General features: G+C 35.2%; 3 protein-coding genes across 3 annotated transcripts; 1 reads left to right on the top strand and 2 right to left on the bottom strand.

Moving 5' to 3' along the window:
* The first annotated feature begins 37,721 nt into the window (after positions 1–37,721).
* LOC139891959 (beta-glucuronosyltransferase GlcAT14B-like) lies at positions 37,722–41,035 on the top strand. The gene is made up of 4 exons (XM_071874984.1): positions 37,722–38,460; positions 38,559–38,634; positions 38,730–38,845; positions 40,176–41,035. The coding sequence occupies exons 1-4, from the start codon at positions 37,878–37,880 to the stop codon at positions 40,688–40,690; spliced, it is 1,290 nt and encodes a 429-aa protein (XP_071731085.1). The 5' UTR covers positions 37,722–37,877; the 3' UTR covers positions 40,691–41,035.
* A 418-nt stretch (positions 41,036–41,453) lies between these two features.
* LOC139891958 (uncharacterized) lies at positions 41,454–44,296 on the bottom strand. Its single transcript, XM_071874983.1, has 3 exons — positions 43,852–44,296; positions 42,857–43,561; positions 41,454–42,200 (listed from the first exon to the last, which is right to left on the bottom strand). The coding sequence occupies exons 1-3, from the start codon at positions 44,245–44,247 to the stop codon at positions 41,553–41,555; spliced, it is 1,749 nt and encodes a 582-aa protein (XP_071731084.1). The 5' UTR covers positions 44,248–44,296; the 3' UTR covers positions 41,454–41,552.
* A 16,249-nt stretch (positions 44,297–60,545) lies between these two features.
* Positions 60,546–62,109, bottom strand: LOC139888907 (uncharacterized). Its single transcript, XM_071871888.1, has 5 exons — positions 62,076–62,109; positions 61,728–61,963; positions 61,270–61,638; positions 60,982–61,172; positions 60,546–60,609 (listed from the first exon to the last, which is right to left on the bottom strand). The coding sequence occupies exons 1-5, from the start codon at positions 62,107–62,109 to the stop codon at positions 60,546–60,548; spliced, it is 894 nt and encodes a 297-aa protein (XP_071727989.1).
* Between the last annotated feature and the right edge of the window lie 9,980 nt (positions 62,110–72,089).

Here is a 72,089-nt window from a genome sequence, read left to right as displayed (position 1 = left end):
TGATTTTGTCGGGAAGTTCAACAATCGATTAGCATCATGGAAAGCGGGTTTACTATCTTAGGGAGGTAGACTCACTCTCATTAAATCCGTTTTGGGAAGCATTGGCATTTACCTTATGTCACTTTTTGTGTGCCCGATTTTGGTTGTTAATAAAATTGAAGCTTTAAGAGCTAAATTTTTTTGGGGTTCCAATAATTCTAAACGGAAGATGGCGTGGGTAAAATGGAAAAATGCTCTTGCTCCGTTTGATAAAGGTGGTTTAAATATCGGTAGTTTGAAAGCATTTAATTTCGCACTTTTATTGAAATGGAAATGGCGATACGTTAATGAGAAAAATGATCTTTGGGTAAATGTTATAAAAGCAATTCATGGTCCTTGTTTTGACAATGTGTTAGCTGGAACTCCATGGGCCAATATTGTCACCATGTGCAAGAAGCTCACTGTTGAAAACATTGTGCCACAAAATCACATACATATGCATGTTGGTAATGGTCGTAACACCTCATTCTGGTCAGATCCGTGGCTCAAGAACGTTCCCCTTCGTGATCGCTTAAACAGATTGTACCATATTGACTCCAACAAATATGATAATGTTGCGAGCAAATGGGTCAATGATAGTTGGGTTTGGACATGGTCTCGTGAGAATATCGGCTCTAGAAACGAAAATGCCCTTGATCAACTTTCACGTGAACTTGAAGAATTACAAATCACGGATATAGATGATTGTTGGACATGTTCTCTTGACGGTGATGGTTTATACACGGTTAAAAATGCTCGTCGCCACATTGATAAGGTTATGCTCCCATCTCACCACATTTCGACTTCTTGGTTAAAGACTCTTCCAAGGAAAGTTAATATTTTTTGGTGGCGTTTAAGGCGTGATGCACTCCCGGTAAGGTCTAATCTTTCCTCCAGAGGTATCGCCATTACTTCGATTAGTTGCCCTTTGTGTAACTCTCACTCAGAAAGCATCGATCATCTTTTCTTCGGATGTACCATGGCGTTGGAGACTTGGAGACTTTTATGGATTTGGTTAGATTGTAATGTCCCTTATTTTAATTGCTGGGCTGACATAGATTCGTGGATCGAGGGAGCCACAATATCGAGCTCGTCAAAGCGTCGGATTCGTGCAATCTTCGTTACTTCACTTTGGATCATTTGGAGATACCGGAACGGCATAATATTTAATGATTTTTTTATTAGTAGATGTAATTTATTTGATGTCATTAAACTTTTTTCTTTTCGTTGGCTTAAAAATAGAGGTCGTGTTGCTTCTAATTGGAACACATGGCTTCTAAGCCCGTTGTAATTCTCTTTCAGCGCCATGCTGGGGAGCCCGTGTAATTTTCTCTCCTAGCAACTTGCTAGGGAGCTTCTTTTTATATACATCTATATTTGCCGTTAAAAAAAAGAATCATGGCTGGTCTGGCTAGTGTAGAGGGAGAGAATATGATACGCTCATGCGGGGCTGCCTCGGATGTCTCAGGTCTGATTGTCCTTCATCAGCCATTTTCTCGTCGGTGGCCAGCTGTGATGACCTGGGAATTTCCGACCAAATTTAAACTTTAATCTTTATATGATTTCGACACGATAAGCAAGGTCTTTAATGTTGAGTCGCAAAATTTTTGAATGGTTTTATATATTCATATAACCTTCGTCTGCTCTAAACGATTCACGAACAATTAATTGTAAATAGATATGTGTATATATATAAATAAATAAATTTATATAATAACTTGAAATGTTATTAATTAATTGTATGAAATTGTTATTATAAATAAGTATGTAAAATAATATAATAGTGAAATTATTATTTTATTTTATATATATATATATATATATATATATATATATATATATATATATATATATATATATATATATATATATATATATATAGTTAACATTATTTTTAAATAATATAAATTATTTTTTTTGTTATCTTATTATCATTTTCTAAAATTACTTTTATTATTAATCTTAATATTAGTAGTATAAATATTAATTTAGTAATCAATAATGTAATTATAATTGTTAATTATTAATATTATTATTATTAGTATTTGGATTATTTTAATATAATTAAGATTTGATAATAATCATAAAAGAATTGCGTATGATTTTGGAATCGATTCAGTTGTCCATCCCAATCAAACTGTTTAGAATTTTGTTTTGATCTAAATTTGTTACCCATCAAAATTCATCGTACAAGTTAGTTGAATATTTCAAATCTGATCTTATTTTGTTTGTCTTCTTATTCAGAAACTTTTATATAAGGAATCAATTAACTAGTGCTCAGAAGAAATACAATCAACTTCTTTCATCAATTACAAATATGATAGTTTGTTGTTTTCTTTTTGATTAAAAAGAATCATTTGACTTATACATTCACTAAACGCCACTACAATCATATTTGAGTTAGTTACATATACATTCAGTGAAACCAATCATCTATCTCTTTAATTTGATAAACCACTCAACCATCATCCTTCTCTCTTTCTTTCTTTCTTGTTTCTTTGAGAACCCATCACCATTTACACCATCAATCTTGTACAATATTTTTCCTGTTTTCAATCGTGAAATAAACAACCACATCTCAACACCACTATGATCCACCACCGATGTCATTTTGTTACTTCTACTACTATACGTACCATTTCAATAGAAAAGAACAAATCCAAGATGAACCATACCTGCAAATATGCTTTCTGTTTTCACTTTCAAGTCGACATCTTCTTTTCTTTCTTTCCTTTCTTTATTAAAAACAAACCCATTATCTAAACTACTGCTACTGCCTTGTTTTCTGTTTATGATTGTTTTGAACCATCGTGAACAACCCCAAACTACAACCAATGTCGACCTCCATAACCACACCCACCATTCAAACAACCACCTTCCACCACCACCTTCAACATCATTATTAACCCACTCTACTCTCTTTCTTCTCTCTCTCTTTCATTTTCTTCTATTTATTTCTTCGCGATTTCATAAAAGCAACTCTTGTTGCAAACTTTTGTAATTCTGTTGCTGCTATAATGCTGCTACTGTTATAGCAGAATAACGACTTTAATGATACGTAATATTAGATAGAAAGATGAGGATGCTGTAATATTTGATGACAATTGAAAATAGTTTAAGATGAAGGCATTTTAAAGAGATTAAAGATACTACCATATAGTGCATTATAAAGTTTAAGCAAGTGGAATGAGATAGGATTGTGGCCGACCATGGGGTCCTCTAAGATGGTTGATTGTTAAATTTCTTTTAATGGGTAATCAAATTAAGATGCGCTGGAAAGTGAAACAAGTATACATTGTGGATCCTGTGGTTACTAGACGAGTCCCACCTCATAATTTCATCATGCAAGGTGGTATTAAACCGATTACTAGGGGCTACATTATTTAGTTGTGGGCCGTAGATATGAAATGATTGTATGCGGTAGTTGGATACATGATTAGAGTAGGTTCAAGGGATGAGTATGTGCTAGAAGTTGTGTTACTAAACAAATAAATCAAATCCTTAATTGTTGATAAAGGGAGCCGTGAACTATGGAGTAATATCGGGACTAGTGGGCCGCTGCTATCTATTTTTTAGCCGACAATTCATAAACAAGGACCCTACAAACTATCAAAGGTTTAATTAAATGGAATACACCTGGTGGTATTACGGTGAAACAAGCTAAGGGTTAAGTTGAAACAAGCTAGCGGGCCTTTGAATTCTTTATCATGATCCATATGTGTTCTATTTTGTAGTTGGGCCGAAAAACTTGTTTATATGATGGGCCGAAATCATTCTTGTGCTGTTGGGCCGAATCCATTTAACTCTCTTTTGGGCCGGATGGGAAATCAGATATAAATGGGGTATATATATATATATATATATATATATATATATATATATATATATATATATATATATATATATATATATATATATATATATATATATATAGGGAGATATTAATTCTAGAGAAATAGAAATAGAGGGATGGTTTAAGAGTGCTTTGTGTTAGCGAGAGGTCATGAGTTCGAGCCCGGTCTCTGCCTTGATTTTTGAGAAAACTCATTAAGGTAGTCTTTTTATCATTATAATTATTATTATTATGGTTATTATTATTATTATTATTATTATTATTATTATTATTATTATGGATATAAAAGAGGTTAAATATGACTAAATTTGAATATATGAAAATAATAGTAAAAGATGATACGGAAAAAGATTATAATTATATTAACACATGTACGACAAAAATTATGATTACGTATTAGAACTAACAAGTTCATAATTATAAGTTAGGAATTAGGTACGAAGATTATTATGACTATTGATACTATTATTAAAATTATCGTGATTTTTAAAATTATCATTTTTATTAAAACTATCTTTTTTATTAAGACTATCATAATTAGTAAAATTATCATTTTTACTAAAAAATTCATTATTAATAAAACTATCATTTTTACTATCATTAATATTAATATAATTACTACTATTATTATTATTATTGATATAATTTTATCAAATAAATATTAGTTATATAAAAATATATTTAATACATATAATCTAACTATATTTATAATTTTATAATAAATATTAATTAGTTATCTAAAATATATGATATATTTAATTTACTATTTTAATATAATAGATATATAGATATATATAACAATCGAAATAACAAATATCTTATTACTTTGAAATAAGTAATATATTATATAAATAATACATATATACTAAGTTGATTATTATTACATGTTAAATGATATGTTTTAATATATATATATATATATATATATATATATATATATATATATATATATATATATATATATATATATATATATATATATATATAAATATTATAGGTTCGTGAATCCGAGGCCAACCCTGCTTTGTTCAGTTGTTTAATGTCGTCATATGTATTTTTTACTACAAAATACAATAGGTGAGTTTCATTTGATTCCCTTTTTACTCTTTACATTTTTTGGACTGAGAATACATGCGCTTTTATAAATGTTTGACGCAATAGACATAAGTACCTTAACTGCATTCTATGATAGAATTATCTGGGATTGGGGTTGATTATTATGACACGCATTAGCCCCCGGTTTCCGTTAGAGCGTGTGAGCTCCCGAGCCGGGTGGATGGTTTATTATTTACGACATTTTGGCACCGGTTGTCCTATATTTTATAAACATGTGTTCAGCCGTGGGGTGTAAAGACCGGCACAGAGGTTCTATATTTTGAAGGCACATGTATTCAGCCGTGGGGTGAAAGACCGGCACAGATGGTTACTATTATATTTTGAATCCTCACCAGGTGTTCTTCATATGAAAGATATTTTTTTGTGCAGTTGGAATGGGACTTCTGCACGTTTTATAATATTTAAAATCTTGTGGTCTATTAAAATGATGAAAATGAAATGATTACTATAAACTGATGAACTCACCAACCCTTTGGTTGACACTTGAAAGCATGTTTATTCTCAGGTCTGAAAGAAATCTTCCGCTGTGCATTAGCTCATTTTAAGGATATTACTTGGAGTCATTCATGACATATTTCAAAAGACGTTACATTCGATTCGTTGAAGTTCATTAGAGATTATTATTATTAAGTAAATGACGAATTAGGTCATTTATAGTTGGATATTATGAAATGGTATGCATACATGTCAACTTTCGATGAAATGAAAGTTTGTCTTTTAAAAACGAATGCAATGTTTGTAAAATGTATCATTTAGAGGTCAAGTACCTCGCAATGTAATCAACTATTATGAATCGTTTATATTCAATATGGACTTCGTCCAGATGGATTAGGACGAGGCGTTTCAATTGGTATCAGAGCGGTGGTCTTAGCGAACCTGGTCAACATTAGTGTGTCTAACCGGTAGTTGTTAGGATGCATTAGTGAAGTCTGGACTTCGACCTAGTAGTTGTTAGGTTATATTAATATGTCTGGACTTGAACCTGGTCTGCATGTCAAAAGTTTTGCTTATCATTCCTTGTCGAAAATTACCTGCTTACCATCTTAAGTCTAAACACATCATACTGCATTGATTGCATGAATAGTGTATGGACAAAAATTCAAATCTTAGCGTATCTGCTAATCCATATCTTAGCGTATCTGTTACCATAAACTATGCCTGATATATTTCGTAAATTCCTCCATAATCTACGAAATATTTTGTTCTATATACATAGATATTCTATGTAATTAGAATATCATCCGATATCCGAAAATCATTTCATATCGAAAACTCCTTTATTCAATCGTACGCAATGGAACTCACAACAAGTTCAAGTCCCTCGGATTCCGATATGGAGTCCCACTCCAGCTCCGAAAGCAGCGTCTCCAGAATGAATCAATCAATCATCCATCCCCAATTCATCTGATGAGTTCGTAGTCCACTAAATCAATGGAGACGAGAAGAAGGCGATCCTTTTCATCAACCAAATTCGCCTTTTGACTAAGAACCTGAAACACTTACCGGTGAACCTATCAGAAACACCATCTTCACCCTCATTATCCAAATATCTCGGCATAATTATATATTATCTCAAATTCTAAACCTTATCCACTCGCTCGTTTCTACCGACAATCATCCCGGAGTAATAAGTCAACTAGCTTCGCACCCGAGTTGTAGCCTTGAAAAATATGGTGCAAAATGTACCAGCTCCAGCAACATTACCGGCACTAACAGTACCACATCACCAACAGCAACATCCGCATCCCACATCTCAATATCACAATTTTTCCCATGAACATCAACATCATACGCCCCATAGATACCAAGGAGTACCAATAACAATTAACAATGAAGTATTGAACCATAACTTCATTAATATTCTGCGAAGAATATGTGGATCCTAATAATTAATGATGAAGTATTGATCCATAACTTCATTAATATTCTGCGAAGAATATGTGGATCCTAATAGTTTTAGAGATTACTTATTCTAGCTCAAACCGAAAATCAAATGAGTCTAATATTATATCGACTCATTAAATCCATGATTACATCTAAAGAAAATATATATGTATATATATTTTCATAAAGATAAAGATTGTGATTAAAAAAAAAAAAATTCTTTCGTACAAATTGTTAATGATGAAAATATTTTAACGGGTAGGTAATACCAGAGGAATATTTAAGATTTCACATTAATAAGTTACACTGTACATTCTTCAAATCTGATTCAACAGTCATTTCCTATCCTACTTACATCCACAGATATATGAACCCGTCTACCACAGAATAACCATTTCCATTCAAATTTCATATTTGGATTTTGACATATCAGAATCCAATAAGTGGCATAATGAAGAAAACATTTGACGGAATAAAATTTGTTAGAAACAAACAAATTAACTATGAGAAATTTTGTTAAGAATCCACGCTAACAAAATCCTAGCTAACTATTCCTAGCTAACTGTGGACTAATCAACTGAGGACTACCAACAGTGGACAATTAAAATGAATTAAAATATTGATTATAATATATGAAACTAAACAATTCTTCAAGTTTGCCACTTGATTTTCATCTTAAACCTCATTTGTATCTTGACGATTACAATCTGCGTTCAAACCTTTCGTGATTCTTGAAAACACCTCAATCGGGAGGATGAATCAACCGCACTTCATCTACAGAAGAAAAGATTTACGCATATAGTTATGCACCTGAAAATTCTCGGAACCTGTATAAATGTTTAACACGTATCTGTGCTAGCTCCTTGGCATTGTTATTTTCGAAAATAACAACGTAATTTCTTTTCAAATTAGCCAATTTTGTGACAGCTTTAGCAAATCAACTTCAAGTTTTTCATTCGAATAAACCCTATTATAAAGATTACCCCTTCATCGTCGTTACCGGGGAACCGTTTATATTCCACCACATTAGCATTAAACTTACCAGCAACTTCATTACTCATTGACTTAAGTCTCTCCGAAGAATCATTATATTTGTTCATTAAAACCCTATCATATACTTATCCGCATCTTATAACGAGAGTTGTCATATCAATTACCGAGAATTAGCAATCAATATTTCGAATCTCGCAGCGTTTCTACATCAACAGTTCTACGTACACATATAATATTTATCTCTTAGAATTATGTTCTTACACTCTGAAATTTTGAAAAGCACCCAGTCTACAAATCAATACTCTAAAAACTATACAAGCTGAATACAATAGCAAAAACTGTAAAAGCTGAATACAGCAGCAAAAAAACTGTGCACGACCTTAACCATCGAAGGTATAAAGATAAAGAATAGTATATTGGCAAAGCTCAGAAAAGTTAGAACTGGAAACCGGATTGAGCAAACCATGAAGGAGGCTATGAACAAATCACAAAGACTAAATATGCCCTCAAAGAATTCAAATGATTCAATACCTGCTAAAGTCGATAACGAATACCTTACTTCTGACTCTAAACTCTTGCGGACAAATTTTCTTCATCATCCATCGATATTAGAAATTCTACGATATCATCGTATCTTTCTTTATTAATATCCTCAATATTTCTGAAGATATCTTCATAAATATTCTCGTCCGATATTAATTATCTCTCTGCGCTATCTGTATTATATCATAAAAGGAAACTGTTTTAGTGTCTATATTCTGCGAACCTTCGAATTTAAAAATATGAATGTTTTTGAAGTAGTGTTGGGAACTGATGCATGAGTTAGTATAATATAATTACACTTGATCAACGTGATTATATTACAGTAATTCATGCTGAGTTTCTAATGAAACGTGATGATTCTCAGTACCATCATCATGTGCCATGTTACACGACTCTTACATTCTATCTAATCTATAAACATATCAAGAGCATATTTTCTTGACAGTTCTATCTTTTCTCGTGACTTCTGATAATTTGACAAGTCAAATTGAGTTGTGAAAATAAGGAAACAAAGAGGGTGGATTTATAGTGAAATATCAGACAAAGCAATCAAAACGGATGATCGCATTTAAAGCAGATCCTAATTCCCTTGATTACCGAAGAATCAAATCTTATTACGAAGATTTTCTCCAAATCTCTTGAACTTGGGAAATCAATCCTATCTACGCCAAAAGATATGACGAATCTATACCTACTCATTTCACTCTTCGGTGATAGCTTCACTTGTACTCTTCACAAAATTAAATGGTTTTATCCATATTACTCAATGATGATAAAACTCTATTCACCAACTCATATTCGTTATGAAAACATTTTTATAGTTAGCCATGACGACCTCGATCAAATTTCGGGACGAAATTTCTTTTAACGGGTAGGTACTGTGATGACCCGAGAATTTCTGACCAAATTTAAACTTTAATCTTTATATGATTTCGACACGATAAGCAAGGTCTGCAATGTTGAGTCGCAAAATTTTCGAACGGTTTTATATATTCATATAACCTTCGTCTGCTCTCGACGATTCACGAACAATTAATTGTAAATAGATATGTGTATATATATAAATAAATATATTTATATAATAAATTGAAATGTTATTAATTAATTGTATGAAATTGTTATTATAAATAAGTATGTAAAATAATATAATAGTGAAATTATTACTTTATTTTATATATATATATATAATTATCATTATTTTTAAATAATATAAATTATTTTTTTTGTTATCTTATTATCATTTTCTAAAATTACTTTTATTATTAATCTTAATATTAGTAGTATAAATATTAATTTAGTTATCAATAATGTAATTATAATTGTTAATTATTAATATTATTATTATTAGTATTTGGATTATTTTAATATAATTAAGATTTGATAATAATCATAAAAGAATTGCGCATGATTTTGGAATCGATTCAGTTGTCCATCCCAATCAAACTGTTTAGAATTTTGTTTTGATATAAATTTGTTACCCATCAAATCCATCGTACAAGTTAGTTGAATATTTCAAATTTGATCTTATTTTGTTTGTCTTCTTATTCTAAAACTTTTATATAAGGAATCAATTAACTAGTGCTCAGAAGAAATACAATCAACTTCTTTCATCAATTACAAATATGATAGTTTGTTGTTTTCTTTTTGATTAAAAAGAATCATTTGACTTATACATTCACTAAACGCCACTACAATCATATTTGAGTTAGTTACATATACATTCAGTGAAACCAATCATCTATCTCTTTACTTTGATAAACCACTCAACCATCATCCTTCTCTCTTTCTTTCTTTCTTGTTTCTTTGAGAACCCATCACCATTTACACCATCAATCTTGTACAATATTTTTCCTGTTTTCAATCGTGAAATAAACAACCACATCTCAACACCACTATGATCCACCACCGATGTCATTTTGTTACTTCTACTACTATACGTACCGTTTCAATAGAAAAGAACAAATCCAAGATGAACTATACCTGCAAATATGCTTTCTGTTTTCACTTTCAAGTCGACATCTTCTTTTCTTTCTTTCCTTTCTTTATTAAAAACAAACCCATTATCTAAACTACTGCTACTGCCTTGTTTTCTGTTTATGATTGTTTTGAACCATCGTGAACAACCCCAAACTACAACCAATGTCGACCTCCACAACCATACCCACCATTCAAACAACCACCTTCCACCACCACCTTCAACATCACTATTAACCCACTCTACTCTCTTTCTTCTCTCTCTCTTTCATTTTCTTCTATTTATTTCTTCGCGATTGCATAAAAGCAACTCTTGTTGCAAACTGTTGTAATTCTGTTGCTGCTATAATGCTGCTACTGTTTTAGCAGAATAACGACTTTAATGATACGTAATATTAGATAGAAAGATGAGGATGCTGTAATATTTGATGACAATTGAAAATAGTTTAAGATGAAGGCATTTTAAAGAGATTAAAGATACTACCATATAGTGCATTATAAAGTTTAAGCAAGTGGAATGAGATAGGATTGTGGCCGACCATGGGGTCCTCTAAGATGGTTGATTGTTAAATTTCTTTTAATGGGTAATCAAATTAGGATGAGCTGGAAAGTGAAACAAGTATACATTGTGGATCCTGTGGTTACTAGACGAGTCCCACCTCACAATTTCATCATGCAAGGTGGTATTAAACCGATTACTAGGCTGCTACATTATTTAGTTGTGGGCTGTAGATATGAAATGATTGTATGTTGTAGTTGGATACATGATTAGAGTAGGGTCAAGGGATGAGTATGAGCTAGAAGTTGTGTTACTAAACAAATAAACCGAATCCTTAATTGTTGATAAAGGGAGCCGTGAACTATGGAGTAATATCGGGACTAGTGGGCCGCTGCTATCTATTTTTTAGCCGACAATTCATAAACAAGGACCCTACAAACTATCAAAGGTTTAATTAAATGGAATACACCTGGTGGTATTACGGTGAAACAAGCTAAGGGTTAAGTTGAAACAAGCTAGCGGGCCTTTAAATTCTTTATCATGAACCATACGTGTTCTATTTTGTAGTTGGGCCGAAAAACTTGTTTATATAATGGGCCGAAATCATTCTTGTGCTGTTGGGCCGAATCCATTTAACTCTCTTTTGGGCCGGATGGGAAATCAGATATAAATGGGGTATATATATATATATAGGTAGATATTAATTCCAGAGAAATAGAAATAGAGGGATGGTTTAGGAGTGCTTTGTGTTAGCGAGAGGTCATGAGTTCGAGCCCGGTCTCTTCCTTGATTTTTGAGAAAACTCATTAAGGTAGTCTTTTTATCACTATTATTATTAATATTATGGTTATTATTATTATTATTATTATTATTATTATTATTATTATTATTATTATTATTATTATTTTTATTATTATTATTATGGATATAAAAGAGGTTAAATATGACTAAATTTGAATATATGAAAATAATAGTAAAAGATGATACGGAAAAAGATTATAATTATATTAACACATGTACGACAAAAATTATGATTACGAATTAGAACTAACAAGTTCATAATTATAAGTTAGGAATTAGGTACGAAGATTATTATGACTATTGATACTATTATTAAAATTATCGTTATTTTTAAAATTATTATTTTTATTAAAACTATCCTTTTTATTAAGACTATCATGATTAGTAAAATTATCATTTTTACTAAAAATTTCATTATTAGTAAAACTATCATTTTTACTATCATTAATATTAATATAATTACTACTATTATTATTATTATTGATATAATTTTATCAAATAAATATTAGTTATATAAAAATATATTTAATACATATAATCTAACTATATTTATAATTTTATAATAAATATTAATTAGTTATCTAAAATATATGATATATTTAATTTACTATTTTAATATAACAGATATATAGATATATATAACAATCGAAATAACAAATATCTTATTACTTTGAAATAAGTAAAATATTATATAAATAATACATATATACTAAGTTGATTATTATTACATGTTAAATGATATGTTTTAATATATATATATAAATATTATAGGTTCGTGAATCCGAGGCTAACCCTACTTTGTTCAGTTGTTTAATGTCGTCATATGTATTTTTTACTACAAAATACAATAGGTGAGTTTCATTTGATTCCCTTTTTACTCTTTACATTTTTGGGACTGAGAATACATGTGCTTTTATAAATGTTTGACGCAATAGACATAAGTACCTTAACTGCATTCTATGATAGAATTATCTGGGATTGGGGTTGATTATTATGACATGCATTAGCCCCCGGTTTCCGTTAGAGCGTGTGAGCTCCCGAGCCGGGTGGATGGTGTAATGACCCGAACTTTTCCATGTTTATATATATTAATTGAGATTGATATTTACATGATTAAATGTTTCCAACATGTTAAACAATCAAACTTGTTAAGACTTGATTAATTGAAATATGTTTCATATAGACAATTGACCACCCAAGTTGACCGGTGATTCACGAACGTTAAAACTTGTAAAAACTATATGATGACATATATATGGATATATATATAGTTAACATGATACTATGATAAGTAAACATATCATTAAGTATATTAACAATGAACTACATATGTAAAAACAAGACTACTAACTTAATGATTTTTAAACGAGACATATATGTAACGATTATCGTTGTAAAGACATTTAATGTATATATATCATATTAAGAGATATTCATACATGATAATATCATGATAATATAATAATTTAAAATCTCATTTGATATTATAAACATTGGGTTAACAACATTTAACAAGATCGTTAATGTAAAGGTTTCAAAACAACACTTACATGTAACGACTAACGATGACTTAACGACTCAGTTAAAATGTATATACATGTAGTGTTTTAATATGTATTTATACACTTTTGAAAGACTTCAATACACTTATCAAAATACTTCTACTTAACAAAAATGCTTACAATTACATCCTCGTTCAGTTTCATCAACAATTCTACTCGTATGCACCCGTATTCGTACTCGTACAATACACAGCTTTTAGATGTATGTACTATTGGTATATACACTCCAATGATCAGCTCTTAGTAGACCATGTGAGTCACCTAACACATGTGGGAACCATCATTTGGCAACTAGCATGAAATATCTCATAAAATTACAAAAATATGAGTAATCATTCATGACTTATTTACATGAAAACAAAATTACATATCCTTTATATCTAATCCATACACCAACGACCAAAAACACCTACAAACACTTTCATTCTTCAATTTTCTTCATATAATTGATCTCTCTCAAGTTCTATCTTCAAGTTCTAAGTGTTCTTCATAAATTCCAAAAGTTCTAGTTTCATAAAATCAAGAATACTTCCAAGATTGCAAGTTTACTTCCAAGTTTTCTAAATCCATTCCAAGTAATCATCCAAGATCAAGAAACCTTTGTTAATTACAGTAGTTTATCTTTCTAATACAAGGTAATAATCATATTCAAACTTTAATTCAATTTCTATAACTATAACAATCTTATTTCGAGTGGAAATCTTACTTGAAATTATTTTCGTGTCATGATTCTGCTTCAAGAACTTTCAAGCCATCCAAGGATCCTTTGATGCTAGATCCATTTTTCTCATTTCCAGTAGGTTTATCCAAGGAACTTGAGGTAGTAATGATGTTCATAACATCATTCGATTCATACATATAAAGCTATCTTATTCGAAGGTTTAAACTTGTAATCACTAGAACATAGTTTAGTTAATTCTAAACTTGTTCGCAAATAAAAGTTAATCCTTCTAACTTGACTTTTAAAATCAACTCAACACATGTTCTATATCTATATGATATGCTAACTTAATGATTTAAAACCTGGAAACACGAAAAATACCGTAAAACCGGATTTACGCCGTCGTAGTAACACCGCGGGCTGTTTTGGGTTAGTTAATTAAAAACTATGATAAACTTTGATTTAAAAATTGTTATTCTGGGAAAATGATTTTTATTATGAACATGAAACTATATCCCAAAATCATGGTTAAACTCAAAGTGAAAGTATGTTTTCTAAAATGGTCATCTAGACGTCGTTCTTTCGACTGAAATGACTACCTTTACAAAAATGACTTGTAACTTATTTTTCTGACTATAAACCTATACTTTTTCTGTTTAGATTCATAAAATAGAGTTCAATATGAAACCATAGCAATTTGATTCACTCAAAACGGATTTAAAATGAAGAAGTTATGGGTAAAACAAGATTGGATAATTTTTCTCATTTTAGCTACGTGAAAATTGGTAACAAATCTATTCCAACCATAACTTAATCAACTTGTTTTGTATATTATGTAATCTTGAGATACCATACACACGTATACAATGTTTCGACCTATCATGTCGACACATCTATATATATTTCGGAACAACCATAGACACTCTATATGTGAATGTTGGAGTTAGCTATACAGGGTTGAGGATGATTCCAAAATATATATAGTTTGAGTTGTGATCAATACTGAGATACGTATACACTGGGTCGTGGATTGATTCAAGATAATATTTATCGATTTATTTCTGTACATCTAACTGTGGACAACTAGTTGTAGGTTACTAACGAGGACAGCTAATTTAATAAACTTAAAACATCAAAATATATTAAAAGTGTTGTAAATATATTTTGAACATACTTTGATATATATGTATATATTATTATAGGTTCGTGAATCAACCAGTGGCCAAGTCTTACTTCCCGACGAAGTAAAAATCTGTGAAAGTGAGTTATAGTCCCACTTTTAAAATCTAATATTTTTGGGATGAGAATACATGTAGGTTTTATAAATGATTTACAAAATAGACACAAGTACGTGAAACTACATTCTATGGTTGAATTATCGAAATTGAATATGCCCCTTTTTATTAAGTCTGGTAATCTAAGAATTAGGGAACAGACACCCTAATTGACGCGAATCCTAAAGATAGATCTATTGGGCCTAACAAACCCCATCCAAAGTACCGGATGCTTTAGTACTTCGAAGTTTATATCATATCCGAAGGGTATCCCGGAATGATGGGGATATTCTTATATATGCATTTTGTTAATGTCGGTTACCATGTGTTCACCATATGAATGATTTTTATCTCTATGTATGGGATGTGTATTGAAATATGAAATCTTGTGGTCTATTGTTACGATTTGATATATATAGGTTAAACCGATAACTCACCAACATTTTTGTTGACGTTTAAAGCATGTTTATTCTCAGGTGAATACTAAGAGCTTCCGCTGTTGCATACTAAAATAAGGACAAGATTTGGAGTCCATATTTGTATGATATTGTGTAAAAACTGCATTCAAGAAACTGATTTCGATGTAACATATTTGTATTGTAAACCATTATGTAATGGTCGTGTGTAAACATGATATTTTAGATTATCATTATTTGATAATCTACGTAAAGATTTTTAAATCTTTATTTATGAAATAAAGGTTATGGTTTGTTTTAAAAATGAATGCAGTCTTTGAAAAACGTCTCATATAGAGGTCAAAACCTCGCAACGAAATCAATTAATATGGAACGTTTTTAATCAATAAGAACGGGACATTTCAGTTGGTCTTAGAGAACCAGAATTTTGCATTAGTGTGTCTTATCGAGTTTGTTAAGATGCATTAGTGAGTCTGGACTTCGACCGTGCCTTTCGTTAAAATGATTGCTTAACAAATTTTGTTGGAAACTATATATTTTTAACATGTGAATATTATGTGAAATATTAATCTCTTAACGTGTTTAATATTGTGTGATGGATGTCTACCTCTAGTACAAATCCCATCGACTCACCTAATAATAATGAAGAGTCGGATATATATTGGGAAGATTAACAAATGCCCGAAGAGGAACCGGAAGAAGAGGAACCGGAAGAAGAGGAACCTGAAGAAGCGGAACTGGAAGAGGAGGAACCGGAGGAGGAGGAACCGGAAGAAAAAGAGGAACCGGTGGGGGAAATAATAAAACGGTTAAATAAAAGAAAATCCTCAACCAACCGACCAAGGTTAATTATGGTCAACGGTGTTTCCGCCAAGGAAGCAAAATATTGGGAGGATTACCAATTCTCCGATGAATCGGATTCCGACGAGAATTTCGATGATGTTATAGAAATTACCCCAACTGAATTTAAAAAGGCAAAAGAAAATAATAAGGGAAAGGGCATAAAAATAGAGAAATCGAATTCCAACCCCGATGAACTTTATATGTATCGTCAACCCCCGAAGTCCTTAAGTTGTAACAATGACCCGGGAACCTCTAAACCACCAGGTTTTTCTAAACCAATGTGGAAAATGACGGCTCATTTTAGGGGAATATCATATATCCCTAGAAACTTGGCAAAAAGAACCAAGTTCGAAGAAGAAGAAATGAGTGAGTCAGAATAAGATAATTGTATTCGTGCGGTGTAATATATGTAATATAGTGTGCTTATGCTTTATGATACATGTAAAAACTGCTTGTATTAATATGTATCTTTTATGAATCTAACTCTTGTCTATTTTACAGTATAAAAACACAAAATGGATAGACAACCCAATATTTTAGAAGACCTACCCGGAGACATGATTGATGAAATCTTGTCTAGAGTCGGTCAGAATTCTTCGGCACAACTATTTACGGTGAAATCAGTTTGTAAGACATTCGAAGAACGTTCCAAGAATGCCTTGGTTTATAAGAGACTTTCATTTGAAAGATGGGGGATATCACATTGGGAAACCCATAAGTTACGATGTGTTTACTTTGACGCATATATTGCGGGGAACCCAAGTGCTATTTTACGCAACGGGTTAAGAAATTATTTTGACTCAATGTATCCGAACATAGGACTTCATGATTTAGAAAAAGCGGCTAACATGCAACATAAAGAAGCATGCTATGCTTACGGGTTAGTAATGTTCGCTTCTCACCAAAGTGAGAAAAAGAACATCGGGCTACAACTATTAAACAAAACGTTCCCACAAGTGACGGAGTCGGTAATTGGGGTAAGAAATGAGGTTTTTAGGTTATTGCGAGACTGTTGGTCATTACGTAACCCTCATACCTTTGACGACGTTACAACACGTTGTCTTATCAACGGCCATAACGGTTATGTTCCACAAGACCAAGGATAGGAAGTAGTCCTAGTAAAACCAGAATGCATGACTTGTTTCTGGACGTATGAATTACGTGTCTTTATTGCCTTTGCTGAACGACTTGCGTACTAGCTAGAATTATCTTCACAACTATCTTGTATCAAAGTTATTGTGTGCTATATTTTATGCTATATGTAAAATAAGCGGTATTGTAAGTTTGTATAATATTGTGTAAAAGTTTGAACGCGAAATATTATTATAATCAGTTTTTCATATAGAATTGTAGTAGTTGAATTGTATATTAGCTACTAAGTATGAACTTAACGGGTAGGTACTACCCGAATTTAAACTTATAAAACGCTAATATGAAGAAAAAGCTTTTATAAATGAGTTCATATTATGCTAAGAAATACTATTAACTACTCTTAATATTCTGTATGATTAACTTGTTCCATTTGACTATTTTGAAGGAAATGGCACCGACTACTCGACACACCGTGAATATGAATGAAGAGGAATTCCGTACTTTTCTAGCTTCAAACATAGCCGCAGTACAGGCTGCGCTACATACCAACAATAACCTTGGATCTAGCAGTACAGGAAATCGTGTAGGATGCACCTACAAAGAATTCACTGCCTGCAAACCTTTGGAATTTGATGGAACCGAAGGATCGATCGGATTGAAACGGTGGACCGAGAAGGTCGAATCGGTGTTTGCCATAAGTAAGTGTACTGAAGAGGACAAAGTGAAGTACGCTACGCATACCTTCACAGGTTCTGCGTTAACATGGTGGAATACCTATCTAGAGCAAGTGGGACAAGATGATGCGTACGCACTACCGTGGTCAGCATTCAAGCACTTGATGAACGAGAAGTACCGTCCCAGAACCGAGGTCAATAAGCTCAAGACAGAACTTAGAGGGTTACGAACCCAAGGATTTGATATTACCACGTACGAAAGACGATTCACAGAATTGTGCCTATTGTGTCCGGGAGTATTCGAAGATGAGGAAGAGAAGATCGACGCGTTTGTGAAAGGATTACCGGAAAGAATCCAAGAAGATATAAGTTCACACGAGCCCGCCTCCATACAACAGGCATGTAGAATGGCTCACAAACTAGTGAACCAGATTGAAGAAAGAATTAAAGAACAGACTGCTGAAGAGGCCAATGTGAAGCAAGTCAAAAGAAAGTGGGAGAAAAACGGTGATAAGAATCACCAATACAACTACAACAGCAATTACAACAATAATCGCAACAATTATCCCAACAATCGCAACTACAACAAACGGCCCAACAACAACAACAACAAAAACAACAACAACAGCAACTACAACAATCATCCCAACAACAATAATAACCGCAACAACAACAACAATCAGAAGCAGCTATGCCAAAGGTGTGAAAAGTATCACTCGGGGTTCTGCACCAAATTTTGCAACAAGTGTAAAAGAAATGGTCATAGAGCGGCGAAGTGTGAGGTCTACGGACCAGGGGTTAATAGAACGAAAGGAACAAATGGTGTCGGAACGAGTAATGGCGGAGCAAGTAGTGTCGGAGCAAGTTATGCCAATGTAGTTTGTTATAAATGTGGAAAACCGGGCCACATTATTAGAAATTGCCCGAACCAGGAGAACAGGAATGGACAAGGTCGCGGAAGAGTTTTCAATATTAATGCGGCAGAGGCACAGGAAGACCCGGAGCTTGTTACGGGTACGTTTCTTATTGACAATAAATCTGCTTACGTTTTATTTGATTCGGGTGCGGATAGAAGCTATATGAGTAGAGATTTTTGTGCTAAATTAAGTTGTCCATTGACGCCTTTGGATAGAAAATTTTTACTCGAATTAGCAAATGGTAAATTAATTTCAGCATATAATATATATCGGAATCGAGAAATTAAACTGGTTAGCGAAACATTTAAGATTGATTTGATACCAGTAGAGTTAAGGAGTTTTGATGTGATAATCGGTATGGACTGGTTGAAAGAAGTGAAAGCAGAGATCGTTTGTTACAAAAATGCAATTCGCATTATACGAGAAAAAGGAAAACCCTTAATGGTATACGAAGAAAAGGGCAACACGAAGCTACATATTATTAGTAATTTGAAGGCACAAAAACTAATAAGAAAAGGTTGCTATGCTGTTCTAGCACACATCGAGAAAGTACAAACTGAAGAAAAGAGCATCAATGATGTTCCTATTGCAAAAGAATTTCCCGATGTATTTCTGAAAGAATTACCGGGATTACCCCCACATCGATCCGTTGAATTTCAAATAGATCTTGTACCAGGAGCTGCACCAATAGCTCGTGCTCCATACAGACTCGCACCCAGCGAGATGAAAGAACTGCAAAGCCAATTACAAGAACTTTTAGAGCGTGGTTTCATTCGACCAAGCACATCACCGTGGGGAGCTCCTATTTTGTTTGTCAAGAAGAAAGATGGTACATTCAGGTTGTGTATCGACTACCGAGAGTTGAACAAACTTACCATCAAGAACCGCTACCCACTACCGAGAATCGATGACTTATTTGATCAACTACAAGGCTCGTCTGTTTATTCAAAGATTGACTTACGTTCCGGGTATCATCAAATGCGGGTGAAAGAAGATGATATTCCAAAGACTACTTTCAGAACACGTTACGGTCATTACGAGTTTATGGTCATGCCGTTTGGTTTAACTAATGCACCAGCTGTGTTCATGGACCTTATGAACTGAGTGTGTGGACCATACCTTGACAAGTTTGTCATTGTTTTCATTGATGACATACTTATTTACTCAAAGAATGACCAAGAACACGGTGAACATTTGAGAAAGGTGTTAGAAGTATTGAGGAAGGAAGAATTGTACGCTAAGTTTTCAAAGTGTGCATTTTGGTTGGAAGAAGTTCAATTCCTCGGTCACATAGTGAACAAAAAAGGTATTAAGGTGGATCCGGCAAAGATAGAAACTGTTGAAAAGTGGGAAACCCCGAAAACTCCGAAACACATACGCCAGTTTTTAGGACTAGCTGGTTACTACAGAAGGTTCATCCAACACTTTTCTAGAATAGCAAAACCCTTGACTGCATTAACGCATAAAGGGAAGAAATTTGAATGGAAGGATGAACAAGAGAAAGCGTTTCAGTTATTGAAGAAAAAGCTAACTACGGCACCTATATTGTCATTGCCTGAAGGGAATGATGATTTTGTGATTTATTGTGACGCATCAAAGCAAGGTCTCGGTTGTGTATTAATGCAACGAACGAAGGTGATTGCTTATGCGTCTAGACAATTGAAGATTCACGAGCAAAATTATACGACGCATGATTTGGAATTAGGCGCGGTTGTTTTTGCATTAAAGACTTGGAGGCACTACTTATATGGGGTCAAAAGTATTATATATACCGACCACAAAAGTCTTCAACACATATTTAATCAGAAACAACTGAATATGAGGCAGCGTAGGTGGATTGAATTGTTGAATGATTACGACTTTGAGATTCGTTACCACCCGGGAAAGGCAAATGTGGTAGCCGATGCCTTGAGCAGGAAGGACAGAGAACCCATTCGAGTAAAATCTATGAATATAATGATTCATAATAACCTTACTACTCAAATAAAGGAGGCGCAACAAGGAGTTTTAAAAGAGGGAAATTTAAAGGATGAAATACCCAAAGGATCGGAGCAGCATCTTAATATTCAGGAAGACGGAACCCGGTATAGGGCTAAAAGGATTTGGGTACCAAAATTTGGAGATATGAGAGAAATGGTACTTAGAGAAGCTCATAAAACCAGATACTCAATACATCCTGGAACGGGGAAGATGTACAAGGATCTCAAGAAACATTTTTGGTGGCCGGGTATGAAAGCTGATGTTGCTAAATACGTAGGAGAATGTTTGACGTGTTCTAATGTCAAAGCTGAACATCAGAAACCATCAGGTCTACTACAACAACCTGAAATTCCGGAATAGAAATGGGAAAACATTACCATGGATTTCGTTACTAAATTGCCAAGGACTGCAAGTGGTTATGATACTATTTGGGTAATAGTTGATCGTCTCACCAAGTCAGCACACTTCCTGCCAATAAGAGAAGATGACAAGATGGAGAAGTTAGCACGACTGTATTTGAAGGAAGTCATCTCCAGATACGGAATACCAATCTCTATTATCTCTGATAGGGATGGCAGATTTATTTCAAGATTCTGGCAGACATTACAGCAAGCATTGGGAACTCGTCTAGACATGAGTACTGCCTATCATCCACAAACTGATGGGCAGAGCGAAAGGACGATACAAATGCTTGAAGACATGCTACGAGCTTGTGTTATTGATTTCGGAAACAGTTGGGATCGACATCTACCGTTAGCAGAATTTTCCTACAACAACAGCTACCATTCAAGCATTGAGATGGCGCCGTTTGAAGCACTTTATGGTAGAAAGTGCAGGTCTCCAATTTGTTGGAGTGAAGTGGGGGATAGACAGATTACGGGTCCTGAGATAATACAAGAAACTACCGAGAAAATCATCCAAATTCAACAAAGATTGAAAACCACCCAGAGTCGACAAAAGAGCTACGCGGACAGTAAAAGAAAAGATATAGAGTTTGAAATTGGAGAAATGGTCATGCTTAAGGTTTCACCTTGGAAAGGCGTTGTTCGATTTGGTAAACGGGGGAAAATAAATCCAAGGTACATTGGACCATTCAAGATTATAGATCGTGTCGGACCAGTAGCTTACCGACTTGAGTTACCTCAACAACTCGCGGCTGTACATAACACTTTCCACGTCTCGAATTTGAAGAAATGTTTTACTAAAGAAGATCTCACTATTCCGTTAGATGAAATCCAAATCAACGAAAAACTTCAATTCATCGAAGAACCCGTCGAAATAATGGATCGTGAGGTTAAAAGACTTAAGCAAAACAAGATACCAATTGTTAAGGTTCGATGGAATGCTCGTAGAGGACCCGAGTTCACCTGGGAGCGTGAAGATCAGATGAAGAAGAAATACCCGCATCTATTTCCAGAAGATTCGTCAACACCTTCAACAGCTTAAAATTTCGGGACGAAATTTATTTAACGGGTAGGTACTGTAGTGACCCGAACTTTTCCATGTTTATATATATTAATTGAGATTGATATTTACATGATTAAATGTTTCCAACATGTTAAGCAATCAAACTTGTTAAGACTTGATTAATTGAAATATGTTTCATATAGACAATTGACCACCCAAGTTGACCGGTGATTCACGAACGTTAAAACTTGTAAAAACTATATGATGACATATATATGGATATATATATAGTTAACATGATACTATGATAAGTAAACATATCATTAAGTATATTAACAATGAACTACATATGTAAAAACAAGACTACTAACTTAATGATTTTTAAACGAGACATATATGTAACGATTATCGTTGTAAAGACATTTAATGTATATATATCATATTAAGAGATATTCATACATGATAATATCATGATAATATAATAATTTAAAATCTCATTTAATATTATAAACATTGGGTTAACAACATTTAACAAGATCGTTAACGTAAAGGTTTCAAAACAACACTTACATGTAACGACTAACGATGACTTAACGACTCAGTTAAAATGTATATACATGTAGTGTTTTAATATGTATTTATACACTTTTGAAAGACTTTAATACACTTATCAAAATACTTCTACTTAACAAAAATTCTTACAATTACATCCTCGTTCAGTTTCATCAACAATTCTACTCGTATGCACCCGTATTCGTACTCGTACAATACACAGCTTTTAGATGTATGTACTATTGGTATATACACTCCAATGATCAGCTCTTAGCAGCCCATGTGAGTCACCTAACACATGTGGGAACCATCATTTGGCAACTAGCATGAAATATCTCATAAAATTACAAAAATATGAGTAATCATTCATGACTTATTTACATGAAAACAAAATTACATATCCTTTATATCTAATCCATACACCAACGACCAAAAACACCTACAAATACTTTCATTCTTCAATTTTCTTCATATAATTGATCTCTCTCAAGTTCTATCTTCAAGTTCTAAGTGTTCTTCATAAATTCCAAAAGTTCTAGTTTCATAAAATCAAGAATACTTCCAAGATTGCAAGTTTACTTCCAAGTTTTATAAATCCATTCCAAGTAATCATCCAAGATCAAGAAACCTTTGTTACTTACAGTAGGTTATCTTTCTAATACAAGGTTATAATCATATTCAAACTTTAATTCAATTTCTATAACTATAACAATCTTATTTCGAGTGGAAATCTTAGTTGAAATTGTTTTCGTGTCATGATTCTGCTTCAAGAACTTTCAAGCCATCCAAGGATCCTTTGATGCTAGATCCATTTTTCTCATTTCCAGTAGGTTTATCCAAGGAACTTGAGGTAGTAATGATGTTCATAACATCATTCGATTCATACATATAAAGCTATCTTATTCGAAGGTTTAAACTTGTAATCACTAGAACATAGTTTAGTTAATTCTAAACTTGTTCGCAAATAAAAGTTAATCCTTCTAACTTGACTTTTAAAATTAACTAAACACATGTTCTATATCTATATGATATGCTAACTTAATAATTTAAAACCTGGAAACACGGAAAACACCGTAAAACCAGATTTACGCCGTCGTAGTAACACCGCGGGCTGTTTTGGGTTAGTTAATTAAAAACTATGATAAACTTTGATTTAAAAGTTGTTATTCTGGGAAAATGATTTTTATTATGAACATGAAACTATATCCCAAAATCATGGTTAAACTCAAAGTGGAAGTATATTTTCTAAAATGGTCATCTAGACGTCGTTCTTTCGACTGAAATGACTACCTTTACAAAAACGACTTTTAACTTATTTTTCCGACTATAAACCTATACTTTTTCTGTATAGATTCATAAAATAGAGTTCAATATGAAACCATAGCAATTTGAATCACTCAAAACGGATTTAAAATGAAGAAGTTATGGGTAAAACAAGATTGGATAATTTTTCTCATTTTAGCTACGTGAAAATTGGTAACAAATCTATTCCAACCATAACTTAATCAACTTGTATTGTATATTATGTAATCTTGAGATACCATAGACACGTATACAATGTTTCGACCTATCATGTCGACACATCTATATATATTTCAGAACAACCATAGACACTCTATATGTGAATGTTGGAGTTAGCTATACAGGGTTGAGGTTGATTCCAAAATATATATAGTTTGAGTTGTGATCAATACTGAGATACGTATACACTGGGTCGTGGATTGATTCAAGATAATATTTATCGATTTATTTCTGTACATCTAACTGTGGACAACTAGTTGTAGGTTACTAACGAGGACATCTGATTTAATAAACTTAAAACATCAAAATATATTAAAAGTGTTGTAAATATATTTTGAACATACTTTGATATATATGTATATATTGTTATAGGTTCGTGAATCAACCAGTGGCCAAGTCTTACTTCCCGACGAAGTAAAAATCTGTGAAAGTGAGTTATAGTCCCACTTTTAAAATCTAATATTTTTGGGATGAGAATACATGCAGGTTTTATAAATGATTTACAAAATAGACACAAGTACGTGAAACTACATTCTATGGTTGAATTATCGAAATCGAATATGCCCCTTTTTATTGAGTCTGGTAATCTAAGAATTAGGGAACAGACACCCTAATTGACGCGAATCCTAAAGATAGATCTATTGGGCCTAACAAACCCCATCCAAAGTACCGGATGCTTTAGTACTTTGAAGTTTATATCATATCCGAAGGGTGTCCCGGAATGATGGGGATATTCTTATATATGCATTTTGTTAATGTCGGTTACCAGGTGTTCACCATATGAGTGATTTTTATCTCTATGTATGGGATGTGTATTGAAATATGAAATCTTGTGGTCTATTGTTACGATTTGATATATATAGGTGTGATGACCCAGAAATTTTGACTAAATTTAAACTAAATCTTTGTATAATTAACATTTCCGACACGATAAGCAAAGTCTGTAAAACTGAATCTCAAAATTTTTGAATTACTTTTATATATTTAAATACCCTTCGGTTGTTTTCGACGATTCGCGAACAATTATATGTAAATAGATACATATATACTATAACATGAAAAGGTAACAATGTATTAATTATTTGATACCGTACATTAAACTTATTGGTTTAAATATCTATTTGAATGTATATGATAAGTTGAAATATTTATTATTAAAATTTATTTATAAATAACTTCCAATGTGTATTTAAAAATTGATTTATGTATATTAAAAAGATATATACATATATATAATAAACGATAGTAACATTCGTTTATTGATTCAATTGATATTTAGATAAGTTAACTAAAGCGTTTAAGATGAACCAGTTAAACACTAATTTGCTACAGTGTTTTCAAATTGCCACATTACTCAAAATGCTACAGTGTTTTTGAAAATTACTATTTGCTACAGTGAAATTGACTTGCTACAGTGAATTGCTACAGTAAAATACTATTTCAAAATGAAAATGTATATATTATATATATATTAACAAATAGCGAGGCGATGATTTATAGAAGTAAATGACCAAAACATTTGAAAGTTTAAGTTATACTATGAGTGGTATAGTTTATGAATAATTTAAGGCTATATTTTGACAAAGGTACGTGAAACGAAACGTAAAATGCAAGTGTTCTAAAGGTACGAAAGGACATTTGAAAAACCGGAACCGGGACATAAGTCGAGTGATGACGTACGACTTATCGGAACAAAAATTACAAGTCAACTATGCACGTGAATTTAATATAATATATAATTAATTATATAAATTATATATATTATATTTATATTAATTTAATATTATGTCGACAAACAAGAAAACAAAAATTTGTGAGCTGGAATCTGAGGCCATGCGATCGCATGGCCACAAGCCTATAAATCCATGCGATCGCATGGAGGCAAAAGTCTGAGGCCATGCGATCGCATGGCCACAAGCCTATTAATTAGTATTATACATAAAATACTACGACGAGGTTATGAGCTTGTCACTTTCAAAATGGTTTCCAAGCGAGCTAGAGCTAAGAAAATTATGGGTTATTGCCAAGAAAATTATGGGTAATGTTCGGGGGTATTTTTGTGAATCAAACCTCGTGTTTATCATCTCCGATGCGTCTACGTGCTTTCCTACAATATTGTATATCAATATTAAACAGTGAGTTCATTGATCCCTTTTTATACATATTTTTGGGCTGAGAATACATGCGCTGTTTTATAAAATGAATACAAAAACTAAAACGGATTTGAGTGAGTTTCATAAGATCCCTTTTTACTCATTACATTTTTGGGCTGAGAATACATGCAAATGCTTTATTAACTGTTTTACAATATTTATATGCGTGAGTTTCATTTGCTCCCTTTTTAATTGCTTTTGCAATATATATTTTTGGGCTGAGAATACATGCAATTTATTTTAAACAATGGACACAAGTACATACTAAATTCTATACTGAGTTTGAACCAAAAATCCCTTAGCTTTGGTAACTAGTAACTGCCGGTTATAAGAACTGGTGGGCGCGAGTAGTAGTATATGGATCCATAGGGCTTGATATCCCCGTCCAAGCTAGAGCACTAGCCTTTTAACGGACGTATGCTATTTGAGAAGCGTACACGTTGGTTTGCATGTATTATTAAGATGATTATACAAAGGGTACAAATTATATAAACGTTAAAGTTTAGTTACCAGGGTGCTCAATTTTGTAGAACCGATTGATAAACGTTTCGGATGAAACAACTGAAATCTTGTGATCCACCTTTTATGTAAAACCTATTGATAAAAGTTTTGAATAAAACAACTGAACTTTTGTAATCCACATTGATATACGGATTATGTGTAATATTAAAACTATGAACTCACCAACCTTTGTGTTGACACTTGAAGCATGTTTATTCTCAGGATTCTAGAAGTCTTCCGCTGTTTGCTTATACGTGATACAAGATATGTGCTTGGAGTTATACATGCTATATACAAGAAACTTGCATTCACCAAACCATTACCATGTATCTTATTTTGACTGTATTGTCAACAGATGTATTATTGTAAACCATTTAAATGGTGATTGTCTATACGTAGGAATCATCAGATGTTAAAAACCTGGAATTTATATATTCATTTATGAAATACCTTTTCAAACGAATACAATGTTACAAAATGTATCACATAGAGGTCAAATACCTCGCAATGAAATCAATGAATGACGTGTTCGTCCATATGGATTTGGAGCGATCGTCACAATAGGTTAAACCTATAACTCACCAACATTTTTGTTGACGTTTAAAGCATGTTTATTCTTAGGTGAATACTAAGAGCTTCCGCCGTTGCATACTAAAATAAGGACAAGATTTGGAGTCCATGTTTGTATGATATTGTGTAAAAACTGCATTCAAGAAACTGATTTCGATGTAATATATTTGTATTGTAAACCATTATGTAATGGTCGTGTGTAAACATGATATTTTAGATTATCATTATTTGATAATCTACGTAAAGATTTTTAAATCTTTATTTATGAAATAAAGGTTATGGTTTGTTTTAAAAATGAATGCAGTCTTTGAAAAACGTCTCATATAGAGGTCAAAACCTCGCAACGAAATCAATTAATATGGAACGTTTTTAATCAATAAGAACGGGACATTTCAGATGGTTTATTTTTTACAACATTTTGGCACCGGTTGTCCTATATTTTATAAACATGTGTTCAGCCGTGGGGTGTAAAGACCGGCACAGAGGTTCTATATTTTGAAGGTACATGTATTCAGCCGTAGGGTGAAAGACCGGCACAGATGGTTACTATTATATTTTGAATCCTCACCAGCTGTTCTTCATATGAAAGATATTTTTTTGTGCAGTTGGAATGGGACTTCTGCACGTTTTATAATATTTAAAATCTTGTGGTCTATTAAAATGATGAAAATGAAATGATTACTATAAACTGATGAACTCACCAACCCTTTGGTTGACACTTGAAAGCATGTTTATTCTCAGGTCTGAAAGAAATCTTCAGCTGTGCATTAGCTCATTTTAAGGATATTACTTGGAGTCATTCATGACATATTTCAAAAGACGTTGCATTCGAGTCGTTGAAGTTCATTAGAGATTATTATTAAGTAAATGACGGATTAGGTCATTTATAGTTGGATATTATGAAATGGTATGCATACCTGTCAACTTTCGATGAAATGAAAGTTTGTCTTTTAAAAATGAATGCAATGTTTGTATAATGTATCATTTAGAGGTCAAGTACCTCGCGATGTAATCAACTATTATGAATCGTTTATAATCAATATGGACTTCGTCCGGATGGATTAGGACGGGGCGTTTCACCAGCTGCCGTACCCATCCTAAAGTGTTCGTTCTGGAGGATACCCTGAAATGAACCTCGTCCAAATGTGTAAGTGGTCCGGTAAGCGATGAGGTGCTGGTATGAATCATAGGCCCCGTACGCCAACCCTGTCCTTCCATCAGATCTCGACCCCAATCATTATGTACACCCATTCCTCCTAAACCTTGTGTCACATCCTCAGCCATACCCTGGCTTGCAGCCTGATCCTATACGGAAGTCTGAACACCGACAGATGTATCTCTATGTGTGCTAATGAGGTTTTTCGCGAAAATGCTGTTGGCCAAATCCTCGTACCCCGTGTTCTGCTCCCATGGTGGAGATAACTGTGTGCTGGGTGTAGTGATGCTAAGGAGGATGAGGTGGTGGACGCTGATAACTAGTCCCTTCATCTCTAGGCTCTCTATGGGGGATGATCAAAGGATACTGCCAAGGATATGGTGGGACATTAAGCTGTCTGTAATGCGTGAAGTGCTCCAGGTTCTGGAATATCGCAGACTCGGTAAACTATCTCTCCGGCCCATGCAAATCCCTCATGTGATAATGATACGGCTCATAATATGGTTGAGCCCCCTGACATATTGGTGAATGTCTCTGGATGTCACTATCAGTGGGCCCACCATGCATCGTGGGATCATCCTCATCCCCTGACATATTGGTGAATGTCTCTGGATGTCACTATCAGTGAGCCCACCATGCATCGTGGGATCATCCTCATCCCTTGGTTCCTGTGAACCTTGTCGCCTCCTACCATCCCTCGTCCTCGGGTCGGGTCGGGTCTAAAACCTCTAACTGTCACACTAGGCACAGTTCGATTGACTGAATCTGCAATCGATGGGTTAGCGAGGACTACCAACTGCTGATCACATATCTGAATGAACTGCCAATTGTGCAGTAGTTTGTACCCGATCTCCTCTGACCCAATCACTCTTTGATAACCCATTGCTTCAATACTACCCAAAATGTGCATTCGAAGAAGAAGTCTTATGACCACGGCTCCCAAAACCGGCTCAACTGTACCCGATGCGTTTATCTCATTAGTGAATGCCTAGGCCAGAAGATATGCAACCTGCATGTTCCGGTTGTGGAACATGGAGTACATAATACGTATGTCAGCAATGGTGACAACTCCGCTATGCTGGGTTTTTGGATGAAGAATCTTGACTATGAGGTGGTGGAGGATGCGATGGACTGGGTTAATAAAATTAGAGGCCTTTTTTTCTAACCTCCAGGCTTCCTGATCGGTGGTGTAGGTTTGCCAGAAAACCTGATGATCGATTGTAGGGTCCAAAGTACTGTACCCTCTCTTGAATACTGAGCAGTTTACATGAGAACTCTTGTACAGTTTCAGATGAGTGGCGAACTGTGCAAGAGTGAGGTGGTGCATGATATTTTGGTGGCGGAAGTGGATGCAACGACGAGTGTTGTACTCTTCTGGGTCAACGTTTGCCTCAAAATTCCATGTAGCCATAAACTCCTCAAACGGTTCTTGATACACGCGCTCGTTAATCTCAAACAGCTTTTTCCGGGCGCTATGAGTTTTTCCATTCGCCTAAAAACTTAACATTCCTCTCAATTCATCCGCCCACCCACATTGTTCCATTATCTCCCAATTGATAAACTTGTTGTGACCTTTCGCCTGTTTATCCAGTTTCTCATAAACGGCTCATTTACCCCCGGATTATCTTGCCCGTGAATAGAATGGGGCAACTCGTCGGGAAGACGGTTTCTATTTGCCATCTGCAATAATTAAACAATGTAGGTTATGTTCCAAAATAATAAGACTTATTATAATAAGAAGAAATGAAAAATGCATATATTTTTCCAAAAAAAATCGAAATGAGGGCTTTGAAAATGACATTTTCCATATCCCTGTATTGTCAATTATAGCCAAAATTACCGCAAACAATATCCAAAGTGACTATAAACTTATTTTAAGCAAGATTTAAAGCGTACCCGTGATTGCAACAAATAATGCTAAAAATAATAATTATAGCGACTTAGTCGCAATAAGCAATTTTGTTCAAAGTAAGATGATTTCTAAGCATACAATGATCATAATGACCATTTTCAATTACCTTAAATATTTTCAAACATCAAACTTTGCCTATAACGTCCTTAATTAAAACGTACAAAATAAGAAAAAGCAAAGACTAGGTTCAAATTTCATTCTTATGTCAATGATATTTTAATTTAGACTAGTTTTCAAGTCATCCTAAGTTTTAAAAACGTTTTAACGTTAGGAAAAATTAAAAGCCTAACTTCGTACATTTTTATCAAAATTGCAATTTTCACTCAAACAATCCGAAATTGTTCCAAAGATAGTTCCTAAGTGTATTAGGTGAACCACTAAGCCTAAATGAGCTAGCAAAACATCAAAATTCCAAATATTTCTCCAATTTCTAGCCTAAAACTCAAATTCACGAATCGTATGCTAAAAGTGAACCAAAATGCTTCAATCGAACCTAAAAACTAACACATATCAATCACATTGTCTAACTAAGCATGTAGGGAATCAAAATTGGGCAAACAAAACACGAATTTTTACAAAAGTCAAAAATTTGACCCTAAGCAAAAACTTGATTTTTAATCGTGAAAGAGTACCTTATTTGAGAAATTGATAGCGAGAATGAGTTTAGAAGGCACAAGAGACTTAGATTAGTGCTTCAAATCGTTGAATTTGGTTAAAAAATGGTGATGATGGTGGTGGTGTTAGTCTTCGGCCGCAGGAAAGAGAAAGGGGAAGAGAAAGAAGAAAAAGGAAGAGAGGAAGGAAAGAAAAGAGGAAGAAAATTGGGCCCGTGTGACACGAGCTTATTCCCCCGACCCGACTCTCAATTTTTTCATATTTTAAAATTTAAATTTTATCATTAAGTTAAAATAGAATATATAAAATTTTGCTTCGGATTTTAATCCGGTTAATTTTACTAATTAAACTAAAATTTTAAAAGATAAACGGACAGAGTAAAATAAAAATTCTATTTTTATTAATAACGCAAATTACACAGGTTTCACAACTAAGTTCCAGAAATGACACGAAAAGAAAGATAAATTTAAAGCTTTTTTTGACCATCCAGAGTAAATCAGCGGAGTGTAATGAGAATATTTCAAAATCACTTAGCATTTTACGCTCACACTTCTGTAAATCTCCGATGTCGTCCATAAGTTTAACCAAAGCCCTTCTAACTTTCTTAATGTTTGAATTTCCATCCCTAGGTCCAGTATCTCGATAATTAAGTTCGAAAAGAAGTTTTAACACTTTGTCTTGAAATAAAATATCTTTCGCAGAATCAGAATCACCGATAGTAAATTTAAAGTTTTCAGATATTTCTCGAATGACCTTTTTTACGGAGTGGTAAATGGAAATTTCGACATAGTGAGGATTTGCACGAGTTCAGAATATATTTCCTTTCTTTTTGGGAAGAAATTCTGATGTATTCTCTCCTCGGTTGAATCCGGAAAAACTTCAATTAATCTTTTGATGATAAATGATGCTGGATCAAAGTAGAAGAAATCTCGATCTCCATATTTTGAAATAGGGTTAGGTTTTTTGCTTTCAATCCAAAATTCTAATTCAGAAATCATTGCGGCGACATAACGGTTGATATGAATTTGAGAAAACTCCTTATCATCGATATGAGGTAGAAAACTAACAAATGACTCTAAATCAAATTTGAGGTCGATTTCTGCATCTCGATACATGACAAAAATATCATCCCCACATTACTTTAACAGTTTGTGAAGAGAACGAACTTGATTGCGCAATTCCTTTAGTAAATTTATTTGAAATTTTGAAAACGGGAAGTCTGAGGAATAGAGGTGCCTAACGAATTCTCTATAGACGTTTAACCTTCTGCTAGAATTTAACATATTTCCAGTAAACGGAGGATCTGAGTTATCAACGTGTCGTTTCTCTTTTGGAATATATTCAAACAAGTCTGAATATTTGAAAATAGTTGGGTATTCTTCCCTTATTTCATCTTCCATAATGAGGAGTTCATTAAGACTGAGCCTCCCTTTTGGATCGTGAAGAGGGTCGAATTCTGGTTCATTTGAGTAAAACTTATCCAAAAGCAATGAAATCTCTAAGTCGGATGAAGTCATCCGGCTTCTTGAACTACAAGGATCAAGAACTAGTTCTTAATGAGACTCATTAGAGTTTAGATTCGTTTTATTTTTATATTTATAAAGGAAAACTTCTCCGGTTTCAGAAGTTGTAGGAGACTAACTGCCTTTCGCACTTCCTTCGTAATCGGTTAAGTTTGAACTGGAATCTACAGAAATTAATACCATAATTAATTTTTTTTATAGTTTTAAAGGGTTTACTATAATGGTGACTTTAAATCCTATACCGACAAACTCTCTATTTGTTAAGCATGTGTGTTCCTTATCAATTTATCTTTGAAACAAGTGGCCAGGCTGACAACAGAGAGGCAGGATCCTTTTGGTTCAAATATAATTAGAGAATGTTCAGAAAATCCAACAACCAAGTTCGTGTATAATTATCTTTCTTAGACACCACTCAAAAATCTTAGATATCTTGACAGAATCAATGATTACCTTAACAAACATAAAATTCAATCCCCGGCAGCGGTTCCAAAAACTCACTCTCCTTATGATATGGCCAAAATGGACGGTTTTATTTGTGCGGTGTCGTTAGTTCGCAAAACATCAGAATTAGTTACCAAAGGGGAGTAATGGTTTTATTATTTATATTTAGCTGGGTTTCCTAGCTATAATTCACGTACTTGTCTTCCTTTTAACGAGTAAGTGGTACGTATAACTCAGGTTCGTATTTTTGTATGTTTGCTCAGTAATGTAGGATAAAAGTGCCTAAATAGTTAACCCTAGTGACAAGTGATGATAGATTAAGATTAACTAGAGATAATACAAACTATAAAGATAAAAAGGGATAGGTATGAAGATTAGAATACTGACGGGGAACTATTACAAGAGTTAAACTTCCTAGAATGAACACTAAACCTCAACCAATTAAGTTATGAACCTTCTCGATTTGTCACTAAGAGTTTAGGCTTTGAAGATTCTGGCTAAGAAGAATATCCCTACTCCCAGTGTTAACCTTAAGGGGTTTAAACGACCTTATGGATAGAATCCTAGGTACATGAATAAAGTGGTATATCCCTAAAGGAAAGTCTCAGCTTTTCTTAATCCTAGTTGGTTAAACTACATTAACATTCCTCCACTTAATACTAAGATATGCCTTAACATTAACAGATGTGCAATCTTAGATATTCTAAGGTACTGCTAATTGGATTCGAGGTCTCTCCTTTATGATCACTTACTCAACCCCGGATCATCTTATAACATCTCAAGAACGTTGCTTCTGACGCGAATCATGCTTTTGAGTAAGCCAGTGTTCATTGAACTCTATATTGCCTACTCTAATCACAACCTAAATGGGCAGCTCTTCTTTGTCGGATAAATGAATAACCGTACGTAGGTATTATATCCCTATTGTGACGTTAAGCACACATAACTACTTACCTCGTATCCTAGGGTTGATCAGGTCCTAATACTAGTTTATAGCCACGTGAATAAGTGGAAACAGTGGTCCGTAAATTAGACTTCTAAACCGTTAAGGTTTCATCATAACAATAGCATAAGTTTCAGATAAGACATTCAACATATAATAAACATTTGCAACAGATAGATAAGCATGCAAGATGAAAGCAACTTAAAGTAACAAGATAACTTTATGAAAGCGTTCACCGTTTAGAGACGACATCTGGACCATTACAAGTGCTGACATCCTCTAGACCGCTCCTAGTACAATCTTCGGTGTTCGCCTCCGGGTACTTAATTTTCCGCTCGGAGGTGAGAAGGCCTTGAAAGCTCTGGTGTGAGAAAGTGTATTGTAGTGAGAGAGTGAAACGAGGTGTGTCTAAAAATGGATGACAAAAACCCTTTAAATAGACTTGAGAATTGCCTGCATACGGCTGTCGGGCCGTTTGACCAGACTGTTTGGGCTGGCAAGCCGTTTGTTGTGCACGTTTATAATGGCCGTATGGCAGACCGTTTTTCACACTGGCAGTCCGTATGGCAAAATAATAACATTCATCACAATGGCCGTACGGCAGGCCGTTTTGACACATGATGCATGTTTTAAATTTTTTCTTCGAGCGTTTTTTCCGCCAAAATAATAACATTCATCACAAAGTGTTTTTTTAATGTTCATATTTTCACGTGATCTTAATGTCTGAAAAAAATTCGAAAGAAACGAAAAAAGTTTATTTCTCCCCCAAAAAAATGATTTCCTCTTTATTAAATCTATATATATATATATATATATATATATATATATATATATATATATATATATATATATATATATATATATATATATATATATATATTTGAGTGAATGAGAGTTACTGTAGACTCGATTATTTAATTAAAAAGGGTATTTTAGTCATTTCCGCTTAATAGATATTTATCACCTTTCAGTCAAACCCTCCCATCAGATTTCCGGAAAGTTCTGCCTCTCCATCGCCTCAATAGTAAAACTGCCATTTCACACTTTTTTCCCCTTTAACTAACCAACTTCTGGATCTTTCTCCTTCTTCCCACTTTCTTCCCAACCTCACTATCCACCACACACACCCTAACCTAACCAAAAAAAAAAACAAACCCAAAAACCAACACCACCCACAACGGCGGCGCCCGGCAAAACCCTACCACCGCCGTCGACGCCGACGAGTTACGACAACACCCATGATCAGCAACACCAGAGAGTGTTGGCAATGGTGATGACGAAAAGGTTTTGATCATATCTTGGCAAGGCAACACATGATTAAATCAGCTGCTATATTACTTTTTTAGGTATCAATTTTGTTTGCCAATTTAATTAAGAGTAAGGTTTTTGATTTGTTTTTTTTTTATTTTAAATTTTTTTTTTGGCTTTTTTGTTGTTCTACAGATGATGACGACGACGCTAAAAAATCGATTATAGACTTGAGAATTTGGACTTTGAAAGAACAAAAATATCAGACATATTATGTTCAAGTAAGTTTCTATATATATATATATATATATATATATATATATATATATATATATATATATATATACACACACACACATGTATACCAAGGCACTCATTTGGTATGGTTCACTCAATATATACCAAGGCACTCATTTTTGGTTTGGTTACTTGTAGGAGAAAAGCTAAAGACTCATGATAAGATCAAACGATGGGATAATCCGAGTAATGCTATTTTGATATGCTCGTTGTGTGAGTATCAACCGGATTCTCATTCTCACTTGTTCTTTAATTGTCCTTATTCCTCATATGTTTGGGGTAAGCTAGCTTGTTTATCAGACCTACTGTCGCCTCATGATAATTGGAAAGATGTTATACGCAAATTCAGTGTGTTTGCGCATCGAAGAGTGGCTCGGGTGATTGTTTCTAAGCTCTTATTTGGCGCTGCGGTTTATTATCTTTGACAAGAAAGAAACAACAGACATTTTAAAGGTACATCATGTACATGAGATCAATTATATGATACAATTTTTGCTACTGTTCATTTGAAGTTGCTTACTTTCAAGTTCAAGGATTCGGAGAAGGTTAGAAGACTGAAGGACAAATGGAAAGTTCTGTAATGTAATGTCTATGTTATGCTTCGGTTTTGTTTTTTTTTGTGTGGTTTTGCTAGGCCTGCTGCCTTTTGTTTGTTGGGTTTAGGCGTGTAGCCTGAAGCCGTTCTTTTGTACGTAATGTATATTTTAAGTGATTAATATAATTTACCGGGTGAACCCCTTTACCCAAAAAAAAAAAAAAAAATTACATATATATTTGATATTTAATTAGTTTTTTTTTTTCTATTTGCGCCGAAGGTTGCCTTCATGGGTTGGTAGACATTCTTTTGCTAAATGACTGAGGATAAAATTTATATGCTTTACCATGATAAGCGACACTGCTTAATCGATGTTAATATTTTCCATTTTACATGCTTATCTTTAATTTCCCTGCATTGTGATGTTTCTTTGTTTTTTTGACAACAAAAAAGTCATCATAATCTTAATAAAGGTTTAAACTTTGGGGATTTGAGGGGTATTTAATGTATTTGCTTTTAAATGACAGCTCTTATGCATTCAGTTTGTTTTGGATTTTTGTTGAAACATCTAGGATTTAAGTTTGGTTTTTCATTTTTGTATATATTTGTATTATGTGTAAATTAAATTAATGTTAATTGTTTCCCATTTTTCCATATTGTAGGTTGTTTTTAGTTGTATTTATGTTAGTTTGGGCTATTTTATGGTATAAGTTTAAATTTGTGGTTCGTGTTTTGTCTTCGAAATTATTAATAATATTACAATTGAGCAAATTCTTTATATGAGTTGTTTTTAAACGTTTTTTCAACTAATATATATTTTTTAATTTCTTCACCCATACAATATCAAATATATAATTAATTAGCTTATAATAATAAAAAAAAAATTAAACTATTGTACGTTTTAATCTACAACTATAAGAGATTTGGTACGTTGAAACGAATTATTACGCTTTAAATTATGTTACATTTATTAAAGTTAAAATATTTTCATTACAAAAATATTTATTTACATTTCAGAGCAGTGGCCGCCGCAACGTGCCGTTGGCCACCTGATTGTTACTTAGTGGAATTTTTTAAAACCTGCGTGTTTTTTGTCTGTAGACTATTAGAATGAAACGGATGGAGTAATAGACATTAACATACAAAACAAATATTGTGAAATAAATAATACTACTACACATAAATTATTAAGTTCAATGTGAATCATAAGATTCAGTCATCATTATTTCAAACAAGTTGCTCATTTTATTCTCATCTCATCTCACCCAACTACTTGAATAATTTTCAATTACTACCATCTTCAGCTTCGTAATCCACACTCTTACGCCGCCATTCAACGACACACATCCGCCACCCAATTCATTCCCCCCCAATTTTCAAGATCCATCCATCTATATATCATTATGAAGAAATTAAGAAGTTTTTACATGCATTTCAGACATCCACACACTATTAAACGTAAATGGATCTATCCATTAGCCGTCGGATCAACCATTTTCTCATTTCTCTTATTTTTCCTAACCCTAACTTCACTCGACGGCCACCGCTTCCTCGGTCACTACTCCGGTTCCGCCCATTCTGTTTTTGTTGAAGATAAGCTCCGGCCGGACCGGCCGGTCGATGTTACGGATTCTTCCCAACCGCCGCGGTTCGCTTACTTAATTTCCGGTTCGAATCACGACGGCGTGATGCTCAGGCGAACTTTACTTGCTCTGTACCATCCGAATAACCGTTATGTTGTTCATTTAGACGCTGAATCTGCACCTGAAGAGCGAATTGAATTGCATAATTTTGTGAAGAATCATCCGGTTTTTGTGAAATTTGGTAATGTAGTTATGATCACGAAAGCGAATCTGGTGACGTATCGTGGACCGACAATGGTTGCGAATACGCTTCATGCTGCAGCAATTTTGTTAAGAGAAGGTGGAGATTGGGACTGGTTTATTAATCTAAGTGCATCTGATTATCCACTTGTTACTCAAGATGGTGAATATTTGAATTCTTACCTTGCTAAATTAATGCATTTTATGTAATTATGATACTAATTTTGATTTTGATGTTGATGAATTTGTGTTTTGGTTTAGATCTGATTCATACGTTTAGCTCGTTACCGAGGGATTTGAATTTTATCGATCATACGAGTAATATTGGATGGAAAGAGTAAGATTTAATTAATTTGTGTTAATTTGTTAGTTTAATATGTGTAAATTGAATTATTAGATCTAATTGAATGTGTGTTATGTAATTATGTTTAGGTTTCATAGAGCAAAACCTGTGTTTGTTGATCCTGGATTGTATTTGAAGGAAAAAGGCGAAATATTTGCGATTACGCAAAGAAGAAGTGTACCCACTGCTTTCAAATTATTTACAGGTATAATTATTGATTTTAAGTTTTAGCAATAGTAGAGTTATATAGTTTGTTCCTTTATGCTATTTGTGGTAACTGGCTTTGAATATTGGCTTGTCTCTTGCTTATTTTACTAGTTGTGTGATTAATACTTGTGATATTGCGTAAGGTACTGTCAAATCATTCAATTTTGTGTGGATAGTTAGTTGAAACTCTGAACAAGTTCAGACGTTATAGAATGTGCATCTAGATAAAAAAAAATGGAATCTTATAATACTGAATATACTGGAGCATGGGTTCTGTTTGTGAACTTTGAAGCCCTGGTCTATGGTGATTTACTACGGATAACTTATGACCAATGACCATGATTTGGCCTTTTTTTGGATTAGCGAGGAAACCCCCCTATGAACGAGTGCATTGACTACCCATAGAGGGTAAACCTCGGGTAATCAAGACCCCTGAGCGCGAGACCTGATACCGGGTGAATTGCGCACAAGGCGCACCCTCTGGTCATCCTATCCAAAACCTTTAGCTATACGTTGGTTAAAATTCCTGGTCTAATCCATTTAATTAGTCGGGTGGTTTTAGAGGTCTAGTTATACACATGGATGCTGATTTGGATTGTAAGATCGACTAGTATTTGGCTGCTGAAATCTTGAAAAGTGCTTATGGTTGATATGTTTGGGTACGAGTTTATTGTCTCATCCATGTAATGCTTGGCTTTATTTAGATAAATAAAACTCTTCTGTCTTTGATCTAAAAATTGTTGAACATTTTCCATTTATTACTTATGATAGAATTTTAATCAAATGTAGACTTAGGAAATTGCTAAAGCATGTACATGTTATGTCTTTGAATATCTATGAGGTATATTAGATCATAAAGCCTTGGCTTGAGTGGTATGGGGTGGGATTTAACTTGGATACTGCCAACCAAGGTTCGATTATCACTCCAAACGGGAGTTTCCAATCTCTGATGGTATTGTAAATATCAATGCGATTTGGGAAGGTCTCGGGGGTTTTCCCAACCTTCGATGGTACTTCCAACATCGTCGCGAATTGGGTTTCCTCATAACGTGTGTGTGGGTAAGTCCCCTCTGGATGATGCCGATATCGCCGTTCGAAAAAAAAAAGATCATAAAGCCACAAACGTTGAGCTTTTGAGTCGCTTTAAGATACGGATTTTGAGATTTGGATACAGTACCAGGTTCATATCTATAATAGGATTTTGAGATTTGTATACAGTACCAGGTTCATATTTATAGTAGGATTATGAGATTTGGATACAGCACCACCAGTTAAGTCGATGACGTTTAGTTTATACACAGTTCTAACAATGGCTGCTGTATCTACAGGATCTGCATGGATGGTTTTATCTCGCCCATTTATCGATTTCTGTATATGGGGGTGGGACAATTTACCTCGAACAGTCCTTATGTACTACGCAAATTTCGTCTCGTCTCCCGAAGGCTATTTTCACACGGTTTTATGTAACGCAAAAGAATTTAGTAATACGACCGTCAACAGCGATCTACATTTCATCGCATGGGATAACCCACCAAAACAGCATCCTCATTTTCTTACATTACAAGACATGCCAAAAATGATCGACAGTAAAGCACCATTCGCAAGGAAATTTCACCAAGACGAACCCGTTCTTGATAGTATTGATTCTGAATTATTATTCCGAGGTCCAGATATGATCGTTCCGGGCGGGTGGTGCACCGGTAGTCGTGAAAACGGGTCTGACCCATGTTCTATGGTCGGGAATATTACGTTTTTAAAGCCGACTCAAGGGGCCGAAAGGCTTGGAAGTCTTGTGAATTCCCTTTTGTCGGAAGAGAATTTTAGACCGCGACAGTGTAGATGACGACGAAGAGTGCTGATTTGTTGTAAGTATTTCGTGTGGGGGAAATGGACCACTGCCAGGTGGATTATGTAGTTTTGCGACATGTGGCAGGCGGTGGACTCGATGGTGGCGACATTATACTGCTGAAGAAAGCAAGGTAATGGGGATGGTAATGAATTTTAAGTTTATGTGGATTTTTTGTTGTAGGAACAACTTGTGACAGTGAGTCAATTCTTTTATAACCATATTCACCAATTTTTATAGCTTAGTGGTGGAAATTAAAAATGGATGTCTGTATTTAATAGTCCTTCAAAAAGAACAATTCTGTAAAATATATCACAAATTCAAAATATTTGTCAAACTTTGATGCAGATGTTTGGAATAGCACTGAATTGTTCATATTGTTAGTTTGTTTCACATTGTTTTTCTATAAAAGAAATTGATAAGAATTTGCAAACATTTTTTAGTCTAAGTTATGCAGATTGTATCGGATATATTATGTTTGTTGAAACTGAATTAAAAAGTCTTTGTATTACCGCATAAAATAGTAATCCATGTGATATCCGAGAATGACCGGTCGTTATGGAATATTTCGATTTTTGTAGTTAACATGTGGCTGCTTCTTAATTGTGTAAAATAGTATCTATAGATATATTGTTAATGTTAATGTTAATGAAAAAGTTAAGCCTTTGATCCAAAGCATATACTATTGTTAAACTAACCCAAACATCATCATAGAGTTCTACAACATCATAGATCATTTAGTTGAATAAAACTAGCTAATTATTATAAAAGAACATCTTCAACAAATTACTCAGCACATTATAAACATTTTTTACACTCAAGCATATGAGAAAGAATGTATGATCCTACCATTAGTTAATTACTCTTTAATTATGGTGACAAATACAGATAGAAGTCCGTTGTCACCAGCAAACTCAAATGGCACTTTTAAGCAATTCTTTTTCAATGAATGTTTCGCCCCCTTTATAAACATCTGCGGTACAGTCTCCAAAGAATATGATGTCTCCAACCTTTTAGCACTCAATTGATACTTCAAACACTTTTTAAATGTACTCGATCCAACATACTCAACGTTAAAAGCTCGTTCATGTTCTCGAACTTCTTGATTGACTACAAAAACAGCACCTTCGTTTTGCTCTTGAAGAAACACATGTTTCTGATTCATATCTACACAAACAGAGAACCTGGTGTTGTATGTGAATGCATAAGCTGAATGCGCGATATCAAAATGGATGTACACGTCTTTGTACGAACCATAAAAGGGACATGATGTTTGAGGACAAAAGCATGTAGAATAAAGGCACATTTGTTCATGTTTTCTTTTAGTACTATAAGTCATTGTTTCTTCACAACCATCCTTTGCGTTTTTGCACGATACGCTGACTGATTCGAGGATCCTTTCAAGACCTCGACAACGTTGATATACTACTTTATTTGATACATTAAAAAATTGACTTTGCTCTGCGTTGGAGCAGCACGGGGAGCATATTACACCGCCTATTTGACACTGCAATTCATTAACAGATTTTGTTAACACCATGTATCGTTATAAGAAAGTCAAAATTAAAAACAAGAATCAGCAATTCGATTTATAATTTACTACAGCAGAATGTTTCCTTTATATTTTTAACTACTTGCAGAGCTAGATTGTGCTTAACTGGAGACCGATATTTTGTATAAGTCTGTGACCAACTACAATTATAATTTATATAGGTCATAAAATCTTTGCATTTGTATAAAGTAAGAACAGGACAATACTAAAAACATAACTAAAGCTCTGCATATGCACTACCTTTAACATAATTCTCAATAAAGATAAACATAGTTATTTGTTCATATACTCCAAAATTCATATTAAAATATTGACCAACTTTGACTGTGACCAGTTTGACTTTGACTAATTTTATACGATTTTGATAAACTAAATCCGACTTTAAATATGATCTTGACCCATTGACCGGCATTGACCGATTAATTAGAAAATATAATTGGCCTACCTACTTTTAAAAACGGATTAATTAAAAAATCGGTCTACATCAGGATTTTTACAAACATGTGTAGAAGTAATAAAAAATCAAACCCAAAATAGTAGTACAGTTGATCAAAGTATTGACCATATATAAAATATAGACAATTAAAACACGACAAAGAACGATCACATACCTGGAACACGGGTGTAGACAATGGGTCTGAACAAATCGAACAAACCAATGCATCAAAATCTTTAATCACTACTTGTACTGATCCATTAACAAAGTTAAACTCCTCATCATCATCCTCATAAACATCAAACTCAGACGAGCCAACTTTCATTATACAAACAGATAATAACATAACCTCATTGTGATCCGCATATTCAAATGGCAAAGTAATTTCACACCGAAACAAATTATTCAATGATCCTGACCCCACACAATCGACGTTAAAAACCCGTCCGTGCTCTAAAACGTCATGCTTGAGAATAAATATAACATTCTCATTTTCTTCTTGAAGATAAATATGGCTCTGATCCATATCTATATCAACCAAAAAGGTTTCATCGTAGGTGAACTGCATTGTGAAATCTGCGTGGTTTATGCTAAAGTGTCTGTACACGTTTTTCGAACAATCAGCAAACTGACACGATGAGAAAGGGCAATTGACTGTAGCATAGGGACACATTTGTTCATGTTCACTCTTTTTACCATAAGGAATCATCTTTTTGCAACCTAAATTAGCGTATTTGCATGATATTTTACTAATCGATTCGATACACTTCTCTAAACCTCGACAATGGTTATAGTTATAACCAATCTCCGTGCACCGAAACGGACATTTTCCTTTCATCTTCATATAACATGAGTTGCATGCTATATGACCATTCTCACACTGCAACATATCAAGAAACCAAATATTATTATTATATACACTATTATCAAAATAATAATAATAATAAAAAAAATTAAGTAACGGCAACAGTTAAAACTTAAAAGTGCATAAAGGTGTTCTTTTTATTGACTTTAAAGTGACAACTAATACTAACTCTATTGACTTAAAAGTGACAAATAACTAATAAATTGTACAACCTCAATTTTAACAATAATTCGTTATAAAATTCTTAGGGCAAAATAAAAGAGCAATAATAATATTAAAATAAATAAATAAATAAATAATAATACCTGGAAGACAGGGGAGAGCAGTTGATCAAGACAAACTGGGCATTCCAATACTTCAGGATCAGATAACATTAATCGTAATAATGAACCTCCGTTAACATTGTTAATTAGTGACGACTTATTAGTAACGATATTTGGTATCAAATCATCATCATCATCATCATCATCAAGATTAAGATTAAGATCAAGATTATGATGATTATCTTGTTCAGACTGTTCCGAATTATCAGAATCTATACTTATAAAATCATCTATCAGTTCCTCCTGCACAATTTGCGACCGGAATCGTTGAACCGGTCTTTGTGATTGAGAATCGGGTTGTGTAAAACGACGGCGTTTGTATCTGAGTGGAGTATCATCTTCTTCTTCTTCGGGTATGTTCTGAATGGATGGAGCCATTGTAATTTAGTTATCGTTGATGTGGGGTTTTTCACAAGTTATTGATTTTAGGCTTAACCCTAATTAATTAAGTTATCGAGTTTAGCTTACGATTTATTTATAGTAACGGAACGAATGAAATATTCTCCTGAGAAAAGAAGTGAAATTATTAAAGGAAACCGTGCTTTTTATGTCTGTTTTTACGAGTTTTGGGCTAAGCCCAGCTACAAATATATGGAGTAATTTTTTTTTTTTTGGAAAATTCCCCAAAATACACTTTTTTAAAAAGTTTTATTCCAAAATACACTTTTAAAAAAAAAATTGTCTATTTACACCATTAAGTAGACCACCCGTTGGGTCGACTACCTCTATACCCGGTCGGCCACACCAAATTTCAATGTGGTCGACCACCGTTTATAACTGGCAAGGTCGATTTCTGTTGGCTATCGGTCGACCACTGTATTCGACCCCAAAAAACACGGGCGACCTTAATGATGGTCGAGTATACAAAAGACACTGAAATAGCGAGTTGGGATAACAAAATTCAAATTTCAACTCTAACAAAAATTCGCTCCACAAGCCCTAGTTACGAACCCTGATTCATCAACCCTCATTCATTGCAGATTCAATCAAAAGATCACTTCAATAGTTTGTAGTTAAACCCTAATTCCATCGTTAGTGTATCTATTTCGTCCCTAGATTCAATCAAGAGTTCCCTTCAAAGATGACAGATATTGAGGTAAAACCAATTTCGTTGTTGTATGTATATGTTAGTTTATCTGTATGTGTATATATGTGTATATATGTATATGTATGTATGGGTCCCTGTATTTATATCTATGTGTGTATGGATGTATTTGTATGTGTGTACATGTCAGTATATGTATAGGTATCTGTAATTGTATATGTATATGTATATGTAAATGTATATGTATAGGTATCTGTAATTGTATATGTGTAACAACCCCAATCCGTTACACCAAAAACGGAGTACATTTTTTATTTATTTATTAGATAGGTCCCATTAATACAATACACTTTCTACTCTGTTTTAATCAAAACATAACATCGTAATGATACGTTTAACAATTTATCATGACCCTTGGTACACAAATTACACTTTACAAAATCATTTGTAATAATGACCCGATCACAAGAAATACGGGTTAAGGCTCAATAACCCAACCCAATACCAAGAGCATAATCCCGGGGACATCAAATCCCCCATCTGCGTTCAAATATCCAAAAGCTACCCCGTCGAGCCCAAACGCTCCTAAGCATCTAGTCTACAACTAGCTAGCTTCATAATCACAATACCTGTAAAAAGGTAAACAACGAGAGGGGTAAGCTTAAAGCTTAGTGAGTGCAATAGTTATACATATACATATATAACCTACTTACTTGCAATCACTTACACAATTACCGCATACACGCTAGCAATATAATTAGCATACCATCGCAAAGTATAACGCTAAATCTCCAATACGCAAGCTAGCACAAACAATAGCATATAACTCGAACAATATAATATGCTACGCTACAACACAAATAACATTGATATTCACAACATCCATTAGTATTCAAGATTTCAAGGCTAGCCCCGCGAATGGTATCGTCAACATCGAACTTAAACCCCATTCGCCCCATTTAATGTGGTATCGTTAACATCGAACTTAAAACCCACATATGAGGTATCGTCAACATCGAACTTTAACCCCTCATCAAAATCACTACAATAGTGGTATGGCATCGTCAACATCGAACTTTAACTCCATACATGAGGTTTCGTCAACACCGAACTTTAAACCCTCATCCAACAAACAATAAATGGTATGGCATCATCAACATCGAACTTTAACTCCATACATTAAATAGCAACTCGCACGAGGATATGGTATCGTCAACATCGAACTTTAAACCCATACCCCACAAGTAAATAAATCATATATATACATATATAATTATTCCACTCACCTCGTGAACTCGAGCATTACAAACCATGCGCGAAATCTTCACCACACGCAACCGAGCAAGATTTTACCTATAATACGCATATAGGTATACACATAATCAACATACAACCCCATTTGGACTCTCGACCCGCCCAAATGAACAACAAGTGCAAAATACACCCTTTTGCACTTTTAACGCTACCCGAAGGTCCAAAACTAATTAGACTAGTTCCCGCGTTCCCGAAATACCCAAATATGTCAACTTTAACCTCTAAACGCATACTAGTTCGTATTTTACACAAAACCCATTCCATGGTTGACCAAGTTTGACTTTATTGCTAAAACACCAAATTTTAACCTAAAATCACTTCTCGCGAGTAATTACATCAAAACATCATTTAACACTTAACAATTGCGTTTAACATCCAATTAATCCAAATTAGTGTCATCCTCAATTTTGACCCAATTCAAATTGCTCATTTTGACCAAAGTCATAAAACGCCCCAAAATCACTAACGACTAGTGATTATATTTCCAAGACAACCACTAACACTTAAATCAAGTATTTACCTACTTGATTTACCAAAACTTGATTTAAAACCTAATTTGACACCGAATCAAGCTTACTTGTCCCGAAATACCCATTTGACCCGTTTTGACCTAAATTAGGGTTTACACCCAAAAACCAAGTCAACACAAGTGTTCTAACGCAAATTACGGCCAGCCGCAAAAACGGCCGCCCAAAGGTGCCCATTTGGCACCTGAATGGATTTTTGACCCCCAGCCAGCAGCAAATTGCGCCTGGCAGCCGCAATTTGAGCCTGACACATTTCTTCCCGGTTTCTGAACTTGTTTTGGCCATAACTTTTTGACCGTAACTCCGTTTTCGACGAATCAAATATCGTTGGAAACGTAATAAGATTTCCTTTCTAATGGTAAGGTTTTGAAACATCAACTCAAACTTTATTTGGGGTCGAAAAGGTACGTACACACCTTTTAACTCAAACAACGTCCAGTTTTCTTCGACATTCGAACAAGAAACACGTATACGCTTGGTACACTTCATGCACTCATCGTACAATCATCTTTATACTATTATACAACCAAGTATGAACATTCTAAATATCAATTATGTAACTCGAACATGTATGATGAAAAACGGGATGTTACAACTCTCCCCCACTTAAATTGGATCACGTCCTCGTGATCCTAGTCACTTAACCAATCCGAACCTACACTCTATAGTCCTCCGTCACACATCCAAACTTGATGTCCGCAACAATTCCAATAACAATTTCCATTAATCTGAAGTTTTCACCACGCGCTAATAATCACTAGCGTGCATTACCGCAACAAGCGATATTTCACGCGTTCAACGTTCAAACTGCCCCCATTAAAACTCTGTACTTTAACAGTCCATAACGTACCACTCAACCGGCCAATCAAGTATGTTCTCTATTTCAAGAAACAACTTCCCTCATCTCCGCAACCGGATTATTCCTTCAATGAAGAAATTTCGGTATCACCAAAATAATCACTCTAGGGAACACAAAATTTCCCATCGACCGATCCGTACACGACCACCAGTCTCTGGATTAATCCAGGACGATAATAATACACCACGAACTAGGCAAAACATCAACACTCGACACAGGGTTTCTCCCTTAAACCCTACAACACATCATACACTACGGCTTCCTAGTAATAGCATGGAAACTATTCGTGTACTAGAATCTCGTCAACAGCGAATTATCATCATAACAACTCGCGATTTGCCACACGGACCTACAAATATATTCACCTATGCAGGGTGAATCCTCCTACCTAGAGAGTCCATTAAGGATGGCCTCGACATTTCCATGCCACCCACGGGTCGCATCACTAGGGAACACACTCTCACAAACAAACAACAACCGCGTGTCTCTATGTGAGACAATCTGGACCGGCACTCCCCGCCTCACAATCATCCACTAAGTGGAATAATCCACTGACAATTTCCACGATCACGTTTCCTGATAGGGAATAAATACAACAACCACCACGATATCGAACTCGTTCCCATTCAATAATACTGTCCGAGTTTCACGACAATCCATATTTTCACTACGAAAGCACCCGCAATGACAGCTTCACTCTCTCACTTCCGTGATCTCAAACTTCACACTTGGTCTCATACCACACTTTGATACTACACGACCACCTTACATAAGAAGTCTAACACTTCACTTGATCTAGTACCACGGGAGGTTCCTCGGGCAGTAGTAAAAACTCCCCCACTTTGGATTCAGCTCCACATTCTCACCGCCAAGATGATAACATCCCGCGGATTTATCCTTCCACGACACACATGAGCAATCTCATCATTGGCCATAAACATCAAATCACCGCCAATTTACTTTAGGCTCTCAGAGCCGTCATACACATTCACTTGAAATGTCGTACACGCGATGACATCGCACCTTCATACCACTAATCACAATTAATAGCCATTCGTTGTTCGCAAAGCGAACTCCACCAAAGTCCTACATATGCCTCTAAGCCTAGGCATATGCCACTCCGCTCGATTTGTTTTGCTTCTCAGTCGGGATCACCCCAACTTCCACTCAACGGACCTTTATCAACAATTGCTCACTATCATGGAGAAGAGTGACCAATCCGACACGATAATTGCATTGACCGCAATATTTACAATTCATCGTAACCTTCGGCCTAACCTACCATTAAGTCCATCACCGGCTCACCGGTCATCTTTACTCGTCTAACACTTAAGAGCAGCAAGATTCGCTCATCCGTCACTTCATAAGAAGTATTGACCGCAATGCTCTTAAACTTCGACTTTCGCCACCGTCGAACTACTATCACCCGTCGATCACTATTATAATATCCGATGCTTCCAAGGGTATCTCACCGTCACCCTAAGCACAAAGTGATCACACCATCACCGGAGTTGAACATCACACTTTGCAGGTATAAAGGGGCACCTGACGCAGTGACATGCAGACACCCACCGCATTCTACCGAGATTTAGAAACTCGACCTTTGGGTTCCATACACCCGATGTCACCCATTTCTCTACAAGTATGACCCGAAGTCATTCCTACCCGACAAACCTTACAGTTTATTGTCTTATCGAAAGTTCCTAGCGATCACACGCTACCCGCAATTTCCACAAGGCCAAACGATACAGCCTCACGAAACCCTTCATCTAACACTAAAGAGATGCTTGGAAACACCAAATCTTACACTCTTCCCGTACATCGACACAACCACATCATCAAGGGGTATTCCGTTAGGAATGTTACCCTATAATCCACAACACGCTAACGCACTAACGCAATCACCGTCATACGGGTCCCACTCCCATGAGTTTAATGACCCGAAGACTAACCGATTCGCCAAATTCCAAGGCGACTCACAACAAGAATCCCAACATGATTCTCTAACCACACACTCTATCGAGTGTAACTCAAAACTACAATCATTAGACTTGTCGCATTCCATTACGGAATTTAAGTCCTCGACGCACACATACGCATACAATAATTCGGTCATCATAGTTACGATGGGTAACTAAAACCAATAACAATCTCAATAGTGTACCCACTACTTATGGTGACTAAGCACGCATCAAACTCGTGAGTTGGCTCACTCACTTAACTAACCGAATCCACCGTAATACTTCCCGACTCACAGAGAACCCGATGTGACAACAAGTACATCACTCGAGACTACTATATTCTAGGAACCAATAAAAGATTCCTAACTCGTCCCGATTCTACCCCAACCATGCCACGTTTCCTCTGCTCGGTACTCGTCATGTCATGCTTGGTGTCAAGATACACGTTCGTAATAATGGTGATCGGTCATTATTACAAATGCGTACCTTACCATTTTCACATGGTCACACAAAGTACTTTACCCGGACTGACGCAACATTCACACAAAATAAGACGCGATAATTCCTAGTACCCGAATGACCAAAGTCCTTACCGCGAACTTGATCACTCAAACCGCCAAACATTCGAATCTCTCCAATAGATTCGTCTCTAGGACACCGCACCAATAGATACCTGTATATATACACCTATATACAATATAATAATAAATATACACAAGTACACCGCAACAACAAGTCAACCTACAACCTAGGTGACTATCACTAAAACAACGTCTAAGTTCGCCTACTTACATTAGGCACTAGCAATCTAAGGCACTAATTTACACACGAAATAAGGCCCCACATAATCACGCTTTGGACAATCACAAGTCCTAGTTAGTCACCTACTCTAAGGCACTAACAAATCTCAAACCGACCCGTATTCCTACAAGTCCCGCAAATAACGCACAACCGCCAATAAGTCTAAGACTAGGCACCTATTCCAAGGTCACCTAATTCCCTTAGACTATGCTCTGATACCACTTGTAACAACCCCAATCCATTACACCAAAAACGGAGTACATTTTTTATTTATTTATTAGTTAGGTCCCATTAATACAATACACTTTCTACTCTGTTTTAATCAAAAATAACATCGTAATGATACGTTTAACAATTTATCATGACCCTTGGTACACAAATTACACTTTACAAAATCATTTGTAATAATGACCCGATCACAAGAAATACGGGTTAAGGCTCAATAACCCAACCCAATACCAAGAGCATAATCCCGGGGACATCAAATCCCCCATCGGCGTTCAAATATCCAAAAGCTACCCCGTCGAGCCCAAACGCTCCTAAGCATCTAGTCTACAACTAGCTAGCTTCATAATCAAAATACCTGTAAAAAGGTAAACAACGAGAGGGGTAAGCTTAAAGCTTAGTGAGTGCAATAGTTATACATATACATATATAACCTACTTACTTGCAATCACTTACACAATTACCGCATACACACTAGCAATATAATTAGCATACCATCGCAAAGTATAACGCTAAATCTCCAATACGCAAGCTAGCACAAACAATAGCATATAACTCGAACAATATAATATGCTACGCTACAACACAAATAACATTGATATTCACAACATCCATTAGTATCCAAGATTTCAAGGCTAGCCCCGCGAATGGTATCGTCAACATCGAACTTAAACCCCATTCGCCCCATTTAATGTGGTATCGTTAACATCGAACTTAAAACCCACATATGAGGTATCGTCAACATCAAACTTTAACCCCTTATCAAAATCACTACAATAGTGGTATGGCATCGTCAACATCGAACTTTAACTCCATACATGAGGTATCGTCAACACCGAACTTTAAACCCTCATCCAACAAACAATAAATGGTATGGCATCGTCAACATTGAACTTTAACTCCATACATTAAATAGCAACTCGCACGAGGATATGGTATCGTCAACATCGAACTTTAAACCCATACCCCACAAGTAAATAAATCATATATATACATATATAATTATACCACTCACCTCGTGAACTCGAGCATTACAAACCATGCGCGAAATCTTCACCACACGCAACCGAGCAAGATTTTACCTATAATACGCATATAGGTATACACATAATCAACATACAACCCCATTTGGACTCTCGACCCGCCCAAATGAATAACAAGTGCAAAATACACCCTTTTGCACTTTTAACGCTACCCGAAGGTCCAAAACTAATTAGACTAGTTCCCGCGTTTCCAAAATACCCAAATATGTCAACTTTAACCTCTAAACACATACTAGCTCGTATTTTACACAAAACTCATTCCATGGTTGACCAAGTTTGACTTTATTGCTAAAACACCAAATTTTAACCTAAAATCACTTCTCGCGAGTAATTACATCAAAAGCATAATTTAACACTTAACAATTGCGTTTAACATCCAATTAATCCAAATTAGTGTCATCCTCAATTTTGACCCAATTCAAATTGCTCATTTTGACCAAAGTCATAAAACGCCCCAAAATCACTAACGACTAGTGATTATATTTCCAAGACAACCACTAACACTTAAATCAAGTATTTACCTACTTGATTTACCAAAACTTGACTTAAAACCTAATTTGACACCGAATCAAGCTTACTTGTCCCGAAATACCCATTTGACCCGTTTTGACCTAAATTAGGGTTTACACCCAAAAACCAAGTCAACACAAGTGTTCTAACGTTTAACCAACACACGCAAGACCCAAACTCATAATTTCATCACTCGAAGCCCATTTTGACACATAAACCCTAATTTTAACCCATTTCAAAATTAGTCAACTCGAATACACCCAAAAGGGTTCCAACGCTTCCAAAATTACTAAACTAAGTGATTACACCCAAAACCAAAGCCTAATCATGGCCAAAATGTCAATCAACCCAAAACTCGCCATGTATCAAAAATAACTAGTTTCCATAAACCCACTTCATCATCTAAATGGGTTTTACAACTAAAAAGCTTAAAACCCTAACTTGAATATCAAATCATAAAGATGAATTTCGGAGTTAGGACTTACCACTACAACCAAAACGTAGCCAAGAACGAGATGAACAACTTTAATACCCGGACCTTTGATCGATTCAAGCTTCTTCTTCCCCAAATCTCTAAATCTCTCTCTAGAAATCTCCCTCTCTCTCTAAGATGAGATGAGAGAGTTGTGTGGATGTGAAAATGATCCAAAATTGGATCCCAAACTGATATTAAGGCTACAAATCCATCCACAAGTGAAAAGACACAAATACCCTTCATTAAAACTCAAAATATCAAGAAAATCACCAAAAATGCATTTCCAGCCGCAATTTGCGCCTACTGGCCGCAAATTACGGCCAGCCACAAAAACGGCCGCCCAAAGGCGCCCATTTGGCACCTGAATGGATTTTTGACCCCCAGCCAGCCGCAAATTGCGCCTGGCAGCCGCAATTTGCGCCTAGCACATTTCTTCCCAGTTTCTGAACTTGTTTTGGCCATAACTTTTTGACCGTAACTCCGTTTTCGACGAATCAAATATCGTTGAAAACGTAATAAGATTTCCTTTCTAATGGTAAAGTTTTGAAACATCAACTCAAATTTATTTGGGGTCGAAAAGGTACGTACACACCTTGTAACTCAAACAACGTCCAGTTTTCTTCGACATTCGAACAAGAAACACGTATACGCTTGGTACACTTCATGCACTCATCGTACAATCATCTTTATACTATTATACAACCAAGTATGAACATTCTAAAGATCAATTAGGTAACTCGAACATGTATGATGAAAAACGGGATGTTACAATATGTATATGTATATGTATATGTATATGTATATGTATATGTATATGTATATGTATATGTATATGTATATGTATATGTATATGTATATGTATATGTATATGTATATGTATATGTATATGTAACTATAGATATACAATTCTCCCATTGTTTTTGCTAAAGTGTATATATCTGTATATGGTTATGGGGATGCCTTAGGTCAGAAGATCACTTGCATACTCGACCATTCAAAGGGTCGACTGCCAAAAACATAAACTATAGTCGACCCCATTTTGGGTCGCCTATAGTTGAATAAAACTGTAGTCGACCAGAAAGAAGGTCGACTATAGTGTATTTACTTTTCAATTATATGTACCTGTATGTATGTGTATGTATATTAACATTTATTTATAATGACATTATCATTGTCTGATTACAGGTTTGGTTCGAGGCCAAGGTCACCATTCGAAGCAAGATGTCTCTTATAAGGGAGATTAAGAACAAACTCACTCCGGCTCAGACAAAGATTTTCAGAGAGACGTGTTTCGGTCATTGGTTAGATATAAAGTGTGATGACAATGATCCGGGATACATACATTGCTTATTAATGAATCAGACTGACCGTCCAAAAAAGTTTGTAATCAACGGACGCGAAATATGTGAGGAGCCAGAAGAGCTATGGTTTCGAGTTACCCGAGACCATGTCATTAGGTGTGGTAGACGTGAGTTTTGCTTGGTTACCGGGATGCGGTTTGGTCCAGTTACATCTTTTATAGATTGGATAGGTCAAGAGAGGTCGGATTTTGACCACTCGGTTTCATCTCGTGTTTTTATTAAACGACATAGTGCTCAACGTCATCTTTCGGAGTTTCACGATGCCTTTTTTAAAGATGAGTTGAAATGAACTGACAAGGATAAGGTCATAGTCGTCATTGCGTTGATAATTAACTTATGCTTCCTTGGGAAGCAGTTGCGGGATAGCGTAAGCGATGACATGCTTCTTTTATTAGAAGACTTTGAGTTGATGAACAAGTATCCGTGGGGTTCTTTCTTATGGACCAAACTTTACAATAGTTTGCATCACGTGTTAGTACCTTATAAAGAGAGGGTAGCAGATAAAACCCGGAAGGGGGTAATGACATACCATTTGAGCGGCTTCACTTGGGCGTTTAAGGTAGTAATCCGTACTTATAAATTTTAAGCAATTAACATGTTTCATATTTAACCAAATTTGGTTTTTGTTTGTAGTTGTGGATATGGGAGGCATAAAACACCGAATAGAAGCATATGCTTTTAAGCCGGAAAGTGAAGGCATACCTCGTGGAATCCACTGGAAACGGAAGAAGAAAGTCATGGGCTGGAATGAGTACGTTGAGTTGATGACAATTATACCAAAATATTTATGTATGTGTTATGTTTATATGTATGTGTATATCTATATGTATATGTAACTGTATATGTATGTGTATATGTAACTGTATATGTATATGTATATGTATATGTATATGTAACTGTATATGTATCTGTATATGTAACTGTAACTGTATATGTATATGTATATGTATATGTATATGTATATGAATATGAATATGTGTATGACAGGATGATATCCCGAACGAAGAACGACCTCTCAATCGTTTGAGGCCCACCAAGACAGAGGTTAAGTGTGAGTGGTGGGTTGCTAGTGTAAACTATTTCAAGAACCCCGATGCTAAAGTACCGGTGAAGAAAGTTGATGATCCGAAGAAATTTGATGATGAGACGAAGAAGGAGTTGACGGATATGATTAAGAATTTGACAAAGAGATTAGATGATCAGGAAAACAAACATGCCAAGGAGATTAAGGAGATGAGTGATCGGGTTGAGGCTGGCATCCGTGTTACACGTGAGACACTAAAGATAGTACAGAGTTTATATGTTTCTAGAGGCGTCCATCGGACAAGTATCTTAAAACTCCATTCTATGATACAAAACCTACAACAACATATCCGTCAACAAGAGCAGGTAATTTCTTATTATATAATTCATTTATTCTGCAAGTTGGTAAGTTATATAAACTGTCCAGTGTGCAGATGAGTAGTCGACCCTTCATTGGATCGACTATCACCATGTTTACATTGTAGTCGACCATTACCTAGGTTGACTATATTAAATTTATACTATAGTCGACCCCTGTCAAGGTCGACTATATATCTGACTTTCTGTTGACTTATTTCTGTGTGTTTCTGTGACAGGATGATGGTGGTTTCATTGGTGGATATGTGTCAGATGTTGAAGTTCGGACAACCAAGAAAGATATGTTTGATAATGTGAAGGTTGCTTCACCGGTTTATGTGAGGAGAAGCAAAAGGGACCGTCGGGTTGCACGGGCAAGGATGTCTCCCTTCGTTACACCGTCACAAATGATGTTTCACAAGATTTAGTCATATCTATAAAATACATTGTCAATAACTGTGTCTTGGATATCACTGATGATGAAGATGATTTTATGAATTTCGCCATCTCAAATCAACCCGTTCACATATATCTAGAAGATATTACGAATTCAATGCATGTTTTAGGTCGAAACCTTACTAATCCTAATGATCAGTTCAACCTACAACAACAATACAATAATCGGTTAAACCTACAACATCCGACCAATAATCAGTTCAACCTACAAAATCCTTACAATAATCAGTACAACCTTAATCATCCATCCAATAATCAGTTCAACCTACCTCAGCAATCCAATAATCAGTTCAACCTACATCATCCATACAATAATCAGTTCAACCGACAACAGTCATCCATCAATCAGTTCAACCTACAACAGTCAACCATCAATCAGTACGACCTAGAACACCAAAGTAACAATTAGTTCAACCTACACCACCCATACGCTGATCAGTACAACCAACCACATCCATACAAAAATAATTCGAACCTACAAAATCAATCTGTAAATCAGTTCAACTTACAAACTTAAACCACAGATGAAATCAACCAATAAATACAATACACCAATTTGTTGAATGATAAACAACCACCTTTTGAAGGTAACGAAGATCCTTACATCGTTGACCTACCTACATCTAATCAAAGCGGATCTGAGCATGATGATATGGAAAATGTGAATCCAATCAAACCAACAAAACACCCTTTTTCTAACTACATAGTTGATGGGGATGATGTTCCTGATAGTGATGATGAATACGAAGATGAATACGTCGACCAAACACAAACTTATGACCAGCCAATTAAGTATAATCCCCAACCAGATGATATATTTTAGAACATGCCACCGTTACTGTCGAACACCCAACCCGAAATGAAACCTAGATCAATGACAATATATGAAACCTCAGATCTAGTTAAATTGAATCAAACTTTCGAAAACAAGGAAGATTTTCTTATGCAATTACGTACAAAGTGTGTTACTGAAGGGTCCAGATAAAACCAAAGTACTCAGACAAGTCAAGGTATACAGCTACATGCATATCACCAAATTGTTCATGGTAAATTACTGCTAGGTGTATACAAGATAGCAACAACTTTCAAGTACGGAAGTTGAATGATCTACACAAGTGCCCAAATACCCAAATTCTTCCGAACAATAAGCATGCCACCAAGAAGGTCCTAGGGAATATACTGAAAGAGGTGATGAAACAAGAAGGTCGTGTCTATCGACCGAATGATATAAGGACTGATATGTCGGCGAGATTTAAAATAAGTCTATCATACCACCAAGCATGGAAAGCCAAATGTTACGCAATTGAGATGTTGAGGGGTAGTCTTGAAGATTCCTTTCAAATACTACCTAATTATCTATATAATCTTAGATTGTCTAACCCAGGTAGTGTAACCAACATTCGAACGGACAACAAAGGCAGATTTGTTATGAGTTACATGTCCATTGGTGCAGCGGTATGTTTAATGCTCTCTTTATTTACTTATTAATTTAACTCGTATTTAAAAATAATGTTTCAATACTTTAATATGCAGACACGTTCGTTTGTTAACTATGCACGACCAGTAATCATAATCGATGGGCCTCATTTAAAAAGTCGTTACTTGGGGACTAACTTGATTGCTGTCGCTATGGATGCTAACAATGGAATCCTTCCATTAGCCTACGATATTGGAGCAGGAGAGACCACCGATCATTGGACATGGTTTTTTGGTAATCTAAGAGACTCTCTACAGTCTTCGGGGTGTTGTATTGTTAATCTTACCATTATATCTGACAGGGCACCTGCAATAGCTGCTGGCATATCAAACGTATTTCCAGAAATATTTCATGCAATATGTGCTAGACATTTGTTGGAAAACCTCAAAAGTGTGTCTAAAAGGGTTAAAAGTTACGAGTGGCACTACTGGAAAATGTGTAAAGCGTATAGAAAATATGATTTTGATCACCACTATGGTATACTAGCACAACGTATCCCAGACAGTGCACATACACTCACTACTGTTGGCCTCAACAGATGGTCTAGACATCATGCAGATCGTGTTCGGTATGCTTACCTAACTTCTAATAGTGCAGAGTCAATGAACACACTGTCAGTTCATGCGAGGAAACTCCCGATTACAATGCTTCTTGAATTCTTTAGAGCTTCAGTTCAACAATGGTTTTGGGAACACCGAAACACTGCTGATGGTTTAACAACACCTGTCACACCATATGCAGAGCGTAAGCTGGGTAAAAGAAATCGTAAGTCTCTTAGTTGGACTGTCAAACCGATATCACAAGTTAAGTTTGAGGTATTGGATATGAAAAAAGGCGGTAAAGTCAATCTACAAGATAAAACTTGCACATGTAAACAATGGCAGTTTTCCGGTATACCCTGTGGACATGTAATGGCAGTAGCAAGGTATTTTGTCCTACGTAACGTTACTACACACGTTCAAAAGTATTTCCACACTGAAACGTACAAGTCGACATACATGCAAGATATTAACCCGCTAGATCATATTTCTGAATGGATAGATCCAGGACACCTACAAACCGTCCTACCGCCATTGGTTACAAAGCGACAATCGGTAGACCGAAGAGTACTGCTCGTATACCGTTCCAAGGAGAGGACAAAGACAATTTCAAATCTAAAAGAAAATGCAGTCATTGCTTGGAATATGGACATACAAGATCAAATTGCACCGCACATTATGATCTTTCTGAAGGTAAACAAAAGTCCAAGTGTAACTCAAAAACAAAGGCAAAGCCGAAGGGGTTGGTAAAGGGCAAGGGTAAAGGAAAACGTGAAGACTCATGCTCAACACAATTTGGCTCCACTTACAATTTGATTGATGATTAGCTTCTTCTTTGTGTTTTAAATGTGTTTAACAGTCATGAATGTTAGGTATGTGTGTTCGTATGTTTTCTGTTTAACTGTCGTGTATGTTATATGTCTGTAAGTTGTGTTATTTGTTGTGTAATCCATAAATGTAGTATGAGATAATATATAATATTTGTTATTCAAATTAAAGTTTATTTCACTAAATTGGATGGTAACACAACACAACACAACACAACAAATAATGGTAAATAAATCTCCAAGGTACATTGCTAACACAGTAACTTAAATAAAAACCTTATCTAAATTCGCAATAATCTTATCTGATATATCTTATCCACTAGTAGTATGTTTTTATGATTAGTCGACCAACTTATCGGTCGACTACAAAGCAACTGTGGTCGACTATGTTAGTCGACCGAGTTTAGGCCTACAATTCGGTCGACCCTTAGGTCGACCATATAACTGAAGTAGTCGACCAACAACAATGAAGAATGGAGGTCGACTACCTTGAAAACTAAAGTGGTCGACCGGGTAAAGGAGTAGTCGACCCAACTAGTGGTCGACCTAACGGTGTAAATAGACAATTTTTTCCCCGAAAGTGTATTTTGGAATAAAAGTTTAAAAAATAGTGTATTTGGGCGAATTTCCCTTTTTTATTTTTATTTTTTTTTGCAAAAAAAAAACCGTAACTTGTATATAACCACGAAGCTTCATCAAAAAAATGAAGCCTCGAAACAAGTATACAAACAAAGGCATCGGGGCCAACTAAACAAAAACACAAACTAACCAAATAACAAAAGGAGATAAAAAACCAAACAAATCAACGAACGAAACAAATTAACCATCAAACTTGGATCTACGAACTACCACCCCTTTACTTTTCCTTGACCGCGCCTTTGTTTTCTCATTAACCTTTGGAAGCATCTTCGACCCGATGAACTTTCCTTCCACCCGAGCCAAACCTTCCAAATCCTTCACCGTCTCTTCAAAGAAACTAAACTTTCCACCCGACCCTCCTCATTTGTCCAACCCATTAGCCGCCTCATGACTCAGCCCAAGCCCATCTCCAGGCCCATTCACATTCCCAGAAACAGTACCCAACCCGGACCTACATCCAAGCCCGTCATCATGCCCGTTAGCCTTCCCAAACTCGCCACGATCCATACCAAACAAACTCTCCATTCGACCCGTTGTCACCTCGTCCCTTGCGTTTTACTTTGTTGTCCAATTTCAAAACCTATACTAACCGGATTAAATCTCATCTCCCTAGCACCATTCCCCTTAAAACCACTCCCTAAGATCCCACCACTCTCAAAAGAACCTGGGCCCAAATTACGAACCCGCTTACGTTTTCGAATTGTCATCATCATTTATATGTAACATTTAATTTTAAAGTAATGTTTTTATTTAGTAATTGTCAATATTAGGAATTAAATTAAATGTATATCTTAGAAAGCACCTAATATTTCTTCCATTTTTAAATGTATGTTTGTATATTAGAGCAGTAATGTATATTTTAATATGTTCTTATTTAATTAATAATTAACACTCTGTAATTTGTATTTAAATATATATTTTAGAAAAGTAATATATATTTTAATATGTATTTATTTAATTAATAATTAATATTTAGATGTGTATTTGAAGAAGTAATGTATCTTTTAGTATGTTTCTATTTAAAACAATCAACAAAATTTTTTTTTTGGTTAAAGAGAATTCACCCGGCGAATTTTATTAAAAGAATAAAGAATGGATACATGAAGCACAAATGACCATAGGATAGGCCCTATAGCCTCTCAGGAAACCAAGCCAAAGTAACAGAAAACTAAGACCCCATGAGCACACAAGGGCTCACATAAATAAAAACAAACAACCAAATCAAGAAATTTTCCAGTCAGATTTGAGACGTAACACTTGCGGAGATGACTTGCAACAAATGCTCATAAGTTTCAACCGAACTGTCAACACAATAACATCATAGAGTTAGTTTCCTGTTCGCCTACCTTTTTTAGAACACCGATTATTCTTTTCTTGCCATAAAAAATAGACTGAAGCCCCAAATAATAGCTTCGTGACAATTAAACGAGCAATATTCTGGGTAGCAAACGGTGATAACAAAGCCTTAAAATCCTTCCACCCATTTCAAATTATGGGAAAATCAATGTTCTTAGAGACAAGAGACCACACTTGAGCCGAGTAGCTACATACAAAGAAGAGGTGGTCATGAGAGTCCGACACTTGGTTACATAAGGGGCAGATTCTCAACCATGAGCAGCCATAATAGAAACGTGTGTCGATGGATACATTGTGAGAACCAAACTACGGAATACCATGCCACTTTGTCTGTTCTCGCACGAATTGAATCCCACACCTGATGAACCGAAAAGTCATGGATCATATCATCATTATCCTTCCACTTAACTACGTCAACATCATCCGAAAAAACCGGACCATTAATCGAAGACAAACTAGGCACGCGATTTACCCAATCTTCTAACCATACTATCAGCAGAGATGCTAGCTTGATACATCATACGGAGTGAAATAACTTGAATTAACAGACCTTAGTCACACCATACATCAAACCAAGCCGATGTGGTCATACCATTACGAATTACATGAAAGAAATGCCCACGGAACATATCTCTTATTCCGAGAATTTTACGCCAAGAATAACTAGCATTTACCAGAGCTTGGATATCCCAGAAATTATGCTCGGACAGACGGTAAGTATGAAACCAACTAATCCATAGAGAATCTTTATGGGATAAGATCCTCCATATAAGTTTAGAGATAAACGCGATATTCCAAGTTCTTAAACTTTTTATACAGAGCCTACCCTCATCCTTCGAAAAACAAACTCTCTCCCATTCAACCTTCGCCTTTCCTCTTTTAAAAGAACCCTGGCACCATAAGAAGCCACACATCAAACCTTCAATCTCATTAATAATAACAATCGGAAGTACAAAAAAAGATTGCCAATAAATCTGCATGGGAGAAATAACCAAAGAAATAAGTTGTAAACGTCTTGAAATGATAAGAACTTATTCTTCCAATTCTAAATCTTTCCTCTAACACGATCAATAAGAATCTTGCAATGATGATAGTATAACTGCGAAGACACAAGGGGCACCCCAAGATAAATAATCGGTAATGAGCCTTCCTCAAAAGGCATAAGCTCAAGGATATTGTTTTTCAAATGACTCGGGACATTAGCAAAAAACACCGTGCTTTTTCGGAGACTTGGGACAAGACCCGAACACCTTTTAAACTCATCCAAGGCTGCACTAATAGCTGAAAGCGAGTCCACATCTGCACGAGAAAAAATAAATAGATCATTCGCAAAACAAAGATTTATGATACGATGCTCTTCATAATGATGCGCACAGCTGCACAACTATTGCTTGATATCGGATTAGTGCACATCGCCCTATATAATCGCGCATGATCATATCCATAAGCTGGCTAGCGCGACATCTAAATACGCATTGACAATATGCTTGCAACTTTGGTCGCACAGATTAAACGTTGCGCCAACTAAATAGGCATGGGCAAAACTAGCAGTGTACTGTGGCGACACTAAAGAAGAAAGGACACTTGTGACATGACGGTACAACCCTGGTGTGGCATAATGGCCAGAAAAGGATAGCAGGGTATAAAGGTGACAACACTAAAACAATGGAAGCACTTTTACAGCTTTTTAGGAATAAAAGGACAAAGGCAACACAACGTGGCACCAACATATCCTTTTGTCCCCTTACGTGCCACTAAGGGACAAAAACTTACAAGTATAAATAGAAGTAACTTGAACAAAATAAAGAGGAGAATTACATTCCATTTCAACCATACAAATACTCTCAAGTGTATCCCACTCCAGCTAACCTGCGCAATCGGAAGAGCTCATTCAAACACTTAGCGATTTCAGGTAGCGCCTACAACGTAAATCCTAACATCGCCCTTGGGCCATCAACTCCGGTTAATCCGAATGATGGTGGGTTACGTTTAACCACCCTTTCTGAGATCATCATCTCGTATGAGGGTTATTCACGGTACTCCGGACCGGAGAGTTAAACTCAAAAAACCCTTAAACCCCCATTATTGTTGATCTCGCATGAACCGAACTCCTTGGACCATTTTATGCTTGATCAAATGGCGCCATCCGTGGGACTCTAATTTAAAAGGTTTTTTTAAAATCTTTTTTCCTTAAAGTTCTTTACAATCTTTTTTCCTTAAAGTTCTTTACATTCAAACGTTTCTTTTTTTGTGTGTGTATTTCAGTCCCAGGTAACTTTAAGCGCATCACGAAGAAATGGCGAGTCAACCGGAGGCTTCAAAAGAAATACCAGCACGTCCTCAAGCACTGCGCGTATCCAAACATGCGGGTACACAGGTAAGCAGTGGCACGAGTGTGCAACCGACAAGAACTATCCTTCCTCCCTCACCAGAGACTCCTACTCAGCGCTTCAAAACCCAAAAACCACGCGACTGATACCATGGGCAGTGAACACCACATACGTGGGAACCATTCCCATCTACGTTGGTGCGTCTGGGTCCTCTACGCATGGTACTAACGCTGAGTTCTCAAGTATCAAATCGTGCACACCCACTAAACCCGCCAGCGCAATAAAAACTTTGCAAAAATTGGGATTTGACACGCAAGAGCTGAATATCCAGAGCACTCAGCTAAACTCGGGACTATATCAGACAACGCCACTAGCAAAACTGCGCCCAACCCCAACAGTCTATGTCTCCCAGCAGACACCTCTCAACGCAGTGTCAAACTCTGCGCCAAACACTCAAACACTTGAAGAGCACGCCCAAAACCAAGCTAATTTGATCTAATCGCTAATGAAAGTTGCACCAGATGATATGGTTAAAGACTTTGAGCAACCAGGAAAGGCGGAGCTCATGATTAGAAATTTGTCCGCAAGCGTGAAGGGAGTCAGTGTTAAGCCTAACTTTGAGACCGCGCCTACTTCTAAAAAGTTTGTGTCTCACATACTTAACTACGTTGCCTCTACCTTTCCCACAATCCCGCTCACGTTAGGATACTACGATGGAATTTCAGATCCTGATGACTTCTTGCAGAAATATGAGGGTATTGCTCACAACCAAAGGTGGGCTGATGAAATAAAATGCGCTGAATTTCCTCCCCTTCTCGAGAGAATAGCGCGTCAATGGTTTAATAACCTACCTACGCCACTCATCGTCTCTTATCGTGATTTGAGAGAACGCCTCTTGCTCAACTTTCACAACATGAGAGCGTCCAGAAGGACTCATGTCGAGTGTCATGATATCAAGCAGGGACGCGGAGAATCTATGGGATAGTTTATCGATAGATACAGTCGAGAGGTCACGCGTATTCCTAATTTGGCAGAATCACAGAAAGTCTCTAGATTCATTCATGGAATCTTCAGAGAGTGCCACTTACAGTTATGGCAAAAGTTGCGAAAGAGGCTACCAAAAACATTAGATGAGACCATCAGAGAAGCACACAAGCATTTTTGTACAGCTGAAGACACCATACGGTATTCAGGGTATGGAAATAGCCATGGCCGTCGCGACGACCATGATTCGCCAAGAGGAGGTCGCAGCTCGCATAACTCTCACAGAGGATACCAGGATAACGGTCCCTATCAGCACGACAATGATAATAGGCGCGGGTACACTAATGGGTGTCACGACAGCAATAATCAGCGGAATAGAGATCAGGAACACAACCAAACACTCATCAAAAACTTGGCAAAAAGCCTCAAGAAATTCTTGCGACAGAGCCAATATCACAGACTTTTGGCAGGCCTGCGCGCATATCGGAGTATGTGAGACGCGACAAGTCTAAATTCTGTGAATTTCACGATGATTATGGGCATGAGACTAACATATGTAAAGAGTTGACAGATAAGGTAGTTGCATGTTTAAAGCGAGGTGAGCTTCAGCACTAAAAAGAGCTAAAAGAACGATCGCGCAAGGAAGAGTATGATGAAGACAAGGAAAAGGGGCGAGATAAGGTGATCCATGTTGTCACAAAAGAACGTATAGCAGCAAAAACAAAGACTTGCGTGCTCACGGGAATACATACAGGCCCTATTTTTAGCCAGCAAAGTTCAAGAAGCTAAGATCGACCTCATCGTGATTGGTGGACATTTGCTGGAGTTAGGACTCAAGATCGGGCACCTTTGCGTAGACACTGGCAGCAGCGCCGACGTCATGTTCGAACGATACTTCCAAAACTTCCGGGAAAACTCAAACTCGGCTTGAAGCCATCAAAAGAAAGACTCTGAGGACTCTCTGGTAACCTACCGCTGACCCTAGTGACCTTAGAGGTCAAACTATAGCTCAAGGATGATGACAATTGGGAGAAAAGGCGAACTGAGAAAGTAAAGTTTAGCATTATGCGCGCGGCATCAGGCTATGATGTGCTGATGGGATACTGATATGACTAAAAAGGATAGTTTTATTTGTACGGTGTCTTTAGGTCGCAAAACGTCATAATCAGTTACCAAGAGAGAGCAGTGATTTTATTATTTACATTTAGCTGGGTTTCCTAGCTATAGTTCACTTACTTGTCTTCCTTTTAACGAGTAAGTGGTAAATATAACTTAGGTTCGATTTTTGTATGTTTGCTCAGTAATGTGGGATAAAAGTGCGTATACAGTTAACCCTAGTGACAAGTGGTGATAGATTAAGATTAACTAAAGGTAATATAAACTAGAAAGATAAAAGAAGGATAGGTATGAAGAATAGGATACTAATGAGGGATTATTACGAGAGTTTAACTTCCTAGAATAAACACTAAACCTCAATCAACCGGGCTATGAACCTAACCGATTTATCACTAAGAGTTTAGGCTTTGAAGATTCGGGCTAAGACAGATATCCCTACTCCCAACGTTAACCTTAGAGGGTTTAAACGACCTTATGGATAGAATCCTAGGTACATGAATAAAGTGGTATATCCCTAAAGGAAAGTCTTAGCTTTTCTTAATCCTAGTTAATCTAACTACAGTAACATTCCTCCACTTAACACTAAGCTATGCCTTAACATTAACAGATGTACAATCTTAGATACTCTAAGGTACTGCTAACTGGATTAGAGGTCTCTCTTTTGCGATCACTTACTCAACCCGGGATCATCTTACAACATCTCAAGAACATTGCTTCTGACACGAATCATTCTTCTGAGCAAGCCAGTGTTCACTGAACTTTATATTACCTACTCTAATCACAACCTAAATGGGCAGCTCTTCTTTGACGAATAAATGATTATTCGTACGTAGGTACTTTATCGCTATTGTGATGTTAAGGACACATAACTACTTACCTCATATTCTAGGGTTGATCAAGTCCTAATACTAGGTTACAGCCACGTGAATAAGCGGAAAGGGTGATCCGTAAATTAGACTTCCAAACCGTCAAGGTTTTAGCATAACAATAGCAGAAGTTTCAGATAAAGTATTCAATAGATAATAAACATTTACAACAGATAGATAAGCATGCAAGATGAAAGCAACTTAAAGTAACAAGATAACTTTATTAAGTTAAGGAAATCGTTCATCGTTTACAGATGAGATCTGGACCATTACAAGTGATGACATCCTCTAGAACGCTCCTATTACAATCTTTGGCGTTCGCCTCCGGGTACTTAATTTCCAGCTCGGAGGTGAGAAGGCCTTGAAAGCTCTAGTGAGAGAAAGTGTATTGTAGTGAGAGAGTGAAGAGAGGTGTGTTTGAAAATGGATGACAAAAAGCCTTTAAATAGAAGTGAAAAATGCCTGCAAACGGCTGGCAGGCCGTTTGCAAGGCCCGTTTGGCAAGCCTGCCCGTTTTTGTTGGACGTTTATCTGGGCCATTTGGCAAGCTATTTTCCATAGTAGCAGGCCGTTTGGCAAGCCGTTTGGCCTACCCTGATCAGCATGTTTCCTGGATCGTAACTTGATTTCTTGTCTTTCACCATTTTCGCTCTAGAATCTTAGTTTTATCTCCGTTTCTCTTGATTCTTTTTGCATCGTCTTCGTAATTACTTAATCTACAAATTAAACCGAAAAAGCAATTATTTTGGCAACAAATTTTGGAACTTTATGCTTTTTAGGACTCAATATCGGGGGTAAAAATGTGACTGTTTAGCCGGTATCAGATACCCATCATTGCAGAAGTTTGAAGCAGTGCTCTCAATCGCGCATGGCTTGTTCAAATTTCCCTCGAACGCTGGAGTTGCAATGATGATGTCAAAATCACCAGAAAACAATAACAATCAGGAATTTTACTAAGCTATTGATTCCGCGATTATAAGAAGGTTACTTGATCTGAATAGATGCTTAAACGAGCAAAAAATTCAGCGCGCTTACCGCATTTAAATGAGCACAATCTTGTACAATCCAAAACATAAGACGCACGTTTTAAATGCACATTAACGCATATCCACGCGCATTCATTGATTTACAAAAAATATTTAACTGGTCTAAATAGGTCCTAAGGAACAACACAATGGAAGTTGGAGAAGGAAACAACCCGACCCAAGGAGGAAAGAATGTAGAGAACCATGGCACTTAACCATGAAGTCACGCATAGAACATGAGAAGACACGTGCAGAGTCTGTAGTTTTTAGTCCTTTTTTTCATATGTTGTTCCTAGAAGAAGACCATCGCATCACCTATGTAACTGTGCTAGAAAAAACTATTGTAATCAATCTCGGCAATGTGCCTATGTTTCCTTTATTTTTCAAGATATTGTCTGCAAAAATCTTTGTGCCATATATAATGTAAAGTAGCTCTTTAATTTGGACTGGTGCATATGGTCGCGAATACCCCACGCACTCCTGACTTTGAAGGGGTGTTTTCTCCAACCCTCGCGCGACAAAATCTTGTTTGGCGACAAGCTAGATTTTATTACCGGAAGGTGACGGGCCTTGGTTTATGCTAGCCACACCCGAGCAGAATACGAGATTTGCAAGTCATGACTATAAGCAATACAGTTGGTCTCCCTTGACTGTAGTCCTAAGTGTTGGCGCACTTAGAAGACTCTCGATGCGCAGCTATTAGGGTGTGTGATGTAGTGACCCGAACTTTTCCATGATTATATATTAAATGAAAACTATATTTGCATGATTAAATTTTTCCAACATGTTAAGCAATCAAACTTGTTAAGACTTAATTAATTGAAATAGATTTCATATAGACATTTGACTACCCAAGTTAACCGGCGATTCACGAACGTTAAAAACTTGTAAAAACTACATGATATATATATATATATATATATATATATATATATATATATATATATATATATATATATATATATATATATATATATATATATATATATATATATGGTTAACATGAGATTATGATAAGTAAGGATCTCACTAAGTATATTAACAATGAGTGATATACATAAAAATGATACTATTGAATTAAGAAACTCGAAACGATATATATAACGATTATCGTTATAAAAACGTCTTACTAAATACATATGAATCATATTAAGATATTAATACACTATGTTTAACATGATAAAATGATAATTAAATATATCATTAAGTGTGTTAACAATGAACTACATATGTAAAACAAGACTACTAACTTAAGGATTTCGAAATAATATATATATGTAACGATTATCGTTGTAATAGTATTTTAACATATATATATGATATTAAGATATATTCATACACCATGTTATCATGTTAACATAACAATTTAACATCTCATTTAAATATAATAACAACTGATTAATTACATTTAACAAGATCGTTAACTTAAAGGTTTCGAAACAACACTTACATGTAACGACTAACGATGACTTAACGACTCAGTTAAGATGCATATATGTGTATTGTATTAAAATGTATTGGTATACTTTTGAAAGCCTTAAGGACACATATCAAAGTACTTCTACTTAACAAAAATGCTTACAATTACGTTCTCATTCATTTCCATCAACAATTCTACTCGTATACACTCGTATTTGTACTCGTACAATACCCAGCTTCTAAATATATTTACTATTGGTATATACACTCCAATAATCAGCTTTTAGCAGCCCTTGTGAGTCACCTAAACATGTGGGAACCATCATTTGGCAACTAGCATGAAATATCTAACAAAAATACAAACTAATGGAGCCTATATCACAAGTGCTAAATCACGTTTTCATTCACCAACCATAAACACTTTTATTTTTCAATTTTTATGAATAAAAATTATCTCTCTCAAGTCTTCTCTTGGTGTTCTAAGTGTTCTTAATCATATTCAACAAAATCTAGCTCAATCTAGCTCATAAATCCTAACCTAGATCAACTTTCAAAACAACTACTCAAGTAAACTTCAAGAACACTTTCAAGTTTACAAGTCTACTTCCAAGCTTTATAATCCATTCCAAGTAATCATCCGAGATCAAGAAACCTCTGTTATTTACAGTAAGTTATCATTCTAATTCAAGGTATAATTCATATTCAAACTTTGATTCGATTTCTATAACTATAAACTATCTTAATTCGAGTAAAAATCTTACTTGAACTTGTTTTCGTGTCATGATTCTACTTCAAGAACTTTCAAGCCATCCAAGATCCTTTGAAGCTAGATCATTTCTTGTCACTTCCAGTAGGTTTACCTACTAAACTTGAGGTAGTAATGATGTTCATAACATCATTCGATTCACATATATATATATATATATTTATATATATATATAACTATCTTATTCGAAGATTTAAACTTGTAATCACTAGAATATAGTTTAGTTAATTCTAAACTTGTTCGCAAACAAAATTAATTCTTCTAACTTGACTTTTAAAATCAACTAAACACATGTTCTATATCTATATGATATGCTAACTTAATTATTTAAAACCTGGAAACACGAAGAACACCGTAAAACCGGACATACGCCGTCGTAGTGAAACCGGGGGCTGTTTTGGGTTAGATAATTAAAAACTATGATAAACTTTGATTTAAATGTTGTTCTTCTGGGAAAATGATTTTTCTTATGAACATGAAACTATATCCAAAAATCATGGTTAAACTCAAAGTGGAAGTTTGTTTTTTCAAAATGGTCATCAAGACGTCGTTCTTTCGACTGAACTGACTACCTCTACAAAAATTACTTGTAACCTGTACTTCCGACTATAAACCTATACTTTTTCTGTTTAGTTTCATAAAATACAGTTCAATATGAAATCATAGCAAGTTGACTCACGCAAAACGGATTTAAAACGAAGAAGTTATGGGTAAAACAAAATTGGTTAAAAATGGTTAATTTGACTACGGGATGAATTGACAAAAATCTATACTAACCATATCCTAACTAACTTATATTTTATTATACATGTATTCTAACATATATTATGTAATCTTGATAGACCATAGACACGTATACTATGTTTTGACATATCATATCGACGTCATCTATATATATTATTTGGAACAACCTTAGACACTCTATATGCGGTAATCTTCGAGTTAGCTATACAGGGTTGAGGTTGATTCCAAAATAATATATATACTTTGAGTTGTGATCGAGTCTGAGACTTGTATACACTGGGTCGTGGATTGATTCGAGATAATGTATTTTGATTTATTTATGTACTACTAACTGTGGACAACTAATTGTGGACTACGAACGTTGGACTGTTAACTTAACAAACTTAAATTGTTAAAACATAATAAAACATATTGTGAATATATTTCGATCATACTTTGATATATATGTATATATTTGTTATAGGTTCGTGAATCGACCAGTGGCCAAGTGTTATTTTCCGACGAAGTGATAATCTGTGAAAGTGAGTTATAGTCCCATTTTTACTATCGAATATTTTTGGGATGAGAATACATGCAGTTTCATAAAGGATTTACAAAATAGACACAAGTACTTGAAAATTACATTCTATGATTGAATTATCTTATTGAATATCACCCCTTTTGCTTGGTAACCTAAGAATTAGTGAAAACTGTGACGACCCAGGAATTTCCGACCAAATTTAAACTTAATCTTTATATATTTCCGACACGATAAGCAAAGTCTGTAATGTTGAGTCCCAAAATTTTTTTGAACTATTTCGTATATTCAATTGACCTTCGACCATTCCCGACGATTCACGAACAACAAATTCGTACATAGATATATAATTTTATTTGAAATATTATTTGAAATAATATATGATTTATTAAATATATATATGTATATTAATATATGTGTATATTATAAAATGAAATATTATATATTGTAATTGTTATAATCAATGTTGAAAAATAATAATAATATATAATAATAATTATTTAAAGAGTTTATATATTTAAATAATGTATATAGAATATATATTTTGTGATTTCTAAGTTATTTAACAAACGACGGTAATGCTCAATTGTCATTCAATAGATAGTAAACGAGTTAAAAAGGAACTTATGTGATTTTAAAATAAATGGTGATCCGAAAATGGGTTTTATAAATTATAGGCTTAGTAAAAATGTATTTAGGAGCTACTTGTTAAGTTTTAAAACTTGTTATATTTTACTTGGGGTTGGGAGTGAATAATTAATGTAATTTTTATATAATAAATTAATGATCGAATTTTATACCATAATGATCAAAATAAATAAATATAGTCAATCTAAAAATTTAGGATTTTTCTGAGAACTTTTATCCGTCACTGTTTAACAACGGAGTACGATATAACCTTCGAGAAATAAGTGTCGGTAGAAATAGACAAGAGTTGTGGCTGCTTTCCTATTTGTTTAACTATTTAACAAGTGGGATGATTATGTTGCCATTTTTTTTTCTTTTGTTTTCTGGCCATCAACTCTAACATATATACATACTACATATGCACATAGGGAGAGATAGAAAACCATCTTCTACTTCTTCTTCTTTCTTGTTCTTTCTCGATAACCTATCACCACCACAATTCACTCCCTGTATATTTTTTTATGAAACCACTATCACCACCATCACCTCTAACCAAACAATCACTGTAAGCTTCCACCATACACCACCGTGAACACCATCATCCAACAAAATCGATCACCATGAAACTTACAACCTACTACTCGTTACTTGAATGTGATTCTGTTTGAACCGAGAACCATCACCACCTAGTAACCACCCATCACAAGAATCCCAACACCCTGTAAACACCTTCGGTTAGTATTACAACCGAGCATCTCGATCATCTGAACATCATCAAATCTGGTTGTTATTTTTTTTGAAAGGCTCGGCCAAAGAACACCCACTTGCAATTATCAAAACTCATATTCTCTTAATACTATTCAAAGGTTAGCATCACCTGCATACTTTTCTTTTTCTCTGTTTGAACGCTAACAACTTCTATCACCAAACCATTATCAACTTACTGCTGCTACTTACGTATTTTTTTAAAGCCTGCAACTCTGTACGATTACCTTCGTATTTGCAGCTAGGATTACAAGGTTGTGGGCTTC

This window comes from Rutidosis leptorrhynchoides, chromosome 2 (genome assembly GCF_046630445.1).
Source record: "Rutidosis leptorrhynchoides isolate AG116_Rl617_1_P2 chromosome 2, CSIRO_AGI_Rlap_v1, whole genome shotgun sequence".
Taxonomy (NCBI): Eukaryota; Viridiplantae; Streptophyta; class Magnoliopsida; order Asterales; family Asteraceae; genus Rutidosis; species Rutidosis leptorrhynchoides.
The sequence above is the reverse complement of the archived record's forward strand: the minus strand, read 5'-3'. Positions and strand labels throughout refer to the sequence as shown.

Excerpts from the sequence above, each read along its gene's own strand:
- LOC139891959 (XM_071874984.1), top strand. The coding sequence starts at position 37,878 with ATGAAGAAATTAAGAAGTTTTTACATGCATTTCAGACATCCACACACT. Across the intron at positions 38,635-38,729 it reads AGTAATATTGGATGGAAAGA|GTTTCATAGAGCAAAACCTG; the intron begins GTAAGATTTAAT and ends AATTATGTTTAG. Across the intron at positions 38,846-40,175 it reads TGCTTTCAAATTATTTACAG|GATCTGCATGGATGGTTTTA; the intron begins GTATAATTATTG and ends CTGTATCTACAG.
- LOC139891958 (XM_071874983.1), bottom strand. The coding sequence starts at position 44,247 with ATGGCTCCATCCATTCAGAACATACCCGAAGAAGAAGAAGATGATACT. Across the intron at positions 43,562-43,851 it reads TGCTCTCCCCTGTCTTCCAG|TGTGAGAATGGTCATATAGC; the intron begins GTATTATTATTT and ends GATATGTTGCAG. Across the intron at positions 42,201-42,856 it reads TGTCTACACCCGTGTTCCAG|TGTCAAATAGGCGGTGTAAT; the intron begins GTATGTGATCGT and ends AATGAATTGCAG.
- LOC139888907 (XM_071871888.1), bottom strand. The coding sequence starts at position 62,109 with ATGGATATGATCATGCGCGATTATATAGGGCGAT. Across the intron at positions 61,639-61,727 it reads GCAAGATTCTTATTGATCGT|ATTTATTGGCAATCTTTTTT; the intron begins GTTAGAGGAAAG and ends TCTCCCATGCAG. Across the intron at positions 61,173-61,269 it reads TCCGTGGGCATTTCTTTCAT|CTAGCATCTCTGCTGATAGT; the intron begins GTAATTCGTAAT and ends TGATGTATCAAG.